Source organism: Sceloporus undulatus, chromosome 4, assembly GCF_019175285.1.
Source record: "Sceloporus undulatus isolate JIND9_A2432 ecotype Alabama chromosome 4, SceUnd_v1.1, whole genome shotgun sequence".
NCBI lineage: Eukaryota > Metazoa > Chordata > Lepidosauria > Squamata > Phrynosomatidae > Sceloporus > Sceloporus undulatus.
The window spans coordinates 173,778,467-173,850,555 of NC_056525.1; the positions used below are offsets into that span (position 1 = coordinate 173,778,467).

Genomic DNA, 72,089 nt, shown 5'->3' on the forward strand with positions numbered 1-72,089 from the left:
CCACTTTTCACTGCCGCCCTAAGCCATGTGTCACTTCTAAATAATAGAGTTCGTTTTGTAATTAATTATTTTCATTTGTAAAGCCACTTGTTAACACACCAGAAACAGTTTAAACATTCTCCTGAAGTTGATTTCTGTTTAATGGTTCAATCCTCATACTTATGGTAAAGTACAAATACAGTGGACCCTCCACATTCATTGGGGTTAGGGGCAGAGGAACCCCATGAAAGTGGGAAAACCACAAATAAAACTTTTTTTAACCTGAGAGAACACTTGATTCCTAGAGAAGGGTTCTCTCAGGTAATTTTGTGTGTGTGGTTTTCCCACTTTCACGGGGGTCCTGTCAGATCTGCCAGAACTTGACCATGAAAATGCACTGGAGGGCCTACAAATGCTTAGAGAAGTGTTCTCTCTAGGAATCTTTGGGTCCTCCAGTGTGACTTTTGGCAGACGTTGATGTCAGAGTCACACTTGAGGACCTACAGACTCCTAGAGATAACATATTAATCAAATCTATGAATAATCAAATCCGCAAGTCAAAGCCACAAATGTGGAGGACTGACTGTAAATGTGGGCATTTTATGCATCTGCTTATAGCCAATATCAAGCTGCATTTCACATCATATTTGCATCATGTGTGCAAGATAGCACTCTTACAACCCAGATTTACTGAACTCTTAGGGCTTATTCCCATTGGAGGAATGACTCGATTTCTGATCCAGCTTGGCTGTGCATCAGAAATCGATCCCAAAAGGTCCCTCGTCCCCACTACAAACAAGATTTACCTTACTCCAGAGTAAGTGCAGAGTTTTTTTTGACATAATTCTTGTTCCCATTTGTGCTCCAGGTGTTAATCATTTGGCGGCAGGACTGGAGGAGGGTGGGAGAGAGGAAGAAGCCCCCAAGTTGGGGATGGAGGAGGGGGAAGAAGGTCTGGGAAGAAGGGAGAAATGGGGGACTTCTGGTAGCAGGGAGGGACAGAAACAGGACTGCTGGGGCATCCTGGGAAGGGAGAAACAGAGGACAATTTTTTTTAATTAAACTGAGCACATATGCGCTTGATTGCTTTAGCAACTACATGCCTTTGAAAGTAGTTGCAAAAGCAATCAATTTATTTGCACTCAGTTTAATTAAAAAAAACAAGTACAAAAGCAGCAGTGACAGGGGGGAGATCTGTCATAAACTGAGGAGGGATGGTAAACACCCCTCTGCCATTCGTCTCTCCCCTCTGCCATTCGTTCCCACCTATTTGGCTCGCTTCAGGATTGATTCCTGTGAAAAGAACTGCAAAAAAGCCAGTATCAAGTAACCCCAGGTTTATTCTGTTTTGTAAACCGCCGTGATCATAGGAATGGCGGTATATAAATAACATTTCAATCAATCAATCAATTTGTGTTTGCCCCGCTTCTTTCCTCCTGGAATCGATCCAGTGAGAATCAGAAGCAGGTTCAAATAGGAACGAAAATCGTTTGCCCCGAATCCTGCTCTGGAGCAAACTGCAATGGGAATGAGCCCTTAGTTCTATTCTCTCAATGAGTAACAAGGTATGACAAGATTCTGATGTAGGTTAGCTCAGCGATGCTCCTAGGGTGTCCATTATGTTATCATTGTACTGAGAAACCTGGGTAACTCGCATCTTATTTTTTCCTTTTCTGTGATACATATCCAAACCCTACAGTCTTTTGCACAATGGGCTGCCTGGTTAAAACTGACTGGATTTTTAAACATGTAAGTGTAGGTGCCTTGGGAAAGTTGTCTAGCCACTAAACAATTTTCTCACTTGCTGACTAGACCACTGAGATCAGAAAAAGAATGTACTGCATTGCTAGACAAAAGAATAATCAATACTCTTGCATTATCTTCCCTATAATGATCTCTGGAGCCAGCATGGTGCAATGGTTTGGGCATTGGACTATGACACTGCAGATCAGGGTTTGAATCCCCACTCAGTCACAGAAACCCACTGGGTGACCTTGTGCAAATTATAATCTCTCAGTGTCAGAGGAAGGCAAAGGCAAACCCAGTCTGAACAAATCTTTCTAAGAAAATCCCATGATAGCTTCACTTTAGGGTTGCCGTGGAAATGAATTGAATGCACACAGCAACAACAAAAACCCTGACTACATGCACAAATGAACAGTAAAACAAGTATGGGATAAATAATCTATATAATAATCTCCCTGATGTATATGGAGTGATCTCATAAATTATGGCGCGGGACAGACCGCCAAGAAACGGCAGTCTGCTGGCACCCATTTTTGCTCCTCAGGGACGGTGCAGCCCCCAAATGGTGTGCCGCCGCTGCAGAGCAAAAAGAACCCATAATTTCCAGTTTCTTTGTGTGATGCCGCACTGACGTTGCAAGTGCACCATTGGTGCACTCGTGATGTAAGTGGCGCACATCACCATGCGGATGCTGAGCAGTGCTTACATCACAATGGCAGCGCCCAGGTACATGGGGTGTCACCATTGTTACACCGCCGCCGTATAGTAGGGTTGCGGGGCGTGCGGTTGCTCTGCCCCTGGGCAACCCTACTACATGTCCAGGCCAGTGCAAAGCGACAGTCTGGATCAGGCCTTAGATACATGCATATATGAAAATACCTGATTGAAAAGAAAAACAATGCTTAGAAAGGGAAACTGATCCATTTGTTTGCTCATGTAATTAAAAGTGTTTACCCATCAGAAACTGTTACTAGATAGTGTTGTTAGTTGTGAAGGGGCAGGGAAATATAAGGGCCAATTAAGTACTACAGCATAGGATTCTATAAATAATTTGAGGTAATTACTGGCAAAGAATTTGCCATCTGGTGCATACTACCAAATTCCACAGGTAAGGCATATCCCTTTCTTAAATTATTAAGAGTGCAGTATCTCTTGGTATAGAGTTGGTTTGAAGGTTGCACAATGAATCTGAAGACTAGGGTTCAATTCCTGCTCAAGCATAAAAAGCTCCTGGGTGACCTTGGGCAAGTCACATTCTCTCAGCCTCAGATGACAATGAAGAAACATCTGAAGAAACCTGCCATGAAAACCCTATGATAGGGTTGCCTTAGGGTTGCCATAAATCAGAAAAGGAAAAGAAAGGATAGATCAAATGACTTGATTGATTAGAATACTGAAATAATGAAATTTTATTTAAGTAACAATTATAGTTTTAGTACAAGATCAAAGAAATAGAATGTAATAATATAATTTTGATGTGTTAAAGAGCCCATACATATGTCCTAAGAGGCTGGAATGATGCATGTGTTCTAAGAGGCCGGAAACCACGCCAAAGCCATGCTTTGGTACAGCTTCTGGCCTCTTAAGATGTGTGTGTCATTTAAACAGCATACCTCCAAAGTGACCCAAAGCACCTTTATTTTGGGCTGTCTGTTCCGCGCCTATAATTCTATAGAAATATACAAGATTGCAATAGAAACATGATGATGGTGGATGGAGGGTGTTGAAGGTATAAAACATATTATGTTTTAATATGACTATTCCATAAATAAAACCCTGAAAGATAGTAGTAGTTTAATATAAAAAAATGATAAATGTATTAATGTACGTGTGATGTTGACTATATGACTTTCTTAGGAAGTAGCTGTATTATTTAGTGTTTTACATTGTATGTTGGGGATATTATGTGGTATGTCACGTATATGTCTTTTGCAGTATGAATGTTTTTAACCAATAGAAATTTATTAAAAGATGTTGTCTTGTACTGTTTTTTTAATTAATTAATTAATTAATTTAAAAAAACTTGCCCCCCTGAGTACTACTAAGTTGTGTGCAGGACCAAGCTCTGCCTTAACTAATGTGAGGAAGGGGAGACCACTTTTTGTGGAGGCCCATTAAGACTTGGAGGGCTGAGGAGGGCAGGCAGAGGAGGAGGAGGCTGGGTTACTCCTCAATGGAGGCCCAGGCTCCTCCTCAGCAGCAGGCCCAGCCCGTTCCTATGGCAACAAGGACGAGGAGGAGGAGGATGGCGCTGATGCAGAGTTTCTGCTGGCAATAGAAACAAAAGCCCGGGAGCCCAGCAATTTGGCAACCAAAAGAAAGGCTGGTGATGAGGAGGAGGAGGAGAAGGAGAAGGAGAGAAAGCACCGTCTCCTGAAGGAACCCCCGCCTGCCTGCCTGCCTGCCCTCCAGACAAGGTAGAGTGTCTGACTAGGTGCCCTTCTTGCAATCCTTCCAGCCTGACATGCATCCTTCACATTCACACGAGACACGCGGGTCAGATTTATTACTGCACCAGGATCCTCCTCATGGCTGGGGAGGAGGCTCTTTGGACAACAACAACAACCTGCTTTTAAAAATAATAAAAGTAGCATCTCTGATCCTCTCCAGATAACTGAGAGATCCACACTGGAGAATTAACCCGGTTTGGCACCGCTTTAAAGGTGTCTTGGTTCAAGACTATAGAATTCTGGGAGTTGGAGTTTGTTGTGGGGCCCACAATAGACTCCAGCTCCCAGGATTCCATAGTCTTGAGCCAGAAAAGAGTTAAAGCAGTCCCAAACTGGGTTATTTCTCCAGTGTGGATGCAGCCAGAGGGTCGAAGTTTTGGGGTGGGACGGGAGGATGATGGGGGTTGCAGTTGAATGGGAAGGGAGAAGTTCAGCCTTCAGTCCATTAGATTCAACTGAAATGGATTGGGAGGATCCATAAATTAGCATTTAGAAGGTCCAAAACACACTGCAGGAATAATCCAGTTTGAGACCGCTTTAACTGTCCGGGCTCAGTGCTAGAGAATCCTGGGAATTGTAGTTTGTTGTGGCATCTTCTCTGACAGAGAAGGCTAAAATGCCCTACAAAACTACAATTCCCAGAATTTCTTAGCATTGAGCCAGGGCAGTTAAAGCATTCTCAAAATGGATTATCTTCTGCAGTGTGTTTTGGACCTTAGCTGGAAAAGAGCTGGTTTTTGGGAGGCTCGTGGGGTGAGTACTCCAAAGGAACTGGAGGATTGTAATTCAGTGCATCAAAAAAGTGCCATGGCAAAGCTCACATTCCCTCTGATAAGGTAAGGTTGGCTCCAGTGCCATAAATCTGCTTTTATAAAATGTATTGATAACATAGAATAGGCTCTAGGCTTAGCTCCAAAACACAATGCAGAAATAATCCAGTTTGAGACTACTTTAACTGCCCTGGCTCAGTGCTAGAGAAATATATGTAGAGAGATCTTGTAGCACCTTTGAGACTGGGAAATTTAGTTTATTGTGGCACTGCTGCTCTCTGACAGAGAAGGCTCACACAACTACAGTTTCTAGAATTCCCAAACACTGAGGCAGGACAGTTAAAGCAGCCACAGACTGCATTATTTCTGCTATGTTTGTTCGACTTTAGTCTTGCTTGTTGTGGTGGTTGTTGTTGTGTGCTTTTGGCGACACTTTGCTTGTTGGGTGTGTGTGTTCCCCCACTCCTAGATTGAGATGAGAGTTTGGAAAATACACGATGTATATGCCTGCAGTCCCAGATCTAATTTATCACACGAAGGAGATTGGGAGTTTATCCCGTAAATATCCCGGGAAAATCGCATAATTACACACAATGATTTCTCATGATGTCGCACAAAACCCACCACTAAAGTGGTCACAAAGAAGCATTAGTACACATCTTCTTATTTTGGGGATCTCAGCGACAATGCGTTTCCGATATCACTTTATTTGCACAATTGCGTGTGATAATCATTTGTGCAATTACTCGCCATTTCCACTTCATTTGCAGGATGTTTTAAATGCGCTTTAATCTCTTTAATGTCGAAATCAGCCCCAGTGTGATAAACACGACTGCCCAATTTCAACCAATGTGAAACTAGAGACAGTTTTGGGCTGTTCTTCTTGTTGTTTTCCTTCAAGTAATTTCTGATTTATGGCAGATGAACCTATCATGGAGTTTCCTTGGCAAGATTTGTTCAGAGGAGGTCTGTCTCTGCCTTCCTCTGAAGCTGAGAACGTGACTTGCCCAAAGTCACCCAGTGGGTTTCATGCCATAGCTGGGAATCGAACCTCAAGTCTCCAGAGTCCTAGTCCAACTCTCATACCCCAATGCCACGCTAGCTAGGATAGACCAAACATTGGACTTTTGTTAGGATTTGTATTGTTGTATTGGTTTCAGTGGGTTTAAGTGCCACTTCATTTAGATCCAAGCTGCCATCAGATGGGTTTTCCCCCCAGGTTTGTTGGAAATAATGGAGCAAAAGGATGGCAGTGTGTGGAACCTGTGTCTTTTTATGACCTTGCCTCTTAGAAGTGTGAAAATGATCCATCTTCAATCATCCGTTTTCAGCACTGAACCTCTTGCTTGATGAGGATGACTTTCTTCCAAAAGGCTAACAGGTCATTTTACTTTCCTAGCAATGACTGTAATGCTACACTTACTGGGAACTGATACTTACGGACTTGTTCCATTTCTTTCCTTGATCTGCAGTTGTGAGGATTCATTTTTCTCGTGTCTTGAATGGATGGAGGAGATATATTAGTCTGTATATTTAAAAGTTAATGTCACAGAAGTTGGCATTTTACTGTAATGGAGGACCAACCCATTGACCCCAACACCTTTTGGACCTTTCTTCTGCATCTGGTTTGCCTTTGGTCCTTATGCAAAATATATTGTGGTTGGAAATGAATTGCATAGTCAAAAACAACAACAAAACCCAACCATAAAGATGGTTTTAAAAAGCTCAAATGTGCTGTTTATTACCCTGATTAGTGTTTGGTATTAAATATATCTTTAAATTCATTTAGAAATTTTGTTTAAAAAATAGGTTGCCTTTTAATTTGCTTCTTAATTTAAAAGGCATGAGTTCATCTTAAACATCTGTTAATTTATGACAGACTTGAAGTAACTGCTGACGGAAAATTGAAATAGCTTACTAGGTAGTTATCTATTCAGTGACAAAAAAAGAAGGCACTTACAAATATGTACAAGTTTGTAGTACAAACCATGACTGAATTAGCATGTAGTTAAACAAACATTACATTAACATTTCATCTGATAGTACACTTAACATTAACATCTCACATTGCTCCTGCGTTCTTCTTTGAAAATCCCAGAGTACTTGGAAGTGAAGTACTAAGTAGTTTGGTCTTGCTCTTTTCACTTAGGAGTTATTTCACTGCTATACGATTTAGGAAAAGGGAAAGTTTTTATTGGAGCAGAATAAAATTTTGCTAAAAATGTTGAAAGTTTTCAACAATGTGTGTCATAAATATGAGAGAAGAGAGCAGAGGACAATAGGATTGCTATTGACAAAGCTCAGCAAAGGAAACAGAATTGTGAGTACACCAACAATATTCATAGTTTGAAAATGCAGGTTGCCATTTTTTTTTCCTGGAAGAATGCTTTTATTTTTTACAGCAGTGTGATACATAACAATAATTAAAAGTTATAACATGGAAAAGCTATGACCATTTTATGAAAAATGTTTCATCTTTTGAGTTTCTGTTTGTCATAAAGCTGATAAGACCCTATCCAGCTCCTGAAAAGCTGATAATCCAATGTATACTTTTGCAATTAGGAATAAGATAAACTACGATTCTAGACATGCCTATTCAGCAGTTAGCCCCATTGTATTTAGTGAGTGTATAGCCAGGACAGTAACTTTATGGCCCTCAGATGGTATTGAACTGCAATTCCCAGCATACCTCATCACTGGCTATGCTGCCTAGGGATGCTGAACAACACCCAGAGAATGGCACATTTCTTATCCTTAGTGTATAAAATCATAGTGTAGCATGCACTGTAGTCTTCGGTTCCATGGCACTTCAATTTAAAGTAAGCGTGCATGGGATTGCAGTCTTATTGAATGAATCTTTATTAGAGTTGATACATGAGTACATTCTGCTCTACAATTGTCAATGTCCTTCCCATAACTTTATAGGAAATGAATGCTGCAATACTGAGATGTAAGAGAATAAAACACTCTTGGCAGAATTGGCTTTATGCGGTGCCATGCTGATCTCAAATAATCCTTGTCTTCCATTCTATTCTATCCTTCTATTCTATTCTTATGTAATACTTTGACACCTATTATGTCACTGAGTTAGTTGCTTAGCACAAAAGGTCGCAATGCTGCTAGACTTTTTTCTAAAATTATATTCAATAAACTATTCAATAATCTGGCAGTGAAACATCAGTTCAGTGTATGCTTTCCCCCACCCCCAAACACATATTTCTCATCTTGTGCATGATACAAATGAGAAAAGCATGTGAACCTAAAAAAACCTCAGCTTTAAAATCATATAATTTATCTTCAAAGATACATAAGAAAGCTCTCAGTTTTCCTAAGAAATGAATGGTCGCATTATGTGCTTACATAATCACTTACTCTAAAGCCCACCAAATGTAATGAGACTATTCTCAAGTGAGTGTATAAAGGCACCTGCAGAGTATATGTGTGAGAGTAATGTAAGACTTGAAGGCCCTGATCCCCACCTCCTCCTTCCCCGCAAATTTTCCGTCCTGCAGGGCAAGAAAAAGGTGAGAGGTGTGTGTGAGTGAAAGAAAGACTAAAGGAACATGACTGAGTGTGCACATATCTGTGAGCAGTGGTATGGCTGTCTGAGAGGGTGTGTAAAATGTACACATATGTTAAGTACTGAATTCATTTAAATAAAACTGTTCTAATTTGAACAATGTCATTTCCTCATAAAATGTTCAATTCTGAATATACATGAATGTGTGGATGAAAATATCCATACTAAACAAACAAAATATTTTTATTCATATACTCTATTTAGCTGGGGAGGGGAGGGGGGATGACATCTGCATGTAGTTGTAAAAGGGGTCACAAGGGTAAAAAGTTTGGCAGCCACTGATGTAGAGTAGCACCTGTGAAAGCTTTTTTGGCCTCAAATGTAGAGCTAAAGTGAGATAAAACGGAAAGAAGCAGAAGTAAACTTTTACTGGGAACATTTATGTGATTGCTTACCTATGTTTGGACCCAGAAAAATATGCAAACACACAAAGTATTGATAAGTTACTCATAACTTTCCTTTTACATTATATGTAATATCCGCACGTATAGTGAAGTACATAATTGCTAGCTAGTATCAAGAAGTATATCCATTATGCAGAATCCTACTGTATTTTTTAAAATAGAGAAATCTTGCAAAATGCACATGGTTTCTGTACTGTGCATTGTGATGTACACAATACAGTCCACTGGAATGATAAATCTGGATCTAATTTATCTCTTTGAAAACACTGTTCTAAACCCTCTTGACCCCATCAACTTTACAAGACATGAGAGTGAAGGAAGGAAGCATGTCTTTCAAAAGTTAGTAAGGAAGATGTGAGACAGCTGGTTAAAATACAGTATAATTATCTTCCTGAAGATTTGGGTCCCTGCCAGTGGTGACTTCAGATACATATAGCTACTTGTCAATGTCCCCCTTGAGATGATGAATTCATTGTTGCTATGATACACTGATGGGACTTGGCAGTCAATGTCTCATGAAAACCTCCTGTGGCCATTAAAGCCATTCCAAAGAGTATCTGCTTCTCCCCATGTATTAAGTTAATGATGAAGCAGTCACAAAATATTGGTATACACCTAAACTAAAAGGTACTTCTTAAATAGCACAGAGAATAGTCAGCCCAAATGTCCCTGTCTTAAAACACTCCTCTGTTCTCCTTTCAGGTCAAAAATTATTTGTTCCTTACTGAACCCCAAATGTGCCTTAAATTCAGTGGCATTCTGATTGCAAAAAATGATCCATATTGGGGGGAAATCTCAGTTCCCACATTTCACAAAATTAAATCTCTACATCAAGTCAATACAATATCTGGCATATTTAACAATTTGGTCTGATAAACTTAATTTTAAAAAACAGCAACCAGAGAATTTAGGATATGTACTTCTGTTTTTCTCTGGTGCTATTGGTCAGAGGAGCCTGCAAAGCAGCTGGTGTATATTGACAAAAAGCACTTTTCCCTTTTTATCCATGATTTTGTGATATAGAAATAGTTTTTGTGAGACATACCAGACCCAATAAACAGTTTTCAAAACGAGGTACACAATTTACAAATGTTTTGGTGTATGCAATTGTTCAGTCAAAGACTGGGGTGCTAAAGTGACATGAGGTGGCACCGTCATCGCAAAAATATCTAAGGGGAAAAATAAGTGTTGATATGGGCAACAAAAAACGCCTCAGAACAAGCCCTGATATAAACAAGCATAGTAAGGCTTCTAAACAGCTCAAGATAGACGACTTACTTGTTAACGAGGAAACTGAGTACTTTAACTACTCCTGCAAACTTAAATTTGGAGTTTACAATTCCAACTGCTAACAAATTCCTTGTGTTGGACAAAGAAAATGAACTTTTATCTGAACATTTAGTTTCTCTCGGGAACGAGTCGGCTGTTTCCCAGGAAGGAGTGTCCTTGGAGTTAAATGAGTCTGTGTGGGAGAAATTGATAGATACCGAGAAGAAACAATTTACTAAGCAACAATTAAATCCTCCTGACTTTGTGACAAAACAGTGTCTTCTAACAGCTCATACTGTCATCTCAATTTATGAGCGTTTAGGAAAAATTGTGCATCAGGTGGAGCTTCTCAAGCATTCTTTTGAGACTTTTACACAGAAGCAAACAGAGGTAAAAGAGGGCTCGGATTACACCAATAGAGAAACATCTAGCAAAATGGGGAATCTCACCACAAATGACTCCAGGGGCAATTTACTAGCAATTCCTAAGGAGTTGGGGAAAAGAGACTGTAGCAGGACTTTACAAGCAAATCTTTATGTTGCAAATTGCTTATAATAGAATAAACAACGGCAGATGGGGGTCAAATAGAGCTATTAGATCTTCGTTGAGCCAATTACTACAGGTACCCCCCTATGCTGTTGACATCCTTGCTGTGGAATGGCTCCCCAGTTTATCAGCTCATAAACGTATTTTGTTAACCTTTGATCAATCTACAATCCCCCTGATGTTGATGAAAATGAAGCCCTTTTTATCCAACTTTCAAATAACTTCAGAACGGGTTTTTCGAGACCAAACTATATCTCCTCTATTTCCTTACAAGCATAATAGTGGGGGGCCTACAGAGCAAAGCAAGGCCTGTTTAACAACTCCTAAAGGAACCCCCAAAGGAACCCTGTGTAAGTCTGCATTGAAGCCTGGTGTCGTTAAAATCTCTAACTCTATGACAGAGAGACAGTCCACAGAGAAGCAGATTATAGACTCAAGTAATTTAACAGTTAATGTAGAACAAAATGACTTTGCCTCTAGGGTGGACGATCTTAAAAATTTGCTGCCTACTACCAAGGACCTGGCCATACCACTGCTGAAATCAGTAACTACTGCTGAGGTCCCCGATGCTGAGAGGGCTTCAGCTAAGAGTCTTATTGACACCCTACTAACAATGAATGAAAAGGACTTTATAACTACAACTTCAATGCAGCTCTTAGAACCTAAGAGGGTTAACACTATACCCTCTCTGCAAGAATCGTTTTACAACCCGAAAGCCCCAGCTCAAACAGAATTTTCAAATACAGTGGTACCCCGGGATACGAATGCGCCGGGTTACGAATTTTTCGGGATACGAAAAAATCCCATAGGGATTTATTGCTTCGGCTTACGAAGGTTTCTTCGGGTTACGAAAAAACCGCGGCGCTATTTTCCGCCACCGGAGGGCAGCAGAGAGCTATTTTTCCATTAGCGCCTATGGGAATTCGGCTTACGAAGGTATTTCGGGTTACGAAATTAACCGCGGAACGAATTAATTTCGTAACCCGGGGTACCACTGTACTGGTGATGATATGGACTTGATTACATCAACTTGACAATTAAATCTACTATGTTGGAACATCATGGGTTGGGGAAACAAGTTCTATGATGCTGAGTTTGTAAACTATTTGCAAAACTTCAAAATTCTTTGTTTACAAGAGACATGAGCCCTCGAAACTAATCTGCCATCTCTCCATGGATTTCAAGCATTTTCTGTCCCTGCAGTTAAAGCCTGTACAAGAGGTCGTGGTAGTGGCAGACTCACAATATTTACCTCAGTTGATTTGGACGCTGAGATTCAACCAATAACTAGTGCATTTCCGCAATGTATACAAGTGCTGATCATTAAGTGCAAGCATTTTGGTTCCTTAATCTGTATAAATATCTATTTTCCGCCTAACTTATCAAAGAATGTAGGTCCTAATAGTATTTGGGATGGTTTATCTGAAACCCTATCCTCTTTGGAGAACCAATATCCCTCCATAAAGATTTTACTTTGTGGAGATTTTAATGCCAAAATTGGAAATGATTTAAGGCAAGTGGAGAGTACTAATCATGGGCCGATTGCTCATGTCATTCCTGTCCCTAGGGTTTCTCAAGATATAACCATCAACAAATCTGGTTGAAAGCTAATAGAAGTTCTTTCTTTACACGGATTGCAATGTCTTAATGGAACCCATTATGATCTGAGTCCGGGCTCTTATACTTATGTCACCAACAGGGGAGCAAGTACGATAGATTACATAATAGCATCTGCAAACTTGGTACCTGATATTTGTAGATTTGAAGTTGTTAACCGAGCCGAAAGTGACCATTTCCCACTGACATTACTATTCAACTTTGGGCCGCTTTATTCTCCAGGTATTCTTCAAAATTTAAATGGAATTCATATGGGAGAACAGGGAATACGATGGTCAATCAATCTGAGCACCTCAATCTCCCAGATGTTGGAGAGTATTACCTTTAAGACCTTAAAATCAGCTATTCTAAACTCCAATTCAGATATTTTAGATGTTTTTCAAATTATTATTCAAAAGCTTAGGCCCAAGTTGGTGAGTAACAAACAGTTTAATCCTAATAAAGTAGTAATTAACAGATGGTTTGATCAGGAATGCCGAAGTGCTCGGAAAGCACTGATGGATTGCTCTCGACAGGTACTTAAAAATAATGATAATATTTCCCCTGACATCCTAGTTTCTATTAGGTTATCTTATAAGGCACTTCTAAAACAGAAAAAAGATTCATATACTGTATTGGAACATAATGGAAACAACTAGCACAAGCCGTTATAGAAAAAAATGAAAAGCAGTTTTGGGACATCACTGCTTCTGGCATGAACATGATCAGACCGGTTATTGTTGGGCATATTACACTGCAGCAATGGCATAGCCATTTTAGTAAACTTTATGGAGATACATATGCAGAGCAGCACTCTTCTATTGCATTAAAAACCACTTGTTTGCCTTTCTGGCCCCCGGTCTCAGAGTCCGAGATAAAAAAGCTGATGGCAGCCCTTGCATTGAATAAAGCCCCAGGAGAAAATATGATGCCCCCAGAAATATTCAAAAAATTCTCTGAATGGTGGGCTCCAGTTTTGGCTAAGGTCTTCACCCAAATTAATAACACAGGGATAATCCCAATAGGCTGGAAACAGAGTGTAGTTATACCTTTATACAAGAAGGGTGATAAACAAGATCCCAACAATTATCGGCCCATAAGCCTTTTGGATGTTGATTCTAAGCTATACAGTAAATATCTGTTAAACAGATTAGAGGAATGGGAATCAAGTAATCAGATTATTTACCCTGAACAAGCTGGATTCAGGGAAGGCCAGAGTACTATCGATCACTGCTTGACTCTCTATTTCTCAGCACAACAAGGAATCAAGGGCCCCACAAAACACCTATTTGTCGCTTTTATTGATTTAGCAGCAGCTTTTGATTCAATTGATAGAAACCTGTTATGATATAAATTGGCCAATATCAATATGGATAATCGCTTATTGTTTCTAATTAAGGAACTTTACACCAATACAACAGCAAGGATAAGAGTTGGTACCTCTGGTTCATTAACCGACCCTATTCTCACTAATAAAGGAGTCAAACAAGGATGCCTTCTGGCACCCTCACTTTTTAATCTATACTTGAATGACATCATTCCAGCACTTTCAGGCCCAGAATTTTTTCCACCCACACTTGGGTCTGTTATATGCTGACGATGTGGTTTTGATCTCACTTACACGTATAGGTTTGAGAAGGTTAATTTCTAAACTTGAGGTTTTTTGTTCTAAAGAAAAGCTCGCTATCAATTATAACAAAAACAAAGGTGATGGTGTTTGGGAAAAGACACTCTGATTTTCGTTGCTCTATTAATGGTCATCAAATCGAACAATGCCGAGAATTTAAGTATCTTGGAATTTATTTTACAGAAAACCTCTCCTGGAAACCCCACATTGAAGCTACTAGAACAACGGCTGTGAGATCTATTGGAGCAATCCTTAGATTTTACAATCAGGCTGGGGGTCATCTGGTTCAATCAATCAGTCTTTATTAATGCTTAAGCCAAAGGCCATTTGCATGATAAAATATAAAACCAATGACAGCAATTCAGAATTATAAAATATTCCATCAAATAACATCCAAATTTAATACATAATATGCTTCCAGTCAATTAAATAAAACAACGTTAAAAAACCACTTCAAGGTTTAGATAAGATCATCCACCTAACAATCGTTAAAACGTTAAAAAAAACAACTTCAAAGTTTAGATAAGGTCATCCCCCTGACAATCAACTGCAATGTCTGCTATTACCCTTGCCCGAATTTTGATTGCTGCTGAGGCAAACAGTGAAACCTTATAAGTTACCTTAGAATCAATATCAGACAAGAGATAATAAATCTTTTTGGAAATGGTATTAGACTGTAAATTGGACAGAATAGATCCCATAAATTTAGTTCTTGGACCAGTATATAGTGAGCAAAAAAACAAATAATGAGGCAAATCCTCGATTTCTGGGGCTCCACATATACATATACGTGAATCCTTAGGTGTATGTGAATATCTGCCATCAATCATGGCTGAGGGCATTGTTTGAAAGCAAAGAGCTGTAAAAGCCTGTCTAAGCTTTAGAAATGTAAGATTCCCTAAGTAAACAGCCATCTGATGGTCCAATTCCCAATTGGTCAAACTGGAGGCCATCCAGAATACATTTCTCAGGAAATTGCTCCTACTCCCACCCGGCACGCCTGCAGCCTTGGTTGGCCTCCCTTCCATTACAGCTCGCATTCATTTTACAGTGGTACCCCGGGATACGAATTACCCAGCTTACGAATTTTTCGGGATACGAAAAAATCCCATAGGGATTTATTGTTTCGGCTTACGAAGGTTTTTTCGGGTTACGAAAAAACCTCGGCGCTATTTTCCGCCACCGGAGGGCAGCAGAGAGCTATTTTTTCCATTAGCGCCTATGGCAATTCAGGTTACGAAGGTTTTTCGGGTTACGAAATTAGCCGCGGAACGAATTAATTTCGTAACCCGAGGTACCACTGTACTTTACTTAATTACTGGAGATCTGTTAAAGATTCTACGGTTAAGGTTTTTCCTAAGTTGTGTTTTCAATATTTACCAAGCTGCAAAGTCTGGAGCTCAAGACACCAGAGGCTGCTTGAATCATATCCTGCTCTAATTGAAAATTCTTCCAATTGGAATTCAAGAGAGAAGCTCCGTGAATATATTTTTAACCATGATGTGCATCTGGATAGACTGGCTATTAACAATTCGAAATTTTCCAAATGGTTTAGATTATATAAATTGGGTCATCTGGTTGCACCAGCTCTAAAAATATTTCAGAGTAAAGTTATAGCCCAGATCCTTTATGGTGCTGCTGTGTGTGGATGGGATGACTCACAATTGGACAAACTGGAGACACTCCAGAATACATTTCTTAAGAAATTGCTTGCATTTCCACCCGGGGCACCAGCAGCTTTGGTTCGGGCAGAGGTTGGTCTCCCTTCAATCAGAGCTCGAGCCCATTTTATTTTATTTAATTACTGGAGATCTGTAAATGTCTCTTTGGTTAAGGTTTTTCCTAGGTTGTGTTTCCAACATTTACCAAACTGCAAAGTCTGGAGATTAAGATATCATAGGTTGCTGGAATCATGTCCTGCTCTAATTGAAAATCCCTCTATCTGGAACTCAAGAGAGAAGCTTCGTGAATACATTTTAACCATGGTGTGTATCTGGATAGACAGGCTATCAATAATTCAAAATTCTCTAAATGGTTTAGATTATATAAACTGGACCATCAGATGGCCATCTATCTAGGAAAGCTTACATTTCCAAAGCTTAGGCAGGCTTTTACAGCTCTCCGTTTTCAAACAATGCCATCAGCCATGATTGATGGCAGATATTCACACACACCTAAGGCCTCCCGCTTATGTATCTGCGGGGCACCAGAAATCGAGGACCTGCCCCATTATCTGCTTTTCTGCTCACTTTATATTGACCCAAGGACCAAATTTTTGGGATCTATCTTGTCCAATTTACAGTCTAATGCTATTACTGGAAAGATTTTTTATCTCCTGTCGGATATTGATACCAAGGTAACCTATAAGGTGTCATTGTTTACCTCAGCAGCAATCAAAATTCGGGCTAGAGTCATAGCAGACATTGCAGTTGATTGCCATGGGGACGATCTTATCTAATCCATCAAGTTGTTTTTAATTATGTTTTAATCGTTTGGAATTGTCTTTTTAAATCTAAAGTATAAGATTCGGATTTTAATTATTTAATTAACTGATGTAGTATTTTGTAATACTGAAATTTTGTGATTGGTTTTAAATATATATTATGCGAATGGCCTTTGACTTAAGCATTAATAAACTTATATATATAGTGAGTGTTGATCCCGCAAATTAAAAGGTGACCACCAGTGGGTCCTTTATGTTTGTTCGGCCTAAAGGAGAAACCCAAGTCTGAAAAGGCTAAAGATACTCAATAATATAAGCCACCTCTGAACTGCAAATAAGTGGGACTGAAAGATTTTAAATAAAGCTCTTTTTTTAGGGCAGGACCTGAGCTATTCAGTTTTAATAGACTAAGTTGGCATGGGCAGTCCAACCCAATAAGCAGCACAGGTGATTGTACAATTGGACCAGGAAGTTCAGAGATAAACTAGAAAGCTTCAAAAGTAAAAGGCTGTTTGCTATACCCAACCATCTGGGGCAGGTGTATACCTCATTCTGCACAATGTTGGCAGTTGCACATCCTTTCACATATAGAATACAGGAATGGGAATTGAAAAAGAAAAGTCTTGGTAAAACACCAGCAACAACATAAAACTAGAATAGAAATAGAAATAGTTACACTATTTTTGTCCTAGTTTAGCAGTATAGTTTGTGCTAGCAAGTGTTTTAGGGCAGTGGCCTGTTACCTCTCTGTGAAAGTACTCTAGGTTTCTGAAGTATTTTTCCCACACAGAGCCAGTGTGGTATAGTGGTTTGAGTTTTGGGACTTGTAACAAGTACCAGAAGACTTCCAATTTTGTGGCATGTGTGTGTACCCCTCTATGATTCTAAATATACCCTATATAGCAGCCATAAGCCTCAAAGTGTCAGGCCACATAGCCCCGAGCCTCAGAAATCAGATCACGCAGGCAGTTGGGAGTTGTGATAAGGGGGCAATTAACACTTTCCAGGTCAGGAAGGCTAGGCAATTAATCAACAGGATGTTTGGCACCCCAATCCAGAGGATGCCCATTTATAGTCACAATTCCCACTTCAGAGACCTCTATCTTGAGTAACCATTCCCATGCAGATTCGGACCTTTGATGTGGAAGATGTGGTCTTTGTCCCAGGCTAGATTTTCTCAGTATAAGATCCCAAAATTCCTTTGTCCCCCGGGTTAGTTTGGACTTTAGGCTGACTCCACGCCACTCTGAATTCCGCTAGTTCTGGCTCGCTGCCGTTTCCCCAAAATCTTCCAACGGCTAAGTCCCATGCCCAACCATCCATGAGCGACTACATCTTTGATAATTATCACAGTTACTGGAGCCTTTAAATCTATTCCCTTGCTCACCTCTTTATTTCTCAGCTCTTGTGCGAGTGGGTGTGTGCATGCGCATTTGTGTGTATTTTCCCCTTAAATATAGTTCATAAAGAGAGTTTTGCTTCTGTAATCTTTGTCTCTATACCTTGGTATACAGGTGGAAAGATCCCAGGGCTGCTTGTAACTCAGCCCATTTATTGAGCTAAATTAATATTCCCCTAGACCTCACAGTTACAGAGTATGACTGGAGACCAGCGTTCAAATCCCTGCTCAGCCATGGAAACCCACTAGGCAACCTTGGGCAAATAACATTCTCTCAGCTTCAAAGGAAGGCAAAGGCAAACCCCTCTGAACAAATCTTGCCAAGAAAACCCCATCACCTAAGGGTTGCCATAAGTCAGGCACACAACAGCAAGAGGAACTGTCCAAAAATGTATTGAGTTTCACATTGGGGCTCAACAAACCGCCCCAATTCCTAGCCGGATCAGGGTTGCAGCAACCTCATGCCACAGCCTCAATCCAGCCTTTCAAGGGCAGCATAGGTGTGGCAGCACAACTGTATGGCACTCCTTTGGCGCTGCATCATCTGGATGCAGTGCCAGAGGTGTGGCATGATGTTGTGTGCCATCTGGAGCGGTTTCAGGGCGCCTGGGGGTGGACTTTGGCATGTGTCGTGAGGACGCTATGCCCTAACTCTGCCCCCAGGCCGGCCTTTCAGGCTGTAAAGGGCGATTAGTTGAAATTGGGCATTAGATCTGGGACTGCAACCATATATTGTATATTTTCCAAACACTCATATCCCTCAAGGAGTGGGGGAATACCCCCCAAAGCAATTAAACAACTGAGAGAATCATACTGCTGATCTGAAGGCTACACTTTACAGTCTCCTCCCAGAGGCTTTGCCAGATGTACAGTGACAAAAAGTAAAAACTGAATCCTGTGAAAACGGGGGAGTAAACCTCTAGGGTAGACAGACAGCTTCTTATTACTGCTCTGTGACAGCTCTTTGGAAGGGGGTGAGTTAAAGCCATTGTGTGAATTGTCCTTGTATGCAGCATGTGGTATTTAGTGTAACAAATGTAAAGAGAAACATCTGTGAGCACTAAGCAAAGCAGTGCTGTAGAGCTGTGTGTTGTCTTCAGAACTCTGGTATTGTGAATGAATTTGAGGTTGTGATAAATTTACTAAGTGTCACTCCAAAACATTTTGTTACATGAGGTGGCACAGCAAATGGCACCCTCTTCATCCTTTTCAAAGTGCACAGTGTCCAAGCTCAGCAATATTATTGTGACACATGAGGCAGAAAATCCCATAAGCATTTCTCCCAATCTCTAGTAAATTATTGTAAACAAACAGTAAATAACCAAAAGTCTCTTGCCGTTTTTTGATACCCAGAGTCTGCTGTCTAAGTGATCATTTCACTCTGCCTGGTATTAGGACCATCCTGTGGTTGAGATTTTATAGAAATCCAATTATTGTAAGTCTGAAGTCACTGAAGTGGCAGCAGTGCATTATGCTTGATATGAACAAAAGTCAATTTTCCTAACACTGTGGGAGGAGAGCAGGACTTTACATTACTGCAGTCATAAACCTCTTCCTTCCCCTGACATGTGGCTGCTCACGTTTCCATGTTATTACTCTCTAGTCACCATTTACAGTCTGCTTATTACATTGCCATTTGGTGGCATAGACTGATCAGCTGTTCCATGACAAGGTGCTGTATTGATAGCCCTGTCTTTGAGTAGAGGTAGGTTTGACCTTATTTTGAGCTGTTTGTACCTTCAGCACTTGAGTGACAAGTTGACATTTAATTAGTGAAACTTCCCTTATTATTCTGTTTATATGCTACAAAAAGCTGCATTAGTTTGTTACCCCATTGAAGGCACAGGAGTCCTGCCAGAAAAAGAAGTCTTTGTAAAAAAAAAAAAATCCTAAGGAAGGAGTTGCTTCTGGACTCTAAATATTTAAATATGTGTTATGTTGAAAGGTAATTAAATTTATTGCTTCTTTTGAAACCATGTTGTTTATATATACACACACATATCATGTTTAGACTAAATTTAGGCATTAATCCATTTTTGGCTCTAAATTTAGACTTGTTTTGGGGCACAGTCATGCACAGAAAGAGGCCATTGCATCTCAATGATTGTGAGTCACTGCTGTCTTCTTGTTAAAAGGCTATCAATAAGAGAGTGCAAGAAGACTTTTTAGATCTTTCCCCTCACTTTATCAGTTATCTCTTTAATACATTTTCAACAGATAATTATAGATACTGTCCACTATAAGTCCTAATGTGGTTTTCCAAATATTGACTTCCATATACAGTGTTTGTTAAGGCATGAGGAACTGTGTGATGGAAGGAGCTTTAGATAAGTGTATGTGAGAATGCATAAAATAAATGTTTATTGGACAGTTTCAGAAACTTTCCACCTGATTCACCTGTAAATTAAAATGTACCTATATACCTGTTAATGTATTTCATGTCTCTCAATCCTTGTGGGCCAGTACTATTTCAGGGTTGCTGCATAATTTCACACATTTTGAAGCCAAGCCCTCCCTCCAGTCCATCTGCCTTGGTCCAGGCCTCGGAGGTAGAGAGGAACTGCTGGACCTCTTACCCTTTCCCTCCACCACTCTCTTCTCCTTCTGTGTCATGTCTTTTTAGATTGTAAGCCCGAGGGCAGGGAACCATCTAACTAAAAAGATTGCATGTACAGCGCTGTGTAAATTTACAGCGCTTCATAAATAAAGGTTAATAATAATAATAATAACAATAACAACAACAACAACAACAACATGGTGGCAGATGTGACATATTTATTTATATTCAGATCAACAGCACCAGAAGAAAATACACATCACCCTTAACCATCTAGTAGTTACCTGTAACAGAAAGACTGGTTAGCAATACTTTTGTCAATACTTCCTGATTTCTGTCTTTGTTTTTCTCTCTGACTTGCTTTTATTCATAATTGTATTTTTGTATTCTGACTTGCTTTTATTCATAATTGTATTTTTGGTTAAAAAAACAGTCTGCAAAAGAAGGTCCTATGTTCAGTTAATTATCAAACTGTAAAACCTAAAGCCAGGGTAGATGGAGATGATGGAGGGAGTTTTGAAATTTGATATATGCAGGCTGGGAACCAGAAAGATGTGATAGACTGACCAAGAGTGTCCTTATGAGGCTGGGGTGTTAAACACTGTTGTAATATTTGTAGTGTGTCAGGAGGACAGTGTCTCTGTTCAATCCACTATTAAGGAACTGAAGTTGGTGGATATATAGTATTCCAGTTCAGCTGTTCCACTTTCCAATCTTCCTTTGTAGTTTGTTTGTTTGTTTGTTCAAGAACTGCTGGATTGTTTGCCCAATGTACAGTGCTCAAGGGTAGAGGTTACAGACCACTCGGAAGCTCGCTGTGAAGATGTTGCACGGCATTTTGCAGATAAAGTCGCTCAGATCCGCTCCGACTTGGATGCTACAGTTGATACAGTGTCAGTGGATGTAACCTTGGTTCCTATCAGTCCAGTGTTAATGGATACTTTTCAACTTGTGCAGCCTGATGATGTGGACAGGATCCTTAGAGAGGTAAAAGCCACCACATATATCTTGAACCCTTGTCCTTCGTGGCTTGTGAAACAGGCCAGAGGAGGACTGGCTGAATGGGTAAAGAAGGTAATCAATGCTTCCTTACAACAAGGCAGAATTCCATCCTGCCTAAAGGAGGCTGTTGTGAGGCCTCTGTTAAAAGAGTCATCCTTGGATCCCACAATAATGAAAAACTATCGGCCAGTGTCTAACCTACCATTTCTGGGCAAGGTTTTGGAATGTGTGGTGGCTTCCCAACTCCAGGGATTTCTGGATGAAACAGATTATCTAGATCCATTTCAATCTGGTTTCAGCCCTGGCTATGGAACAGAGACAGCGTTTATCGCCTTGGTGGATGACCTGTGCAGGGAACTGGACAGAGGGAGTGTGTCCCTGTTGGTTCTCCTGGACCTCTCAGCGGCTTTTGATACCATCGATCATGGTATCTTTCTAGACTGCCTCTCTGGGATGGGGCTTGGAGGTACTGTTCTACAGTGGCTCCATTCCTTCCTGGAGGGGCGAACTCAGAAGGTGGTACTGAGGAACTCCTGTTTGACCTCCTGGCCATTGACCTGTGGGTTCCCTCAAGGTTCTGTGTTGTTCCCTATGCTGTTTAACATGTACATGAAACCGCTGGGAGAGGTTATCCGGAGTTTTGGGGTGTGGTGTCATCAATATACAGATGACACTCAACTCTACTACTCCTTCCCACCTCAATCCAAGGAGGCTGTCCTGGCCCTAAACCAGTGTCTGTCTTCAGTAATGGACTGGATGAGGGCAAACAAGTTGAAACCTAATCCAGACAAGACAGAGGTGCTCCTGGTCAGTCGGAAGGCAGTTCGGGGAATAGGGATCCAGCCTGTGTTAGAATGGGTCACACTCCCCTTGAAGACACAGTTCGGGTGTACTCTTGGACTCAGCTTTGAACCAGGAGGCCCAGGTCTCTGCTGTGACCAGGAGTGCTTTCGCACATTTAAAACTTGTACGCCAGCTGTGCCTGTTCCTTGAGAAGCCAGATTTGGCCACGGTAATACATGCGTTGGTTACATCCAGTTTGGACTACTCTAATGGGCTCTACATGAGGCTGCCTTTGAAAAGTGTTCGGAAAATTCAGCTGATTTAAAGAGCTGCTACCAGGCTATTAACAGGGGCAGATTACAGAAACCATACAATGCCCCTGTTGAAACAGCTTCAATGGCTGCCAGTTTGTTTCCAGGCACAATTCAAGGTCCTGGTTATTACCTACAAAGCCCTGCATGGCTCAGGTCCACACTATTTGGCAGACCGTTTCTCCTGGTATGAACCGGCCCGGACTCTAAGATCCTCTGGGGAAGCCCTTCTCTCTGTCCCAACATCATCACAAACATGGTTGGTGGGGACATGAGAGAGGGCCTTCTCGGTGGCTGCCCCTAGACTCTGGAACTCTCTGCCCAGGGAGATCAGAATGGCTCCCTCCTTGATGGCCTTCTGCTGGCAGGTGAAGACCTACCTGTTCACACAGGCATTTAGGGAATTATTATAAGGACAGGCTAGGATGTTCGATGTTGGACCAGTTTAAAAGTTCTTTTCAATGTACTTTTTATTTTATTGTACTTTTTTTTAATACTGTGAAGCCACTCTGAGTCCCAGTCCTGGGAAAAGGGCGGGATACAAATAAATAAATAAATAAATAAATAAAGGCACTGTTGACAGAGGATGGGATATATCACATTAGAGGATGAGCAAGTGAAAGTGCCTCTGTTATTGTGGGTTGTATGATTAGGACCTGTGATGACATTTCCTGAGTAGATGTGTGAACAGAGATGGCATCTGGATTTGTGGCAGGGTCTTGTAGCCACTGTGTTGTGTGTCCTCTGTAAGTAAGTAACTGTTTGAGATTGGAATTACTTGTCTGTAGGCAAGTAAAGGCCTGCCACCAAGAGCCTTTGAGAGGGCAGTGTTATTGTCCAGAATAGGATGTAGTTCAGTGGTGATACATCTGAGTGGTGTCAGTTGGGAGCTCCTATGCAACCACTAGTGGAACTCTGTAATTTTCTGTCTTCAGTCTGTTCTGCAGTAGATTGGTCCTGGGTACAAATCTTGTCTTGTTGATTTGTTGTTGTTTTTTACTTCACATGGTGGGAACTGTAGCTTGAGAAATACTTGTAGTTCCATGAGTTTAGTATCCTGTTCTGTGGGTCTGAGCAGATGTGATTGTATCAGAGAGCTCGGCTATAAACTATGGATTTGGTACTGTAGTGTGTTGAGGACAAGTAAGTACATGTATCAGTCAGTGGGTTTGATGTATCCACCTTTATAATACAGCTACATAAAAGATTGTTGAATAAACCCTTATACGCTGCAATTTGCTATGAGATTTTAGACGATAAGCCACTTTGAATCTCAGTTCTGAGGGGAAAGCAGGGTACAAATAAATATAATAATAATAATAATAATAATAATAATAATAATAATAATAATGAGTTGTATGCCTTTTAGAGTGCACAAACCAATGAAATAACTATAAGTTCCAAACAGAAAATTTGGGGACAGAGCTCTTTGGGATATAATACATGCTATTATAAAAGACTTAAATGGTTCATTTAGATGATACTGGATTGCAGACTCTTTCAGACTTGATAACCTGCCAAAAGAACTGCTACAATTGATGAATTCAAAAAGACTTCTCTGATCTCTTGTCTGTCTTGCCAGCTCATTCCAGAATATGAAAGGGAGCACTGTTTTGTATAGTGCATCCAACAATGCAGGATGCTGGTCAAATAAACAGGACATCCTTCTAATATCTTATTGATATTAAAAAGCAGAGTGACAACCTCAGAGCCAAATTTAGCACTGTTTGACATTAGCATGCATTGTAAACTATTGCTGTGCCTCATCCGATGTGAGGTAGACCACTGACACCAATGAAATGTAGTCTGATCCTTCTCCAAATCCTCCATCAGGTTATTATTGTAGATCATTGCTGGTAGGAAGGAGAATGATAGATATTATGTCTCAAATGTCATCTGCATTTACAGAAAACAATATACTGCATGCCCGCACCATACGCAGACTGCCATACAGTATGTGGACTTGACGTCATGCAAGTGGCGAGCTCCCATTAAATAAATGGAGCTGCGTGGCACACAGGAGTGCACTACCATTGAAAACAGCAGGACTTAAGGGCCTGTGGTATTTCTTTTACACAAAGGTGTGTGTGTCCAGAATGGATCCTCCATGTAAATCAAGGTTCCAATGTAGTTTATTGTTTTTTGTTTTTTGTTTTTTTGTTTTTTGTTTTGTTTTGTTTTTACTGATTTAGAATATCAATTGGCCTCTGCCATTTGATGCTGCGTTGGAGGAAGAGAATCCAACACATTTTGTTGTTCATATAAAACCAGTGGCTGCTTGTGCACTTTCAAGTTACAGTCGGCCCTTGGTATCCACACAGGATCAATTCCGGATCCACCCTTGGATACCAAAATCTGCAGATGTTCAAGTCCCATTGTCCTCCATGGTGGCACGGGGACAATAGGACTTTGCTGCCCCGGACACCCAAAACCTGCCTTGCCACTCTCACTGTGGTGGATAGCAGGGGGTTGCCTCCTCCTCCTCTGCCTCTTCCCTCTGCTGTTCTTCCCTCCGCCAGCTCAAGTCATAGGAGAAAGGGACATCCTTTTCCTGTCCTTTTCTAGTCCTTTCATCTGATCACATAAAAGACTATCATACAACATCATGCTAATGTAGTCATTATCCTGTCAGTGAATTGTAATTGTCCATGTTTGCGCAAAAGGCTATCATACAACAGCACGTTTATCCCATCATTATCCCTGTCAGTGAAGTGGAATTGTCCTGTCATTTTCTGTTATTGAAAAGTGACAGAACAATTGCACTTCATTTACAGGATAAGCACGATGTGTGTGTAAGTCTTTAGCGGGATCACACAATAAGGACAGGAGCGATCCACTTTGCTCCCCTTCTTTGTCTCCCTGTCTTATAAACCCCATAGTCCAGTGCTCAAATCACTACACCATGCTGACTTTCAAAAAGGCATTATTCTCTATTGTTTTCAAGTGTTTCCTATTCCTCTTCTACTAGTCAAATGGCATGCAGTGGGTCCACATTCCCTGGCTCTGCTCTCAGAATGAATTCTTCTTAGAGTGTCTTCTATCATACATTTTGCTTGGGGAGATGTCTGTGTTAAAAAAAAAAGTATATTCCTCATCTGACATTCCATTCCTGGTTCAGAAGTGAAGGAACCCATGCCTCAATCACATTTTGTTGTAGGAACTAACATTTTTACAGTAATTAACGAACTGAGGCACTGAGGACCACATTGCAAACATATGATGGCTAATGGAGCACACCAAGGAATTCCAAAAGAAAATCAGCATGTGCTTTATAGACTACAGTATAGCAAAATCTTTGACTGCATAGAGCATAAAAGGCTACGGAATACCCTCAAAGACATGGGAGTGCCAACACATTTGATAGTCCTGATGTGGAATCTGTACTCAGGCTACTGTCAGACAGAACATTGAGAAACAGAATGATTCCCAATTGGCAAAGAAGTCAGACAAGGCTGCATCTTATCACCTTACCTGTTCAACTTATATGCAGAATGTATGGACAGGAGGCTGCCATAATGACGGCAGCAGCAAGTTCTAGGGTTCCAAACCGTGCGGTTGCTGCACAGTTTGGAACCCTAGAATCAGCAGCACCATGCCACTTCATGCCCATCTGTACCAGGCCTTGGATACAGAAGAAGGAGGAGTGAAAATAGGAGGAAGGAATATCAACAATCTAAGTTGCACAGACAACACCATAATACTAGCAGAAAATATTCCTGACCTGGAACACCTACTAAAGAAGAACAAAGAAGAAAGTGCAAAGACAGGATTACTGCTGAAGATAAAGAAAACAAAAATAATAAAACCCCTGCGAATCTACACAAATTCACCCTAGACAATGAAGAAATAGAAATAGTAAAATAGTTCTCATACCTGGGTTCAAACATTGATAGGAACGGAGAGTGCAGCCAGGAAATCAGAAGAAGATTAAGAATGGGGAGGGCAGCTATGAAAGAACTAGAAAAGACCATAAAATGCTAAGATGTGCAACTGAGCACAAAAGTTAGAAGCCATTGTATCCCCTATTACCATGTATGGATGTGAGAGCTGGACAGTTAAGAAAGAAGATAGTAAGTAAATCAATTCATTTGAGATGTGGTCCTGGAGGAGAGCACTGAGGATTAAACAAATGGGTCCTGGAACAAGTCAAGCATGAAATCTCCCTAGATGCCAAGATGACTAAACTGAGACTGTCATACTTTGGTCACATCATGAAAAGGCACAGCTCATTGGAAGAAACAATAATGCTAGGAAAGGTGGAGGGAAGTAGAAAGAGGAAGACGACATGCTAGATGGATGGAGTCTATTAAGGAGGTCACTGGTATCATTTTTCAGAACTAAATAAAGCAATGGAAGACAGGGAATCTTGGAGATGTCTCATCTGCAGGGTTATCATAAGTCAAGATCAACTTGAGGGCAGTTAACAACAACAACAAAAATAAAACAATTAGCGTAGAAGTTGTAACTGGATAACTCACCATTTCTTTTTACATCATTTTGCCATCTTTCCAATATGGGTCTTTTTCAGTGCTGCTGAACTTGCATGAAGTCTGCTTGGTGTTCCTTTTTCTTTCTTTTTAAAATCTTCAGTATTCTCCTAAGGCACTTCCAAGTGTCTTTTAATTTTTGTTGGACACATATTTTATCTTTTAAAATCACATATTGATGCCCTATTTATAGAAAATCCAGGACCAGTTTTGTTAGTCAATGAGATCTGAACTGTACAGTTTCCTTCAGCTTTCTTTTGTAACTGTAGATGCTGAGCCTTCTACAGTTCAGGGCCTTTGTAAATCGTGTTGAAATAAAATTTATAAAAATTTTTAAAAAAACATGTTGTTGTCCAGTAAACATTTTGGACCAATGACTGTTTTAATAGTGGAATTGCACCTATCGTGTCTGGTTTAAAATATTGGCGGTTCTATTATTATTCCTAAAATTCTTTATAGATCAACCTTACACTGCTCCCTCGGGTTACGAAATTAATTCGTTCCGCGGCCGCTTTCGTAACCCGAAAAGCCTTCGTAAGCCGAATTGCCATAGGCGCTAATGGGGAAAAGCCGCGTTTCGTGCGAAAAAGTGCCGAAAAGCACCAAAAAATTTTTTCGTAACCCGAAACAACATTCGTAACCCGGAACAATTATTTCCAATGGGATTTTTTCGTATCCCGGAAATTTCGTAACCTGGGTATTTCGTATCCCGAGGTACCACTGTATTTCCATTTTAATTACAACTTCTAATTTAGTTGCTTCAGATTTTTAATTGAATATTCTGACTATAACAATAATATAAAAAACAATACAAAAATAACAAAAGGCCTTAGCGAGTCATATAAAAGCTGTGCAGAATAACAATCTGAGTAGAGGTAGTTTCAGTAACCAAGATCCTAAAATCATCATTCAAGCTTTACTGGTTGGTAGGTTCAGAGTTAGTGTCCCTCCAAAGTGTAATCTGGTGGGCAGGAGGTCCAATGTCAGGGGAGTTGTTGTTAATGTGGTCAATAAGAATTGACCAGTCTTCAAAAAAGGTGTATGGTTTCCTTTTTCCATTACAGAGTCTGAAGGTGTTGGGAAGTTTTTCCATTAACCAAGTGTCCCAAACCTTTGTCCACCAGTCAGCTGTTTGTACATTCCCTGTTTCCCAGTTTCTCGTGATTACATTCCTAGCTGCTGCAATAAGAAATGTGATGAGCTTGCGGTATTTTAACTGACTGGTTTCTTTACAGCAGATGGACAACAACAAAAGGGCAGGACAAAAAGTTACATTTTGTTTTACAGTAGAAGAAATTTGAGCTAGTATAACATTCCAAAAGTGTTTGATTTTAGGACAGTTCAGCCACATGTGCTCAAAGGAGCCAGCAGTGTCACAGCCTCTCCAGCATTTTGGTGAGGCATTCTTTATTATCTGAGATAATCTTATAGGAGCTAGGTACCATTTATATATTAATTTTAGTTGATAATGCTGATCTTGATTGATATGTAGGCGAGATCTAAATGTGTTCCCATGTGGCTTCAGAGATATCTAAATTCAGGTCTGAATCGCCACATTATCCTGGCTGATTGATTGCTGCCATAAATGGATTGTATTAAATTTTTATAAATGACAGCTGTCTCTCCTTTGCAACCACACCCCTTTTCCATGCATAGTGTTTCATAAAAGGTCATGGGGTGAGGTAGTTCTCCTTTGACACTGTAAAATGAAAGCCGCATTGGGAAAAGGGGCAGCGCGCCCCATAAAAGGTAATGGTGCATGAGCCCCATTCATTTAAATGGGGCTCAAGAATAGGCAGAATTCCCTTTACATGGGGGGCATGTGTTCAGAACGGATCCCCCGCGTAAAGGAAGGGCGGACTGTACATCAGTTTAGATTTTAGGTAGTTGATCTTAAGGCCAGAGTATTTTCCAAAGGTGTCTATTATGTCTTTTATTTCAGGGAAAGATTTTTCAGGGTGTTGTACTGCTAGTAAAATGTCATCTGTATATAGCATTATTTTGTGTTCGGTCTTGTTAATGTGTGAGCCTGTTATATTTGGATTTTGGGTGATAGTCCTTCTTCTGTGAGTTTCCTGAAAAAACGTGATATTGGGTTGCAATTTTTTTTTTTGCAAACCCAGCCTGAAGAAGCAGAGCCCTCCCTCCAGTCCATCTGCCTTGGTCCAGGCCTCAGAGGGAGAGAAGAATGCTGGACCTGATCCCCTCCCCCCACCATTCCCTTCTCCTTTTGTGTCGTGTCTTTTTAGATTGTAAGCCTGAGGGCAGGGAACCGTCTATTATCCCCTCTGCTGTAATGTTGGGCGGCATATAAATAAATCCTATTATTATTATTATCCAGATCTAAGGTAGAAGAAGTGAACTTGTGAATTTTGTAGCTGAGTGAGTGGTGTTTGACACAAGCTTTCCCCAATAATATTCCTTTCCAAGGGCAACATATAAAATGCAAATAACTAAAAATAACAATAATAAACTTTAAAAACATCATCACCAAAAGGACAGGATCCCACAACAAAGTTGGGAGCCTGATCAGAATAAGATATGAAAAGGTGACTGTGTGGGAGGTAATTTATTTTGCCTTTTGATTCCTTTCCTGAAAAGATGTTTCAGTAATGTATCAGTTATCCAAGGTTGTATCTTTAAATATGAAGTTTTTCCTCTCATTTTATAAGACTCTTGCTGGTATCCCATTAGGCTTTTGTTCTATCTATAGAAGAAATAAGGTGAAAAAGTTTCATCCTCTTTCTGACCCTGATTTCCACCATCATGAAAATAGGTAATCTGTCACAAATAGAGATCCAAAGCAATTCAAAAACCATCTGTAAATTATCAGCAACTGTTGCCTTTGCAGGAAAATTCAACTGGTAAGAACTGGTCTTTGACACTAAAGCTGATGATGTATTGAAAGGATAGATTGATGTTTATGATCACAGTAGTATTGTTGGTAATAGCAATATTTTGAGGAGTTATATGCTGGATAAAACATTTGGTGCACAAGTTGTGAAGAATCAGGCTGAGATAAAATGATATGTTTAAGGTAGTGGACAGATGGTTAGCATCCTCCAATGGAAAAGAGGTTTTAGCAAATCTCTGGTAAGATTTGTACCTGCAATTGCTAGCTGAGTTGGAACCTGTTTGGAAGAGGTGAAGTCCCTAAGACAGAGAAGATATAAACCATTGTTTGAATGAAAGTACCCATCCAGTCTTCAATTCAGACTCTAAGGGGAAATGACATAAATGTAATTTATAAATTAGGATAGGCGACACTGGGGGGACAGTGGTCCTTCCTCCATGTGCTACCCTTCCTCAGGCTGCCCCTTGCATCAGTTTTGGTTCTGTGAGTTAGCTGAAATATGTCTGAAATTAGTAGTAGTTTAAGGGTTTGGGAGATTTAGGGGATAGTGAGGGGAAAGGGTGCTGACACTTTGTTACTTTGGGGGAGGGAGTTGTGTGAGTTTTGGAATTTTTTTAGCTGGTGTTTTGTTGTTTGCTTGTTTGTTTTTGAGGTCCAGAGGCTTAAGGGGTCTCTAAGGGCATTGGGAGCTGAAAATAATAATAGGTCCCGTGTTGAATAATAATAACTAGCCGATGTTAAATATTCTCAGGACATTGGGAGCAATCAATCAGACAATAAGCATTCCCTGTGAACTCACGGTGACGTCCCTGTCAATCATCAAAAACATTGCTTTGCGCGATTCATGCAAGGTGAGGCCGATTCTTTTCGTCAGTATAGACAAGCTCCTAGTGTTGAGTTGTCATCTTTCTGGGTGTGTAATTTGTTTTAACTCTATTAATCAAAACCCTTTTGCCTTTCTGAACAATTTGGCATGAAACAGAAAAGTACTTTATTATCTTCTTCCTCCTCCTCCCCTTCCTCCTCTCCTCCCCCAGGAAGGGAGACTTTTTTCTAGCAAAAGCGAAGAGGAGGAGGAGGAGGAGGAGGAGGACTTGGAGAGGAAATGAAAGGGATTTAAGGGAAAGAAGGACCCACTCCCACTCCCTCCCTCTCTCCCTCTCTCTGGGCCTCCCTGCTCCCTCCCTAGCTGTGACTTCTGTCTTTCCCCTTTTCCCTCTCCATCCAAGTCCTCTGTGCTTTTGATGGAGGGGAGGAGGAGGGGGAGGAAGGAGCTTGAACTTCCCCAAGCCTGGGGGGGGGTTCCGGACCCCAGAACCCCCCTCCCCTTGGCTACATCCCTCGCTGTAGTCATAACTGTGGTTAAGAGATGAGGGCAAGCCACTGTCATATACTTTCTCTGCCTCTCTCTTCTTACATAAATTCCCCTTTCTTTATCTTGCCATCTTAATAACAATGTAGCATTCATGTAATGGTGTCAAATATGGCTAATACTGACAAAGCTAACTTGGAAAATGGTCAATTTTCCAGCATTATCAGAGAGGAAGAAAAATTCTCTAAACATTTTCTTGAATCATTCATAATTTTAAAATCCTCCTCTGTGTTTCTCCTTCCCTTTTTTTGTAGATTTAAGAGCCCCATCTGGAAGCTTTCCTCATACAGTTGTTCTTCTGCCTCCAAGATAATTCTGGTTGCTTCCTTCCACAATGTATTATGTCTGAAATGGATCTCTTAAGTGATGTGTTGGTCTGTATGCTGTTTTACTTGCTTGTGTTTTGGTGTGTTAAGAGGTCACCTCACTCTGTGTCTAAAAAGCCTTTTGATTCAGCTAGCTCAATTCCTGAATCCTTGGTGCTATATATACATTTTAATCTTGCGAGGAGCCTGCTCTTCAGTTAAAGGTGATGTATTGTTTCCACTAGCAAAACATTTCTACTTCAATCAAAAGGATAACTTGAGTATACAATTGCTGCCAGTGTTCTTTGCCTAGCATATAAGACCATCAGTTTTCTTTGCTCTTGAGATCTGAAATATCCCACCCCAGCATTAATTTGATCAAAGCAACACTCCAGCAATCGTAAGACTAGTGATGCAGCACTTTATTTTACCATATTATCTTCTTCAGCCTTTCTGATTATTCAAAAAAGTGTCTAGAAAGTTTTTTTTAATGGACTTAAAGCACTCTTATCCAACATTTAACAAATTGTTCATTTATAAGACCCTATTTAATGTACAGTAAATATCTGTATTGCACATTAGACATATGGATACATAAAATTTTCTCATTAATATTTGTGTGTGTATGTGTACATTGCTATTAGGTAAATAAATTATTGTTTTATTTTATTTCCACACATGATTTTTGTCCACAGTTTGTCTACTACAGTCAGCTTTGTTGAGATTTGCTATTGAAATATGTTTGCAAACAATAGTCACATATATCCCTACTCTGCTTATGAGTTAGCATCAAAAAATTAAAATCAGTGGGAGTTTTCCTTTAGCTTTAAAAGAGCATCCTGTAAGTCAGACGTCCATTGTAGTTTTCTAGTGTTATGAATTCAGAATTGTCATTACACAGCCGTTAAAGCAAATGTCCTTCCTGAATTGATATGCTGGTGTGTCTGTGAAAAAAACAGTAAATGGATTTGGATCTGGTTGAAATAAACTAAATTAACCATTAAAATCTTCAAATAACATTGGCCTTAACATCTGGAAACCTGTTCTGTTGTATAAATTTGATTGCTGGTGGAAATTGGGACAACTTTTACTGGTCAGGGGTTTAGCTCTTTACCTCTAGGCTCTCCTCAGAGGCAGGCAAGAAAAGCAGAAAATATTTATTCATTATTTAATTTATATCCTACCTTTCTCCCTGCACAAGACCAAGGTGGTTTACTTCCAATTAATAAATGATGCAAACTATGTTATCATTTGTGAAGTTGAAGGCTTTCATGGCTGGCATCCAAACCAAACGGGGGGGGGGGGGGAATTGGAGATGTTAGCTAGATGCCTGCATGTTGTTTCAGTCCTTGGTAAAGATGGTATGCTGGGAACAATATCTTTTGCAGGCAGGCTCCTCCTCCTGGCCATGCGACAATAGGGAGATTTTCAAAGTCCAGGAAATTTAAAGTCCATTATCATCTCAACAATGTATATTTGCTTCACTTGAAATATATATAGAACACAGAATTCAGCTTGACTTGATTCAGAATATAAATTATCCTCCCACAGATGTTCTTAAAGAAATGCACACAAGCACCTATGATGAGCTTAAATGTCAAGAAAAATAAAGGATACTAGATTGACAAGATGATAAATTTAAGACAATAGTTTGTGTATTGCACAACTTAACAAGATGAGGCTTCAAAGCACATGACACTTGGTTTAAAGAAGACTAGCTAAACTAATGAGCAGCAGAATGTGTGTATCTTCAAGACTTCTATCAACTTATGGCGACTATGAATTTCATAGGTTTTCTTAGGCAAGGAATACTCAGATATTTCCCATCTTATACTTCCTCTGAAATATAACCTACAGCACCTGGCATTCATTGCTGGTCTCCCATCCAAGCACTATCCAAAGCTGACCCTCCTTAGCTTCCAAGATTAGGTGGGATCTGATGCCTTTGTATTCTGTAAAATATGGGTTTGGAAGTAAAGGTGTTCTTGCTCTCAAAAACAATATTTCTGTTCACGTAAACAGCCTCCTGGTTACTGCCAATTCCTCTTCCAGATGCATCTCTTTACACCATTCCAGAAGGTCCTCCACCTTCAGCAGAACTTTTAGAAGAACATTACAGTGTGGAACGAAAAAGCATACAGTCAGCTTTCCCTATTCACAGATATATTTTTAACCACTGATTCAACCATCCACGGCTTTCAAATATTTTTAAAATATATACATTCCGAAAAGCATACTTTGATTTCACTATTTTTTATAAGAGATACCATTTTACTATCCATTGTATTAAATGGGACTTAAGCATCCACGGATTTTGTTATCTCATTGTGCAGAGGTGGGCAAAATATGGACTGGGCTTCATGCAGCTCTCAGGCCTTGGTGTCACTGACTTTAGTGTCATCCAGTGCAGAAGGGCTGCTGGAAGGGGAACAGCAATGGCCTCCCCCCGCCTTGCTTGCCTGTCCCCCCTCCCTGGTTGACCACTGGCTGGCCAGATCTTGTAACAGCTGCCGGGAAGTAACCATGGTAGATTCCCCTGCCTCTTCTCCCCTCCTGCTGCCTCACTTGCTCTTGTTTGCCTGACTGCCCACCCAGTGTGGCCAAGGGACAGCCAGGCAAGTGAGGCAGCAGGAGGGGGCAGAAGGGACACATTCTCCCCTTCCTCTGCCCAGCTTTCTCCTCAGAGGTTTCTGGAACCAAACCCCAGTGGATACCAAGGGCCCACTGTATTAATGCAAGCAGAGTACTGCTTGTATATTTTTTGATCCAAACAATGGGTGTTCTACTGGGGGAAAAGCAGGATATAAATTAAATAAATAAAATTAAATGATCTGTTGTTAGATACTTAACTGGTCAGGACACAAGACCACTAGGACACAGACATCATTGCAAACTACTAGATTACTTATTTAGTGCCCTGTCTTGTTGCGTGCTTCTTTGTAGCATGCACTACAGTCAGGATGTTGAGTATAAGGAGCATCAACTGCTTCAGACAAATATGCTGTTGCTTTATTTCACACAAAAGTTGTCTTCACCCCTTGATAAGCCAAAGTACCCAGTTTGACAAGAGTTAAAAATTGCTTAATCCATCATCATATCTTAGTGCTTTTGCATTTCTCCTCTGTTCTTTCTGTTCTCTCCCTTTCCTCTTCAGTGGTCTTTCTGCCTTTCCATCACCATCTCACCAACCCACAGTCAGCAGGAATCTCTCTCTCTCTCTCTCTCTCTCTCTCACTGCTTGAAGGCTTTGGAGCCCTGGAGCATCACTTAAACTGCCTAAAGAACGTCTGGAGACTGACTCTAGTTTCATCTCTAGGGAAGGTTAGGGAAGACTATCACTTTCTAACTTAAAAAGACACTGCAAGCTATAGACAAATTTAAATAACTACAATTAATCAGTTTTGAAAACTCTGAAGTGTACAATCCAAGATTCTCCTTAGTATCTGTGCCAAGTTTGAAGTAGCTAGGTTTAACAGTCTTGGAGCTATGGTGAATACAGCTACCCATACAGACATTACTATTTCTTTTATTAGTGTAATTTACATACATGCAATAGTATTGTGCAATGGTAGGTTTAGTGGTGCCCCTGAGATTCCAACACATTATTTTAAAATTTTAATCTTGTTTTAAATAATTAAATCAAGCATTAAAAGAAATAATCTGCAGAATACCATATGAACAATAAGTATAAAACTCTGTGACATTAAAATTGCCATGAAAAATGGTAACTTTCTCTAGAACAGAACAGGCAAAGTATGTCCCTCCAGATGTTGCGGACTGCAGTGACCAGCTTTCCTGATCATTGGCTAAGCTGGCTAGAGCTGATAGGAGTTGCAGTCCAGCAAGATCCAGAAAGCTATACTTCGCCCATTTCTACTCCAGAAAAATGCTAGGAACCCATCAGCTATTGGGCAGTTATTGGAGTTAGACTTGGAATTCTGCACCAACTCAAACCCCACTGAGACCAGGGTTATTGTATAAATATTGATTGAATTGGTCCATCTAGAACAAAAATAAAGCTCCCCCTCAAAAACAACAACAACAGTCTTTCTGTCAACCAGGTTATATGTCATTAAAGTGAGAACCCACTTCCTGCTTCATCTCAGTTGCTTCTCAGGTGCAAGACACATATGCCTGGATTGAAGACTGGCTTTGGTAGTGTTCCAGTGCTTTCAGATCCCCCCACCCTTCTCTTATGTTTCTTCTCATGAGAAGCCACTTTCCATACCATCTGTCTCCATCACCTTGAATAGGTTAGTGCATTGCATCCATAATGGATTGTACTCATCATCTGTCCCACACTGTGTGATTACACCATGTCTGATTACTGAACATATTTATTATAACACTCAGAATTTATGCCTGACTACTTAAAAAGCTACTAGCCTTTCACTGAGGCTTGTGGCGATTCTTCCTTGATGGTAAGACAGACAGGTAATTCTGTACAATTTATGAATGAATGAATAATTGAATAAAATAGGCAATCTTATTTGAAAATTAACATACTTTTAACATTATCAATACATCTTTTGGCCTGTGTCCAACTGAAGCATTATAGTATAGTTCAATCTGTGCAAGCAGTTGCACACTTTGTGATATGTATGGGGGCATCCAGTATCTTATCTTTTTATGACTGTAGACAAGTGAGGCACTGCTGCTGCTCAACAAGACATAGCTCCTCTGTTTGAGTATTTGCAGTACAGAAGGAATGAGGAAAAATGACCCTTGTCTCCCCTGACAACTGTACCTTTTCCTGGAACACAGACAAGAGAAGAGCCCAGCTAAGTACTGATCTGTTACTTGGCACATGCCATGATGCCCATTTGTGGAATGATGTTTTGATTTTCACATGCTATGGAGAGTTGAATGAGGAGGGATGAGATCTTAGAAGCAATGCCAGGCAGGTCTATCACTCTCATTCACTCTCTGATGAGAGCTTGTATATGTGGTAGTACATGACTGACTTTCATGTGAACGTCATGCCTCCTTCCTTTGCACCAGCATGCCTAGGTCTGTTTGTGCTTCTCCTTTTCCCTCCACTCTTGCTCTACTGCAGTGGTTCCTAAACTTTGATCTTCCAGATGGTTTGGACTTCAACTCACAGGATTCGTTGATATTGGCTATGGTGGTTGGGGCTTCTGGGAGTTGAAGTCCAAAATACTTGGAGAACCAAAGTTTCCTCTCCACTCTCACCCTCCAGACACCATACCACTGCTGTACTGTCTGGCACTGCAACTTTCTCACCACCATTCTCTCCCTCCCCTGTTTAAAGGCACTGAAGGGTTTTAGCCAGAATACAGCAACATTTGTATAAATCAGGAGAAGAATGGTACAGTCAGGTGTGTGAACACAGTGCAAAGGCATGTCCCCATGACAACACTACAACAAGGATTTTCTTTCCACCAGTGTTCAGTTGAATTCAGGTCTTTATATTTGGATATTCCACGATATTGTTGGGCATTCATCTTGTTTATAGTTTTTTCTTATATGTCGCTGTAAAATGAATTGTTTTATAAATCACATGTTGATGAAGATGGCACTATTAATTATGATTTTAAAATAATGAGTTATAGCTTTTGTTTACTGACACCTAAATCCTTTTGTGTGTATGTGCCTTCAAGTCACCTGTTGATTTATGGCAACCCCATGAATGTCATAGAAATGCTCAGAGGTGGTTTAGCCAGTTCCTTCCTCTGAAATATAGCCTGTAGCACCTGGTATTAATTGATGGACTCCCATCCAAATATTCGTCCATGGAGGGAGAGATGCAGGCCCAGCTCCATCGGGCCTGGCCTGAACTAAGAAGAAGAGCCCTCCCTCCAGTCCATCTGCCTTGGTCCAGACCTCAGAGTGAGAGAAGAATTGCTGGACCTGATCCCCTTCCCCACAACCATTCCCTTCTCTTTTTATGTTGTGTCTCTTTAGATTGTAAGCCTGAGAGCAGTCTAATTAAAAATAATAATTGTAAGCCACTCTGAGAGCCTTTAGGGCTAAAGGATGGGGTATCAATACTGTAAACAACAATAATAATAATAACCAGTACTGACCCTGCTTAGTGTCCAAGGTCAGATAGAAACTGGTGCCTTTACTTTTAAACTTAAAAAAATTTACCTTTCAGCAAGATCAGCAAATGGGTACATTATTTAGAATTCTCTCATATGTAAATTTATTTTACATATAAGGTTAATCATCTAAGAATATTCACAATGGGTCTTGTCAGCATTGGCAAAAGTCTTAATAGGACTAACCATCTGAGCCAAAGGTAAAGCGAAACCTGTTCATATGAGCACCTCATAATCCATGCACTGCAGATGGACTAAAATTGTGTGAACTGTTGGTAGAGGTCCTTTCCCTCTCAGCTATTCAGCCATCAGTACTTTTGACTCAGCAATAAAATGTTACATTTGTACTGGACACTGTGCTGCTGTCTTTCATCTGCATTGTACTCGGAGTTCTCTTACGGTATGAAAGAACCTTTTAAAAACATTAAAAACATACTGTTTTCTTCCATTTTTATCATTTGAAAAATAAGTCAAGCCCTTTTGTTACTTATCATGAACCAAAAACAATGTGCCATGTCCTGTAAATTCAGTTCAATGTGACATATTGATAAAAGCTGGCAGGGAACTGCTCTTTGTTAAAAGCTGCCAAAAGTTAGCAAAAAATGTGGCATGGAACAGGTGGAAACAATGTTCATTTCTAGAGAATCTTTGAATGGTCATACAAGCCACAAAACATAATCTAGAGAAATCCAATGTGGTGTTCTCTTCTGGTTCAGTAAAGCTGGAGGCATTGAAATATGCAAGTCTTCTAAATGCATGCATGTACTATATGTACAGTGGGCCCTCCACATTTGCTGGGGTTAGAAGCAGAGGATCCCCATGAAAATGAGGGGAAAAAACCCACAAATGAAAAACCATTTATTTTTTTTATCTGAGAGAACACTTCTCTAGGAACCTCTAGGTCCTCCAGCATAACTCTATAGCCAACATGTGGCAGAAGCTGACCATAGACTTGCACTGGATGACCTACAAATGCCTAGAGAAGTGTTTTCTTTAGAAATCTCTAGGTCCTTCATTGTGACTCTGTGGTCAACTTCTGGCATTCATATCTTTCTAATTTAAGCAAATATTACAATTATACTGTAAGTCTTGCTTTCAACCAAAGAAAATTAAACCCAGTAACACTGCTCATATCAAATCTCTCACTGCTCACAGAAGTGGGCAATATGAGTAGCAATACAAACAAAATATATAAAGCACTATCTTGTATATAAAATTTGTTTTCCCACACTCAGTGGTTTTGGTTTTTTTTATGCTGAGGTATGCCTTCTTTTCATGCCTATTAGCAGGGTTAACTTTCTGTTGGAAAACTGGTAGATTTTCCCTATCTATTTTATTCTGAAAGTAATTATGCAGATTTTTAAAAGCATTGTCTTATTGCTGTTTGAAAAAACTCTTGTTATAACTGATGGGGACAAAAAAAGATATATTCACATGAGTTTCTAAGGGTTAATGGAAATTCTAAGAATTGCTAACAACATAATATACAACTCACTTGAAAGGTGAAAACTGAATTTAATCTAACATTTCATCTCTATTGATGTTTTGCAGCTAATTTCAGCAGGAGCATGTAAATATTGTACTTCATTCCTTTCTAGTTGCCAAGAGACAAGACAACATGTAATTTGTGGGGAAGTGTATATTGAAAGGCATCAGTCTTGTCTGGGAAGCAATGAAATCTGTAAACACTGTAAAGCAGTGGTTCTCTGAAGATGCCAGCCACAGATGCTGGCGAAACGTCAGGAAGAAACTCTGCTAGAACATGGCCACATAGCCCGAAAAACCCACAAAAAACTGTAAAGCAGGTTGATGAATCTGACTAACAAGGTTTTTTTTTATTTATATACCGCTATTCCAAAGATCATAGCGGTGAACAGCAAGTAAGCTAATTAGCAAGTAAGCTAATTTGCCCCCAACAGTCTGGGTACTCATTTTAGCGACCTCGGAAGGATGCAAGCCTGATTCGAGCTTGGGCCCTTTTGTTTAAGGTGTGGCTAATGGTTTCCATATCAGCGAGTAGTGAATCTGAACTTTAATCTCAGTTGTAAAGGGGCTGTCCAAAATAATGAGAACTATTCCCACAATAGCTTCAGCACCTTGAATAGCTTGTTTAAAAGTAGGATTAAACCCCAGAGTGTCTTTAACGCACCACTGACATAGGAGTCACCCCCTGCCTCTGAGAATATCAAATATGGGATTCAGCACCTTATGTTTTTGAAAGTTCCATTTACACTGAGCCCTGTGTATACATGGATTCAACCATCTGCAGCTTGAAAATATACATCAACAACAACAAATAATTCCAAAAACCATGTCTTGATTTTCCCATTTTATATGAGGGACACCATTTTACTATGTCATTGTATATAATGGGTCTTGAGCATCCACAGATTTTGTTATCCACAAAGAATCCTGGAACCAAACCCCAGTGGATACCAAGGACCCATGTAATTTGTTTCACAGTATCTCAGCATTTCTGTTAACTGTTTTTCCAGTAAATGTATGTTTTTTCCTATTGAGATATGGTCTTGAAGGCCTAAATCAGGAATAGGAATTGTTTAGGCCTCCAGATGTACAGTATTTTGGCCTACAAGTCCCAGAAATTCTGTCCTAGTTCAACAACATCTGGAGGGCTACACAATTCCATCCCGTCACCAGAATCAAATTGTTAGTCTAGAACAAGCCCATCAAATCACTAGGAACTTGGTAAATCAACACTTGTGTAAGTTCCATTGTTTAATCTCTTTTTTTGATAAAATTACCAGTTTGGTAGATGAAGGAAATGCTGTAGATATAGTATATCTTGAGTTCAGTAAGGCCTTTCACAAGGTTCCCCATGACATTCTTGAAAACAAGCTTGTAGACTGTGGCCTAGACAAGGTAACTGTTACATAGATTTGTAATTGGTTGACTGGCTGAACCCAAAGGGTGCTCAACAATGTCTCCTTTTCATCTTGGAGAGAAGTGACCAGTGGGGTCCCACAGGGCTCTGTACTGGGGCCAGTACTATTCAACATCTTTATCAATGACTTGGATGACAGAATTGGGGGCATACTTACCAAATTTGTAGATGACACCAAATTAGGAGGAGTAGCAAGTACCCCAGAGGACAGGATCAAAATTCAAAATGACCTGACTAGACTAGAAAGCTGGGCCACAGCTAACAAAATGAATTTCAACACAGAGAAATGTAAGGTACTGCACTTAGGGAGGAAAAATGAAATGCACAGATATAGAATGAGGGACACCTGGCTGAATGAAACTACGTGTGAAAGGGATCTAGGAGTCCAAGTAGACCACAAGTTGAACATGAGTCAACAGTGCAATGCGGCAGCTAAAAAGGCCAATGCAATTTTAGGTTGCATCAATAAAGGTATAGTGGGATCAAGGGAAGTAATAGTGCCACTCTATTCTGCTCTGGTCAGGCCCCACCTGGAATATTGTGTCCAGTTCTGGGCACCACAATTTTAAAAGGATGTTGAGAAACGAGCGTGTCCAAAAGAGGGCTACTAAAATGGTGAAAGGTCTGGAAACCATGCCCTATGAGGAACGACTAAGGGATCTGGGGATGTTTAGCCTGGAGAAGAGAAGGTTAAGAGGTGATATGATAGCCTTGTTTAAATATTTGAAGGGATGTCATATTGAGGAGGGAGTTAGCTTGTTTTCTGCTGCTCCAGAGAAAAGGACCCAGAACAATGGATGCAAGCTACAGCAAAAGAGATTCCACCTCAACATTAGGAGGAACTTCCTGAAGTAAGGGCTGTTCTACAGTGGAACACACTCCCTCGGAGTGTAGTGGAGTCTCCTTCCCTGGAGGTCTTTAAACAGAGGATGGATGGCCATCTGTCGGGGATGCTTTGATTGAAAGTTCCTGCATGGCAGGGGGGTTGGACTGAATGGCCCTTGTGGTCTCTTCCAACTCTACGATTCTATGATTCTAAGTGCATCTGCTCTAGCTGTGACTGGGAGAAATGTTTGAATTCTGTTCCTACCTGTTAGCCACCTCCCATAGTTTTGTTGTGTCTGCAAACCTGATAAGGATTCCCACTACCTCATCATCTAAGTCATTGATAAGAATGTTAAATAATAATGGACCTTGGCAGATCCTTGAAGCACTCCACCTTCTCCCAGTCTGACGTTTAGCCATTGATTATGACTCTTTGAGCACATTATTATAGATCCTTCTGACAGTGTTCCCATCTATTCCACACTTAATAGGTTTTCTTTTAAAATGTTGTGGGGGACCTTATCAAATGCTTTGCTGAAATCCAGGTAAATGACATCCACAGCATGCCCATAACATACTAGAGACCTGATTGAAAAAAGACCTAAGATTAGTTTGGCAGAATGTGTTCTTGACAAACTCCTTCTGATCACTGCATTGTCATTTACCCACTTTTATTTACTGTACACCAAACTGTCCCGATCAGGTGAAACTTTTCTACAGTTATCAGAAACAGCAGTGTTGTTACAATCAAATTATTTTTTTTATTTGGAAGAAGGAGCCTAGGCCCTTTAATATATACTGAATAAGCTCTAATTATTTTTTATTCCATGAATAGTTAAATTACTTTTCACCACAGTTTTAACCGATATATGTGAGGAAAGGGGGTCCGTATATATTTTAATTTTTATAAGCTGCCTTGAGTTCCAGTTCTGGGGGATGGGAGGAGGTGGTGGTACAGTATGAGAAATAAAGTATTACAAGAATTACACAGCCCAGAGTTCCTTAATCCCTGCTACTACAGTTGGCCTGCGTATCACACGAGCTCATATTCTGTGGTTTCGGTTATACATGACCCCTCATGTTGCTTGTTGCTGCCTTGTGCTATCTCATGCTGGGGAAGGGACCATGCTGGGGAAGTGGTTGTGCTTGCAAAGGAGTCATGTTGTTTAATAGTGGCCAAGAGGTGCTAGAGCGGCAATGCTGGCAGTCCAGATGAGCCAAAGAAAATCTGTAAAATCTGCCACATTTCCAGAAATGTTTAAGAAGTTGATTGAGGAGAAAGCAAACCATCCAAAACAGTTGTTCACTTGTGATGAAATTGCAGGCTCTTCTGGGAGAAAACACTCACTAGAATCTACATTCTCAAAAATGCAAAGATGGCACCAGGGCATAAAGTAGTAGTAGTAGTAGTAGTAGTGTAATAAAATCTGATACACTAATAAGATACAATACAAGTACAATAAAAATTATACAATATAAATAAGTCTCACTATTCCCTCCCTCCTTACATATATGACATAATAATTCTAATACAGCAATAGTAAAATATAAGTTGCATCATTAAAACAATTAGTTAAAATGAACAAGGACAGGAAGCAGTGGGATATCTTGGGTAATCAGTAGGGAGCAATCAAGTGATGGTCTATATCAGCGGATGAATGAGTGAAATATAGAAAGATAGATTAACTGTGATCCTATGTAGCAATTCTGCAGGACATGATAAAGCCAGGCATAGTGTATTGATTGAAGAACCCCACACTCTCTTAAAAATAAAAACAAACATTATCTGCCTGTGTTTGGGCAGTATAATAAGGACGTGTGGGTGACAACCATCTTGTTTACAGAATGGTTTCACCAATGCATCCCAGAAGTGAAAAAATATTTGTGACATAAAGGTTTGACATTTAAAGTTCCGTTAATAGTAGACAGTGCACCTAGCCAACCTGAATCTACTTGCTATGCAAATGAAAATGCCAATGTTGTCTTCTTAGTTCCAACTACAGTCTCATTGATTCAGCCCCTTGACCAGGGTGTCATTCATTTTGTGAATGCCATGTACTCCTGTCTGTTATTTGGGCACATTGTAGCAGCAATTGATGCAGATTCTAATGTTACCTAAATTGTGGGGGATCCTGACATGGCACCCACAAATTGTACTCAATGGGGAAATTAATGTAGCTCAATAAGAAACAGCAAGAGGGCTTTGTAATATAAATCTGGGATCTCAGTCTTTGTATAATGGTTCCAAATTCTGAGAATTCCAGAGGTGATGTTCCCAATTAATTTAGTTTATCAACAAATAAAAAAGTAAATCTGTACTTACAAGCACACACTCTCACTTGCAGGGTGGCTAAGTAACACTATACCGATCTGAAGCATAGATCCAATTGCGGGGTTAGCATAATGAGAATGGCCCAGTAGCCACCTGTGAACTGTGGAGTGGCCAGCTACTGAGATGCCGAGTTGAAATTGAACAGAGGTTCTGTCTGGCTTCAAACTAGACCAGTTTGCTGTTGTCTGGGCATATGTATATGTAGCAAGAAATGGGTTCTGAGAGCAGTGTTTTAGGAGTTGAAAGGCTTATATTATTTTCCCAGGGGAGAAGAATGAGGTGTGATATGCAAGAACATCCAGACAATCGGCGTGAATGTCATCAGACAAAAGAGTTTCCTTTCCAAACATGCAAACGATCCAAGTCCAGCTCTTCTCTATCACTTTCCTTAGTGAAGCGATTATGCAGATTCTGATTCTGATCTCAAGTGATTTCACCTATGGATTCTCCCATGCTGAGCCATCCAAATGTCCTAATGGGTACAGCTAGTTTCATGTGCTGAGGAGCCTCCTGGTGGTTGCTTGCTGGCAACCTCCCTTTTTGATATTAATTTGATATCAAAGGTCGAAGAGGGGTGATTGTGTGCTGGATCCTGAGGTAACACTAATGTGGACATAATGCAGTAATAGAAATCCTTCATAATTGCTGATGCAATGACATTAATCAAAACTGCAGTGGATAAATTAAAACCAAAAACTGTAATTGCCTGCTGGCAACAACTTATGCAGTGATGTCATAGAGGATTTTCATCCCCACCCCCAGGGATTGATGGAGAAGTTAGGAGAATCATTGATGCAGCAAGATGGCTTGATGGAGAAAGATTTTCTGACATGCTGAAGGAGGAAGTGGAGGAACACACTGATATTGTCTGCTCCTGACATAGATATCCAACCATCAACAACGTCTGCTCCTGACATCAACATCCTACTATCAGCAACATCTGCTTCTGACATTGAAACATCAACATCTTCCTGGCACTACAAACTAGGATCACCTTCTGACAACCCTCCTCCTGATGAAGTTTCATCTTCTTCTTTTTTTTAATTAATCTTTATTCAGGTATTTTATAAACAGGAATAAAAAACATACAACAGTACAATACAAATAAAACATATAACACAGTTAATATTATAACAATTTAAACTAACTCTCCTAATACAAATTAACATATAACTAGACAGATGGACTTCCAAGAGGAACAGCGAGACACATAGTTGCCAAGACATAACCATTAATACATTCAAATCAAATTCTCTTTAACTTCACTCCTTGATCAATTAGGTTCTTTACAGTCCTCGCACAAGAGGAAATAAGTAAAGATCCGAAATCAAAGATAGACTCGCTTGCTGTCTTATGTATGTATCTTGAGCTCATTTCCTTTTCCTTCACTCTATTCTAAATTGATGAAGTTTCATCTTCTAACGATACCTGTACATCAAGAGATTTTTGTTGGCTGCATTGCCTTCTTTGTTCATTTTGGGTAACAAAAACAGGGTTCTAGGGTATGCAAAAAAAAATTGCACAGAGGATCCCGGAATGGATCCCTTACATAATACGTGGGCTGACTGTACTTCTGTGCAGAGTCCTCCTCACTTCTCACACACAGGTTGTATTGGTCCCCTCTCTGATGAATTTAATTGTCTTTTTTGGGGGGCAAGGTTTTAATGTTTCAGGTTGTTGTCTTCTTTTAGCAGTAGTAGTTCTAAATTGATGTTGTTGTGGTTTAATCATAGAGTTGGAAGGGACCGCAAGGGCCAGCTGTCTTTGTTTTCAATTTTGTCATGCTTTGTACTTGATGGAAGATATGAATTACCCCAGATGCCTCTTTTGAGGCAAAATGTGATATATAAATTATTTTAGTCATCATAACCATAATCATATGTATAACCGTATCTAATGATTTGGAAGAGCCAGATTATATATTGCAGCTATTATTACGAATAATTATAATCAGAGGAATAATAGTCAGGGAAAACAATTAAAGTTACACTGATAGTTGGTGGGGACCCCCCAGCCCCCAATCTTTCTTTGGATAACAAATCAAAGGAACTTCTGGTAGGAGTTATAGATGAAAGGCCCTGTTTGCTTAAAGAGATCTTTATCTTACTTTATGTTTTGTTTTTTAAAATCAGCAAGAAGGAATGACTCAATTGTCATCCATAGTCTACACTTGTGAAATAAAATATGATGTTAGGGGGAACTTTATTGTAAAAGAGGTGAACACACCTAAATGGATCTTCTGTCTCTCAGTTATTTTCCCACAGAAAGTTCTGAATCACTTGGAAAGCTTTGGAAGAAATCTCCATTTCCACCTTGCTGATATTAGATCATAATTCAGAAGTAAATGTTCCTCCTGGGCTCTTGGAGGTCCTAGCAGAGGGAGGAAACCTGGATCTTTTCTTTTGGTCATCTGCTAGCAAGCAAAGACCCTTTCATTTTGGCAGCACTTTGACAACTGACCTCATTTGCTGCAATAGGACTTATAGTCCATGGGATGATGTGGGGTTTTTATTGTTGTGTTTCAGATAGTGTTTTAAAGTTTGCTGTTTGCTTCAACTTGTTTCTGTTTTAGCTGTACTTGTTTTTATTGAAATTATGGTGAGCCATCTTGAATCCACTTGGGGGTAGAGAGAGGAGATAGGAATTAATTAAATACAATAAAATAAATGAATTGTTTCATCACAAGGACATTATCAATGCTCAACATAATCATGGAGCTGCCAGGACCCCAGGACCCACTATATCTTTGAGCAGGCTGGGTTTGCAAGCAGCTTGTAATTTTAACTGTTCATAATGCCCTGGAATGATGCTTTGTCAGGGCCAAGGGCATGATTAAAGTGGTAGGTGGCTTGCTATTGTTGGATATTGATTGCCATGCTTTTGGTGATGCTTCCTGCCAGTACCATGAGTGCTAACAGCAGCAAACTAGTAGATGGAGCACCACTGAAAGAGGGCACACCAAAGGGTCTTGCTACTATTGACAAATGTGCCAAAAGTGAAATGAAACCACTATTTGTGTCAGATGTCATGATACACTTACACTTAGCAAATGATTGTACATACATCTGTGAACAGGATGTTTGTGGTTTTCAGTTCCTTACCACAGAGGTCTTCTCTTATAGACAATAATAGAAATGAATAAAGAGTGTGTTGAACATCAATAGGCATTCTGCCATTATACAGAGGAGTTGGCTTTAAAGTGATATAGCAGAGATTTTTCTAGTACAGAATAATCATAGTTACCACAAGTACTAATATTCTTTTGAAAATTATACAGTATTTTATAATACATTCTGACACACATAGCAGGAACTAAGTAATCCACTTAAGTGAAGTGAAGGAAGTGTTTGGCACCAGGGACACAGTATCAACTTTGACATGGTCCATTTGTCATCTCCTTTCCTGAAATGGTTCCATTCCAGCTGATCATTATAAAAACTTGTATAGTTTTAAGAAATGGTATCTGATTGAGTTTGGCTTTCCTCTTCCCTTCTTGTCTCTTTCTTTTGGGTCAGTGGATTTTTTAAAATTGTAAACATGCAGACAAGCAATGTCTTAAGCCACTCTTGGGGCATTTTCAGCTGAAGAGCAGGGTAAAAATATTAGAAAAGAAAGCAGGGATACAGATCATAGATCTGTGAGTTTGAGTCTCTCACCAAGTGTAAATCTTCAGTCAAGCTCTAAACTGGTTCTGCTCCTCTGGATTTCAGAAATAAAAAGTCTCTAGAACATACAACTCAATGCAGTATTGTTTAATTTTACTTTTGCTTTTATTTTTGTTATTTATTTATAGGTATCGGGTGGATAGAATTGTGGGTTTCAGAGAGGGTTAAAATGCATAATGAAACTAGGCGAAGGTTTTCACTTCTAGACCTAATCTTTCTCGTAGTTGCAGTGAGGCCAAATAGGGAAAATCTCCTGTATACTTGACTCACAAGTTCCTGAGCAAAGTTGTAAATGAAGATTTGATATGAATTGATGTGTCTTTTTTCCCCCTCTCTAGAAACTGCATATTATAATTTTGCACATGGGTGTATGAAAGATACTGAAGGACAAAACAGATAGAGATGGAGAGAGGCTGAGAAATGAAGACTCTTGGTGCTTCCTTCCTCAACTAAACAATCAAAGTGATGTGATAATAAAAAAGGAGTTCTAGAAACTTAGTAAAAAAAAGAATAAAAACAGTCTGAGGCTGATATCGCCACAAGCACATTAAAAAGAAATGACCAGTCTATTACCAGAAGATGTTGTGGAGTCCCAGGGCTCAGAGGAGCTTGAATGCAAGATCTGTTACAACCGCTATAACCTGAGGCAAAGAAAGCCTAAAGTTTTGGGGTGTTGCCACAGAGTATGCGCCAAATGCCTTTGCAAGATTATAGATTTTGGGGACTCTCCTCAAGGAGTCATTGTTTGCCCATTCTGCAGGTTTGAGACTTGCCTGCCTGATGATGAGGTCAGTAGTCTTCCTGATGACAACAATATTCTTGTAAATTTGGCTTATGGAGGAAAAGTGAAGAAGTGCCTACCAGACAATCCAACAGAACTCTTACTGACTCCCAAAAGGCTGGCCTCTCTTGTTAGCCCTTCTCATACTTCCTCCAACTGTCTAGTTATAACCATTATGGAAGTACAGAGGGAGAGCCCTCCAACCCTGAACTCAACCCCAGTTGTGGAATTCTACAGGCCCACAAGCTTTGACTCTGTTGCATCTGTGCCCCACAACTGGACAGTATGGAACTGTACATCCTTGATCTTCCAGACTTCAATTCGAGTTCTTGTTTGGTTGCTAGGTTTGCTGTATTTTAGTTCCTTGCCTTTAGGGATCTACTTACTGGTATCAAAGAAAGTCACCCTTGGGGTAGTCTTTGTCAGCCTTGTTCCCTCGAGTCTTGTTATTCTTATGGTTTATGGTTTCTGCCAGTGTATATGCCATGAGTTTCTGGATTGTATGTCTTCTTCATAACAGTAATTTCAATGAAATAAGCAATGAAGCATATGAAATTGCCATAGACACAGCATAGTTAACTTATACTTCTTTTTCATATTCTTATTCTATTTTTTTTTCCATCAAAACAGGAATGCTGACCAGTTTTGTGGTCCTTTTATTATACTAAAAGTAATTGGAAAGCTGGTTTCTGCTGCTCTATCCTGTTTTACTAATGGGGAAAAACAATTAAGAAGAATTAGCAATAGAAAAAGGATGCAGCAAAACAGTTTCCTTTCTATGTGCCTAATGCTACATTGCAGTAATACTGTAATTACCATGAGATTGTTCATATAGCATTATAGTGGGATTTACTGGAATCATTTCAGAAATGAATGTTAAACTGTCTATTATTCCCATTGTTCACTGAGTAGCATTGTTTTGGAGGATCTGAACTCTTGGTTTCCAGGTTTCCTACTGGACAGTGCCTCTGGTCTTTAAAATGCACAAAGAAAATAGGTGCTATCACTGTACCAGAATGAGAGGAAAGATAGCTCTCGTTACTATGAGGTAAGAGTCATGTTTTGTTTTGTTTTTATATTCACAACAATTAAATAGGTAGAAAATTTTAAAAGATAGCATCTGCTGTCCAAAGGCATGTGCCACAAAAATACAATAATTATTTTTGTCCACTGCTAACATATCTTCTAAAAGCATCACAGAGTTTTACCCATGACAGATAAATATTGCTCTGCATTCACAAGCAATTTTCTACCTAAGGACCAGCTATTTCAAAAGAAAAATCCAGTATACGACAAATTCTGTTTCACATGTAACAGCCTGTTCACACAGTTTGTATTGTGGCGTATCACTTGTGAAAGGGCTTATGCATCATGTTTTCTCCACACATACTTGTGGCTGGATTGCAGCCTTTGTGTTGTAATATGCACACATATGAGCTTAAAACAGAGTGGAAGGGAAGAGACATTAGTAATTAAGGAGTTTTAAACAAAGTTTTGAGAAGGGGTCACCTCCTTACCCACCTGAACTAATACTTTTGGCCTTCTTATGAAACCATAAAACATGATGTATCATCCAAAGCTAACATCTAGCACCAAATCAAAACAGTGGCAAATCAGCAACAGTTCAAAACTGTACTTTCAGTCTTGCAAAATGGGTTCAGTTTCTTCACATTTAAGATGAAGGCTATACTGAGGTTTGAAAGTTAGGCTGCATAGGGATATTTGTTCTTCCTTTTTAGATAAACTAAATGTTACTAATATTTAAAATTCTGTAATATTTTATAGCAAGCATAGAGTGCTAAGGGTCACATGCAATATGCAGTAAAAAAAGGAAAAGGAAGTAGTTTTTAAAAAGATGAAAGACCATGTGACATATGTCAGTTTTTTCTTATAGTAGGGAATAGTGACTGTTGGTATGGTACAAAATTAGCTGCATTTGGGTTCTGCTGATTTTAGTGGGTGGTGTGGGAGATAGTCTAGTCCACTCCTCAGTTTATAATATTTTATGAAGAAAAGCATTCAGAAATCCAAACAAATTTAGTTTTAACTTTTAATAATGAATAGCATTGCAAATTAGTATTTGCAAGAATAATATATTACTACCACTTTAAAATGCTTGTGGCCAAAATTATGTGTAGTCAGATGGAGTGGCAAGTAGCATGACTAGCATCAATAAAGTGTAACTAATTCATCACTGAAAAATGGCCAGGGGGGGGGGGGAGGGGGAGTCCATCTAAAAAAAAAATTTATAACGTATGTAATGTTTGTATAATTTGTTTGTGTGCATATGTACTACAAAAATTTATATATTTGTAGGGAATTCCATTAAAGTTGTCCCAGCTGTTCTAATAAATGGGTTTTTTGTGCAGAATGAAATGAATGTTAGTACCTACCACTTCTGTAAAACGTCTGTGCATTGTCTTTGAAGTCATATCAAGTGTTTCTGTTCTGAGTTTTCATTCAAGCTGTACTTAAAAACAAAACAAAAGAATCGCTATTAATATGCTTGCATATTTTACATATTTTGTGATGTGTCTTTAAGCCAATTCGCATGTTTAGAAATTCCACTCAAAAGGTAGTAGTACTTGAATTATAGAATTTATTTTAAGTGTTCAAAATATATAGTCTTACACAATCAGTATATCAGTTCTTGGCAAGAATTTCTTGCCATATCAGTTTTTCTTCCATTCTTGCCAAATAATTCCTGAAACAGTATCTGAATATGCAATACTATTGGCATTGCTTCCTAAACATTGCAAAATTCAGCTTGAATGGTGGGATAAATCAAGTCACTTTCATTATTGGTAAGCTGATTCTTACCTCTTTGGACTCTTCTGCATTCCATGGTGTCATAGAATCGTAGAGTTGGAAGAGACCGCAAGAGCCATCTAGTCCAACCCCCTGCCATGCAGGAAATGCAAATCAAATCATCCCCGACAGATAGCCATCTAGCCTCTGTTTAAAGACCTCCAAGGAAGGAGACTCCACTACACTCTGAGGGAGTGTGTTCCACTGTCGGACAGCCCTTACTGTCTCTGTACTGTATACAATTTTGGTAGCAACTGCAGTAGTGGTTTGGGACATTGGTGGCAGCCACCAAATTTCAACAGCACTGAAAGTGGCAGCAGGACCAGTGTTGGTACTGCAATCTCTGATGGAATGGGTTTTCCCCCAAATGTAGCCTTCACCCACAGGAAGCTTCCTACTTCTGGGGTATATCCTAATTGCACAATTATAGCAGTATGATATTATTTTAACTGTCCTGAATGGCTCCCTCCAATAAAATCCTGTGGTTTGTGGATTGATGAGGTAGTTATAGCTCTTTCATACTACATAATTATAGTACTATTATTCCTCTTTAACTGCCATGACAATGTTCTGTGGAAATCTTGGGGTTTTTAGGGGAAGCACTAGGGCTTTCTGGCTGAAAATTCTGAAATGCCCCTTCCTAAATTGGAAACCCCAAAATTCCATAGGACATTAACATGGCAGTTAAAGTGGAATCGATAGTAGCATCATTGTGTAGTGTGAAAGGGCCCTTAGAACATTCTAGTCTGATCTGCTGACTCACAGCATTAGTTGTCTCTGGCAGAGAACTCTAAGTACCTTACATAACTATGGCTTTGTCTTCACTGGCCAGGATACTCCGGGGGCAGCCTGGAATATCTTAGCTTCAGAGCTGTCCTGACTTTCCCTTGTTTTCTGACCCGCTGTTTTTGTACCAGGGCAGCTGTTTGCATGTGTGTTCTGCTGAGCCACCTGACACATGGGTCACTTGCTTCTGGGGTCAAAATAAGGTGCCCAGAGATTATCACATGGCTGGGTGCCTCGTTCTAACCTCAGAGCAATTGACTGATGACAGTGGTGGATGTGCTGAGTGGTTCTGCAGGATGCATTTGCAGACAGCTGCCCTGGTGGAGAAATGGAGGGCTCTGGATCTTCCCAGAGGATCCGGAGTTAGAAGTATGGTTTTTAAATGCGTGTTAAGGGATGCATTAAAATCAGAATAGTTAAATACTTTCAGTACCTAGGTTCAAACATTGATCAGAACAGAAAGTGCAGTTAAGAAATAAGAAGACTAGGAATGAGAAGGGCAACTATGAAGGAACTAGACAAGATCCTAAAGTGTAAAAATATAGAACTGAGCACTAAAGTTAGAATCATCCAAGCCATTGTATTCCCCATCACCATGTACAGATGTGAGTGTTGGACAGTGAAGAAAGCTGACAGAAAGAAAATTAACTCATCTGAGATGTGGTGCTAGAGAAGTGTGCCTCGGGATACTGTGGATGGCAAAAAAGACAAATGGGTCCTAAAACAGATCAAACCTGAACTCTCCCTGGAAGCAAAGATGATGCTTCCACATCAAGAGAAGGCACGACTCATTAGAAAAGAGAAGGCACGACTCATTCCTGTAATGCTAAAAAAGGTAAAGGGAAGAAAGAGAAGAAGCCCACATGCCAGATGCATATACTCAATCAGAGAAGCCATGGGCCTGAGCCTGCAGGACCTCAGCAGCATGGCTAAGGGCTGAAGAGCTTGGAAATGTCTCATCCACAGGGTCACCATGAGGCAAGGCTGACTTGAGGGCAGTTATAACAACAAAGGGTGTTATACCCAGTTCTCCGCTGAATGTGCCCAATGTCATCTGGACTGTTTGCACCAGAACTGGGATTTGGGCCATGCATCATCCAAAGAGGATGATGCCAGAATGGGGAATACGGGTCTTTTGGCCCATGCAGACTAGGCCTATAAATCTCAAGATTCTAGCCATGACAGTTATCTAAGTACTATATTCATATAGCGTGGATAAACTACTGATGTAAACAAATTGTTATGAAATTCTGAAGCTGCCTGGTTCTTTTCCAACTTACATGTAACTAAGATCTTACATATATGGCACATGCAGACAGCATGAGAGGGGGGAGTGAAGATTGTTTGGAGAAAGCTATAGGCTGTTTGAGAGAGAAATCATAAAGACTGATATGCTAATGAGAACCTTGGGGGAAATTGCTCAAAATCCTTGAGGTATTCATCAGACCTAAGCATTTGTGCCATCTTATGCCATCATAATATTGCTACAGTAACCACTGCAATAACAGTATGATGACATATTTGGTGAAATTGCACCTAAATACATTTTAAAAATATTTATAAATTGTCTTTCTGCCAAAAGGTGATATGCACCTTAATGCAAATTAAGATTTGAACATGTGACCATTAAAACATTTAGAAAGCAAAATAAACCCACCCTTCAGCAGATGCTGCAGTAGGAAACATCTAGTCCTATGTCTTTCTCATCTTGACATCTTTTGATATGGAGATAAATAACACAGCCAGCAGCAGTATATCGATTCTTAACTCCAGTGTGAAGTAATGACTTCCAAATGTAATGCAGCCACTAGAGAGCAAACAATAACAATGGGACATTTTTTTTCACCTACTCACATTTTTTTCAAAGACTTTTTAAAGTGAGTTTGTGCTATTGCACTTGTAAATCATCTAACTTTGGGCACACACAGGCTTTAAATACAACATTAATGCTAGCAAACTTTGGCTTTAAATAGAAAAAGCAGATGTTCTACATGTTACCCAGTTAAATGTTTATGCTGCACTAAAACGAAGGAAAACAAAACTAATCCAGATTTGTTTATCTTTTCTACTTGAAAAGCTGGCCTGGTTAGCAGAGGAGCAAGCACTTCTGTGGTAGCTTGCAAGAAGAGAAAGCTGCCCAGTCACTGGATATGTCCAAGGAGTGGTCCTGCAGTTGCTACCTTGACCAAGGTCAATTGACACAAAGAGCCAATGGGGCTCTACCTGGCCATATGAAGCTTCTGATTCTGATCTCCCTGTCTTCCACTTATCTCAGGTTACTTCCCAGTCCCTACGTTTCTTGGCTAATGGCCCCAATTACTTATCAGTTTGTTTTTCAGACATTTATTCCTGGAAGAAAAAGAGAGAAGTGAAGGAGAAAAGCAAGGAATGAAACAAAGATAATGGAAAGTGAAGACAAACATGGTAGTGAGGGTATGTGAATAAAGAAATAGTTTGTTTGCTTTTCAAGCCTTGTCTACTGTGTTTTCCTTTCCAGGAACTATATACACAAGGGAGGTAGATGAATGTGTAGTAGATATTCATTACTTAAAAAGATAAATTGGAATTCTTTGAAGAGGAAACTCTGGTGTATGTGCCATCAAAAAGAATCCCCTCCCCCATAACAGAAGGACAAAAACTCAATAGAATGAAGGGTGTCAGTTTGGACATTGTCTAAAGTCAGCCATGATGACTAGTTGTGTCTGCTTTGTACTGATTAAAATGCTTTCTGATATTTTATACAGTAATGTAAAAATTGTGCAGATTTTAATTGGCAACAGTAAACCAGCAAGAAAATAAGATATGTGGAATGGGTAACAAGGATGTAATGTGCATACTGAATCATAGAAATTCTCCCATTCATCCAACATCAGTAGCTTTTGAGAATGTGAATCAAAACTCTTTTACTGTCTTTATATGTTCAGCTTAATATTCCAGTATCTCAGCAAGACTTTGCACAACAAGATGTGCAGTTGTCACTGACAAGACTAGCCTTCCCATGATGTAGTGAGATGCTGAGAAGTGAGGACAGAACTAAATGACAGCGCTTTACAGTTTCACGCACCCTTTGCTATGTTCCTTAAGCAAGTCTACTGTGCTTAGGTGCCTTGTGCCATTGCTAGTGTTGAAAAATGTTTCCATAGCTGGTTGGCTTCTGAACATGGAATCCTTTGCCTCAGGCAGCAGAATGTCTTGAGATAGCCCTGGTCACTGAGCTGCAGTTCCGTCATGGATTAAAATGGAGTCCTGCAGTCTCTTGAATGTTTTAAGTGCTGAGAAAAATATAATGAGGTGTCTAGGAGGTATTTTCATAAAGAAAAATCCTGAGAATGTCAGAACATAAAAGCCAACAAATGCCTTCCTTACATTTATCTAGATAGGATGAAGGCATGTTGCAAAAGGTTAAGAGCTCAGATTTTGGAAAATATGTTGTTCCATCTCCCATTCTACTGTAAATTATAAGTCAACAAAAAGTCTATTTTTCCTCCAAATGCTGTTTGCGGTTACTTTTAAGACTTATTACAGTCTTTTGATTTGTTCTCCACAATCTAAATAAGGTATGTAAATTCATTTATTACACAGGAACAGCTGTGGTACAGCTATGTAACAGGCACATGTTACACATCTATGCCAAAAATTATTGATTCTTGCCAAGGCTGCAAAGTCTCTTTCTTTAGTCAAAATACAGCCGTAGCCACCACCCCCATCTCACATTTTAAATAACTTATTTCAAAAGCAGTCAGGAGGGTTGTCTTGAGAGGAAGAATATCTTATGTCTTTTAAGCAGATTATATCTAGATGGAGGCAGAGAATACATTCGATTAACTGATTAACTGAAGCTGCTGTTTTCCTGTCCTGTATTTTCATCAGTTGTACTGATGTAGTTTATATCTGCAGAAAAAGAAGTATAGATTTCTAAGCCAGTTAGGGCAGTTTTATTTCTTCTGCTGTAGAACTGAGTACTTTCCCTAGCCTTCTTTTAAATGAAATAACTTCAGCCATTAGAATTTTTACATTTATGTGTAAAGATTTAAGACACAATTTCAGCCAAGTGCTTTGCAGATACAGTATTCAGTGACCAACATACACACACACACAGAGAGAGAGAGCACTTTTACTCAATAAGAGACATACATTCTAAGTGATATTACTGTTTCATTTAAAATGCAATGCATGGGGGGGTTAATGCTGCAGATTTATACAGTTATGCCAGCAAGCATACGAATCATATTGCATTGTGAAGTGTAAGCTATATGCTTTATATACAGACAGATATTTTGGAACACATGCAGCCTTCTGATGAGCTGCTTTGATTGCAACAAGATGAGAAGGTACATGTGAAAGCACAGCTTTAAACAATTTGCAGTGACCCCAGCTGAGTTGGAAGCCAAACTGATAACCTTGCACAGTCTTGCAGGCAATACCAGAGTCCTTTTTATCTCTAGAACAGGAATACGCAACCTTTTTGGCCCTGAAGGGTAACATCCAGTGTCCATTGCTGGTTCACATTTGAATGCATACACACATTCTTTTTCCAAGTACACATCTCACCATGTTTCTATACCCCAGAGATTGCTGTTTCTTCTCCAATTGCTACTAGTAGGCTGTCAGCAGCAGTCTCGAAAGCCATGCATCAGCATGTCCTCTGCTGCCTGCAGCTGTCTTGTTAGCTGGACAGTGAAGAAAAGTGGGTGGGGTCCCAATGGCTTTGAGGGCCACAGAGGAAACAGCCAAGGAAAGCAGATCGTATACTATCAGGGCCAGCTCTAGATATGTGGCCACCCTAGGCGAGAAATATTTTGGCATCCCCTGTCACCTCTCATAATTATTTTCACCCCCTTGATTTCCTCCATTTCATTTGTTAAAGCTAAACATGACATAAAACCTAGGTTCCAATCTCTCATCATAGTACTAAGAATTAGTCAAAAAGCCAATTAGGTTTTTACAGGTTAAAGACTTTTGTATTGCTGTGACGTTTGGAATGGAGTTTCAATTAAAAAAAACATAGAAACACAGGGAAATAGTGTTTTTGATGCAAAATCATAAAAAAAATATACCAACAGGTAGTTATTACCCCTAAAAATTATTTTTACCAGAAATTGAGCAATAAGGCTTAAAGCCCTAATGGTGCTTTTGTTGCTTTCATGCCTAGAGCAGGGTTTCTCAACCAGGGTTCCTTAGAACCTCAGGGTTTTGAAAGAGACTGCTGAGGTTTCCATGAGAGATGGTGACTGGGGGAAAATAAACACACACATTTTAAACCGCTAGATATAATTATTATGCAAGGGTTCCGTTAGACCTGGAAATTATTTTAAGGGTTCCTGCAGGAAAAATAAAAGTTGACAAAAGCTCAACTAAAGGGTGCAGGTGAAACCCAAAGGCAGATGCTACCTGCTCCCATACCTTCTAACCACGAAGAGATGGAAACAGGAGCATCCTTGCCTCATCTCCTTTCACACACTAACGGCCACTTGGTGAGACTCAGGGCTGTGGTATGGCATACTCACTATCTAGTAAAATAGCCTGTCCCTTACTAATTCAAAAGCTAACGTGTTTGGTTAAAAACATGAGTGTCCTGCAACAGGTAATGAAGAACTCACCGTTCAGGAACTGCATGGTGTGAAATAACAGCAGTGTGTGTTGTGCCATTTGATGTATTTATTATTAGGAGCATATAAACCTAACACAGTTTCTGTTGCTCTTCATACACAGGGATGTGCCCTACAGGCAACACAGGGCAAAGAAACACCTTCTGGGCAGCCCAGGAAGGGAACGGAAAGAAAGGATGGGAAGGGAAAGGAGGGAAAGGGAATGGGAAAGGGAAGGAGGAGGGAAGTTAGTCTCAAAGGTGTTACAAGATCTCTACGTACTAATTCTACAGACTAACACAGCTATATTTTTGGTATCTATGTTGTTGTTAGCTCAAAGCAACTGTGAGGGTAAATGGCATGTTGCACTGCTTGGAACAATGTTTAGATCAATACAAAGAAGGAAGTTTAGAAAACTAAGTAACCAGGCTTCATTATTCTGAAGCATTTTCCCCTTATTTATGACACTGGATTTACTTATGAATATCTTATAGCTCACTTTTACTCCAGTCAGCTAAAGACAGCCTGCATGGTTCTCATCAGCTATGCAACAGCAGTTAGGTATGGCTGAGATCAGAGCTTGGAAAAGTCACCTTTGTGACCCAATGCTAACCATATATCACAATGGCCAATAGTTAGATTTTGTTGGCCCCTGCTTTTCTTGTATCCCACCCACTGATTTTCAGCCACAGTGCAGAAAAAGAAATTAATGGAGTAAACCCATTCTTACCATAAGACTCCATCAGTGAAGCTGTTGGGAAGGGAAGATAGAAGATCAAGCTGTGCTCCCTTTAATTGACATTCGTACCCTGGCTGGTTGACATTTAATCAAACTGAAAAGGAGGGGAGAGAACCCCTTACCTCCTGTCTTCAGGGTTGATTGTATGAAATTGGGGAAATTGTGAGGAACTACAGGTGGTCAATGCAACAGAAAATCAGAATCTGCTCAAGTTGACTCACCAACACCTTTCTTTTTTTAAAAAACGTTTAAATACCATGAGTGGCAATATGAGCCATGAATCTAAGCTTTGGCCAATGGTCATAATCCACTGGTGGAGGAAATAACCTGCATACAGAAGGTCGCAGGTTCAACTTTTAAAAGGTGGGTGATAGAATCCACAGGGTGAATGATAGCCAGCATACTGTAGACTAGAAGTCTGAGAGACCCAGGTCTCTGCTCCTTCATGAAAACTCACTGGGTGGCCTTAGAGCTAGTCCCGCTCTCTTGGTCTCAGAGGAAAACATGGCAAATCCCCTCTGAACAAATCTTATACCCCATGGTAGGGTCACATTAAGGTTGACAAACTCGAAGGCACATAACAAGATATGGAAATACACTTTACCTAAGCTATTGGAAAGTGCTTGCTACAAACAAGCAGCGCTGTGTGAGGGGGCTATATGATTATCACAGCAAAACAAAGCAAAAGCAAGGTTCATCTCCCTTCAGTTGTGTTGCAGTGTGGCTCAGGAACCATGTAACTGCTCTTCATTTGAAAAATGAGAAATACACTTCCAGTTACAGGATTGAATGATGGGTTTATTGCCAAATCCAGTCAAAGCAGACAATATTGGTTAGGCTATGGATCAGAAGAATCGTACTTAAGTTCCATGGAATGAAATTACATCCACTGAGTTTTCTGTCTCCATGAGACTGCAATTTGTTTTTAGAATGGGGAAAAGATTCAACGTATGTCAAGTATCTGATAGATCTCAAACATTGGCCTTCCAGGTGATATGGATTTCAACTCTGATGTTCCAGCTAGCCAGTGGTCAGAAATTCTGGAAGCTGAAGTCCCAAATATACATAAGCCCAAAGTTTGAGAATCAGTGTGGTAAACAACAGTACATGACAAGTTATTTGCATTTGGATTAGTAGGTCATGGCATTTTTTTTCTTTACAGGTATATCTCACCTTTCCTGCAATAAATGGGATAGATTAGACTGACATGAGTGACTGGTCCAAAGTCACCCAGTGAGTATCATGACTTAGTGGGGACTTGAACCTGGATCTTCTAAAGCTCAGTCTTATGTTCATACTACTGTACCAGATGTACAAGATTTGACTAGGTTTGTCAGCTGAAACAAGGGGCAGAGATCCTGTACTTTTAATTGTACAGAAGAGTGATGTCACACTTGTTTCACCTGCCAAAATTCCCTCTTCTGCACAGACATTAAAAATACTGTACAAGAGCCATGTCCCTTATTTCAGCTGGCAACTCTAGCTTTGGTATGTATTGGTTGTTACAAAATCAATGAAGCTTAAACATATATACTTCTATATGAGATTCTGTCATAAAGTTAATGCTTTTGTTCGAAGAGAATCACTGCATTTGCCTATATGTTGCTTCAGGTGTCTGAGCAGTAATCCACTGGGAGTCCAAGTGTTTAACAACTGTCCGTTTAACACTACTTACCATTTTTAAATATCTACCAGCAATTTTGACACTTCAGACTTGAGCTGTGTTGACTTGTTGGTTTACACTTGCAGATAATCAATTACCACTCAGAATAATATAATTTTCTTAAATGGAGCACACAATATTAAACTCCTCTAATTTAACATAAGCTTTTCAAAAATGTTAGCTGCTGTTGACATCAGTTTCAGCAAATATATTTAGCATGATACACTAATGTGTTGATGGTAAGCTCCTTAATGAGTCTTAGGGGAGCTTTCTTTGATTTGTTTGAAATTGCAGCCACAATAAAGAGAACAATTAGCACACAAAAATATGAGTTCCCACACGACTTCCTAAAGTATGTTCCTTTCCACTTTAGCACAGCATTGCAGCCCTGGAAACTTCACTGCTAAACACACTTACACCAAAGCAAAGTAACCCATGCCCTTTACTCCACAGAAAATGGGGCAAGCAATACATTTAATTCCCTGTATATGCAGTATATGCAAAATAGAATCAGTAACTCCACCATATTTTTCATTTAAATGAATTAAATTATAGCAGGCATTAATAGTATGCTCACCACTTGTAATGTGCATACTTAAAGATGTATGTGTGTGTGTATTAGAAACAATTAAATTAAGTTGTTAAATTAGTTTGTCATTACAGTCATCCCTCCATATTTGTGGATTTGATTATTCACGGATTTGATTAATATGTTCTCTCTAGGAATATCTAGGTCCTCCAGTGCAACTCTATGGTCAACTTTAACTAAAAGTTGCACCGAAAGACCAAGAGATACCTAGAGAGAATAGAATACCCACTAGGCATTTGGAGCTCCTCCAGGGCAGTTCTATGGTCGGTGTCTGTCAGACATTGACCACAGAGTTGCACTGGAGGACTTAGAGATTCCTAGAGAGGTGTCCTCTCAGGTTAAAAACATGGTGTTTTTGTTATTTCCGTTTTTTCCATTTTCACGGGGGTCTTGTGCCCCTAACCCTAGTGAATACGGAGGGACAAGTGTAATTTGATCCTGACTCTGATAGCTGTGGTGGAAAAACAAACCATGGAGTAAACACAGGAGAAGGCCCATAAAACCATAGTATAGAGGTGGGCAGTGTGTGGGCTGGGCTTCATGCAACTCTCAGGCCATTTTTGTGCCCCCCATGCCCAATAGTGCACTAACCTTGGTGTCATCCAGTGCAAGGGGCCCACTGGGGGGAATGACAGTGGCCTCCCCCTCCCTTGCTCACCTGTCCCCTCTCTGGTTGACCGCTGGCTGGCCAGACCTTGTAAGGGCTGCCAGGAAGTAACCATGGTGGATTCCCCTGCCTCTTCTAACCTCCCACTGCTTCACTTGCTCTTGCTTGCCTGGTTGCCCACGGAGTGTGGCCAAGGGACAGCCAGGCAAGTGAGGCAGCAGGAGGGGACAGAAGGGGCACATTCTCCCCTCCTCCCCTTCCCCTGCCCAGCTTCCCCCTCGGGAGAAAGCCAGGCAACGTAGAAGGGGCTGGCAGAAAGTGCAGCATCACTGGCACACATACATCCTCTGGAGTGGGAGGAGGGCCTGATCGGATGTCACTCCTCCTCTGGAGTGTCACTTAGTGTGGTCTGCACCCAACCACCACCACCATCCAATAACTCCACTGCCCAGACACCTCTCAAGATTTTTAAAAAGTCATTCCCCCCCAAAAAAAAACCCTTTTTTCTCCTCCAAGTGCCCTTTGGGGCCTGGGGAGAAATTTTACCTTGTGTTGCCATTGAAAAGGGAGGCCTTTTTTTTAAAAAAAAATGGCAGTGAAACAACCCTTCAAACTCTCCTAGAAGGTCAATGCCAACTCACCCCTGCCATAGGGGATATTAACATGGAAGGGGGCAATTGTTGAATCCACAAAGAATTGTTGATTCATGATCAACAAATGATCATTGTACATCAATGGCAGGAATTGTGGAACCTCCCAGATGTTGTTGAACTGCAACTTCCAGGAGCCATAGCCAATATAGCCAATGGTGAGGAATGCTGGGAGCCTTTAGGGCTGAATAGTGGGGTATAAATACCATAAAAAAATAAAGTCAGTAAAACAATATCTGAAAGGCTCCACAGTTCCCTCCCTTGCTTTAAATGAAATATAAATGGAAATTGCCAGATTACAGAAATGGTTTGAAATCAGCCAAACTCAGAAGTGCTTCTGTATTTTCATGATCCTCAGTTTTCATTGGATTAAGGAACAATATAGTAGAAAGAACAAACTCTGAGGAATTAAATATTCTCTTGACCAAGTCAAGCAGTTTTCAAGGTTCCATTTTTTGCCTTTCTCCAGTTCTTGGAAGGCTACACATGCACAATCTGGCACCCCACTCCCAGAAATAATTGCCCCAAATCGTGTGTGTGTGTGTGTTGAAAAAACAAGTCCACTGCCCTAGTAATAAAAACACAAAAAGGGTGAAGAGAAGACTGATGGGTTACGCATTTGCATTCCTGAAATATCCAAAGGGCCATCACAGAAACAAAGGTGCAAGTTTGTTCTCTGCTGCCCCAGAGGATAGGGCCAGATCTAGTGTTTTTAAGTTGCAGAAGAGTAGATCTTGGTTGAACATTAGAAGGAAATTCTTGACAGTAAGAACAGCTCAACAGTGGAATCAAATATCTTGGATCTCCTTGTCCAGACAGCTCCAAAAAGAGGCTGGATAACCACCTGTTGGTAGTTATCTAGCTGGATTTCTCAGGCTCTGTTATTCTATGAAAACAAATATCTATGGACTCCACAAATTATTTTCCATACTGGCTTAATATGGAGGTGGTTCCACCTAGTGGATAAACTGAATATTTACCCTCTACCCTTTTAGAAAGAGATAACGTGCAGGGCAACTTTTAAAGAAACGTAAAAATCCTATTAATTTTTTTTACCTCTTTACTGCTCTTCTGCCAAAATGCTCAAAGTTGTTAACAGCTTAAAATAATAGCTTTGCCTCTAATAACAATGCAAATGGGAGAGGGATGAGGAAGAGAAAAATCAGTACATTTGGGTACCTTTGCCACTCTTGGAGACAGCAGGGAAGGAAGGAGGCCAAAGCATGGCCAGACACTGTAGCCAGGATGACTAGTATGGACATCCCTGTCTCTCTTTTGCTATAGCCAGGTGTCACTGGAGACAGTCAAGGAAACATACACTCCCTAATACACCCAGGAATATGAAAAATCATGTCATTTGTGCCAAGAGCTATTTCAACTTCATGACCCAAACTGATGTAGCCAGAATGGAGAGGTTAGTGTTAATACTAATGTGCTGAGGTCAGACCATTAAAGTCATTAAATCATTGCTTTTAAATTGTTAAGAAAAGCTTATCAAATCAATTAACTGAATCTGTTTGATTTGTTAAAATTATTAAATTAACAAAATCATTTCATCTTATTATAAAATGGCAGGTAACAAATGAAATTAACAAATTTTAATTATTGGTCAAATCAGCATTGTGTTTATCAAGCCAATGAATTTTAAAATTGACATCAAAACTTAAGAAAGTAATTTCTAACAATTTTTTTCAAGCCTGATTTCCTAATAAATATTAGCTTCTAGCCCCAGACAATGGTGGTAAATGTAACCAAGCAAAATTTAAAGTCCATCAGAGAACATGGAGCTGATAACATGACTTTTGTTGCTTAAAGCTGAGAAATCAAAAATACTGTGTCAGTGTTATCAGGAATGGGCCAGTTTTGATGATGTTTCATAACTCACAGCCTTAACTGCAAGCTGAAGCTGAAATGAGATACTCAGCACTAGAAGTGCCACATTAGAACAGCTTCAAGACTTCAGATCTCCCAGATAATTGGCTATTCATCTGCTCTAGCACTAACAAGATGCTGTTCTTACATGTACAATATGGGTTTTAAATTGTTTTTAAATTAATGTTTTAATTGGATTGATTAATGCTTTTTCTCTTTTAAACCACATACTGGTTTAGCTATTTTGTTTTAACTTAGGTCCACAACACACTCCAGAAATAATCTCGTTTGAGACCGCTTTATCTGCCCTGGCTCAATTTAACAAAATTTTACTGTGTTTCAGATCCACCATGAAATCTCACATCTGAACTCCATACATTTGAGGACATGAGAGTTACAAACAGAGAGAGAATAAGATATGAGAATCTGTTTCTGTTAACTGCCATCAAGTCCACTTTGACTTATAACAACTGTATAAATGAGAGACCTTCTAGTCACCCTGTCTTCAATAGCCCTGTTCAGGTCTTGCAGATTCAGGGCCATGGCTTCATTGATTGAGTCTATCCATCTGAAATGAAGTCTTCCTCTTTTCCTATTGCATAGACATAGGGTGGCATAGACAATTCTAACTTTGACATTTCAGGATCTTGTCAAGTTATTGTCAGGAACCTGGGGAGGGGGGAGATATGTCAGTCTGGCTGAGGTTTGCCGATTTCTGGAGTGGGAAAGAGTCATAATGACATTGTTGCTGATCAAACTTGTAAAATGGTAGGAAGACCCTTATCAGCAACTCTGATAATGAAAAAGTGGTGGGATGAGTTTATATCCATGTACATCTCTCCTGTGCTCTGAGTGGTGACAAAAGGGTTGTTGTTCACCAGGCGTAGCCAGTGGCAGTGCATACATTAGAAAGCTACTGGTGATTTCAGCTCCATACTTCCAACCATCCAAGAAAGTAAAAGCAGCATTTTAATCATCACTCTAGTGAAGCAGCTGAGTGCTAATTAGATTATGGCTTATGAATTTCAAATGGAAAGGAGACTGCCTAAAGCTGTCATACTCTCTCTGCATGACTTCATGTTTGCCTCCTGCTTCTGTCTGCACGCTCACCAGGCCCAATGCTAGGGCACTGACATTCAGGGGGCAGATGGCATGAAGGGTGCATAATTGCATTTCCTTTCCAGAGCACATGTCCTTGGCTAACAACAACAAAGTCTCAATCTAAGGCTAGGTATGCAAGATAAAAGATAAAGGTAATAAATATTTGATTGTTCCAAAATTTAAAGTCTGAAATGCTACATCTCAATTTAACAATGGAGCAGCCAAAAGATTTTAACAAGTTATTTGGGAAAAGGGTGAGATGCAAATAGAATAAATACTGAAAACCACAACAACAAGCCTATGGCATTCTCATCCCCACAACCACCATAGAGCATGTGCCCCACTGCATTCTCAAGGCAATGATTATGATATATCAGTGGTTCTCAAATGGTGGGGTGGGACCTTGGGGGGTGGGGGAGGTTGAGTTTCTCAAGGGGGCATGAGATTTGAAGGCCCTGATCCTCCCTTCTCCTCTTCCCAAACCTTTTTATTGTATAAAATTTACACATTTGTTGAGTTAAATTTAGAATTTACTTAAATAAAACTCTTTTATTTTGATTTATTATTTCCCTATAGTTCCTTATAAAATATTTTTATTTCCTTATAAAATGTTAAAACATGAATACAATGTACAAATGAAAATAGCACACTAAATAAACAACAGATTTTAATTCATATACTACATATAGTGGGAGGGGGTGACATCCACATGTAGGTGTAAAGGTGGTGTCCCAAGGATAAAAAATCTGAGTACCAATATGGTATATGAAATGTTACATTATTTTTTTCCCTTCCAAATAAGTTACACCAAGAATCCTGGAGGCAGAAAACTTGTACCCACTGAGGAGTAAGTCTTACTGAACCCAGCATAACTTATTTCTGAGTAGATATGTATAGATTTGTATCAACAAGTTTTGATAGTGAACCTCAAGGGAGAGACCCTGGAATTGTTTTTAAAGTTTAGGGGCTCACCTTTGGTAGGCAGGTCATTAACTAAATTTGACTACAAAATACTGACTTTCCTACAAAACAATGAAAACAAAATATCCAACATTAAAACAATTGCCGCCACCACTATAATCACCCAACTGAACCTGAGTACTACAAAAGGAACATCAAATAATGATCATATAGTACACTTCTGACAAATATTAACTGAGGGGACTTAATGACCTAGGAGTCTTGAAGCTAGTCTTTCATAGCATTGAGCCAAGGCAGTTAAAGCAGTCTCAAACTGGATTATTTTTGCAGTTTGTTTTGGACTTCTATCCCAAAAGTGCTACAAGATCTCTTTGTGTGCCAGAAGGACAAAGAGCTTAGACTTCCTTAATGCGTGAGTTCTCCATGGCATGGCACAATCCAGGATGTTGCAACAGCATTCTTTTGCTCCCAGCAACAGATAGGCATGCTGCCTCTTGATACTGGAGGTGAATATAGCCATCCTGACTAGTATGCATTGATGGCTCCATCTTTCACGAATGAATCAATTCCTTTGCTAAAGTTACTGAACTGTTGCAGCAGTAGATTTCACAGTTTAAGAAGGTAGCGTGTGAAGTGCAGCAGTTGTAAGGGTGGCAAGAAGTCAGCCAGTAGTGATGGGTCTTGTTCTGCTTCTGTGATGAATCTGCCACCTGAGACAAAGAAGCATGCCTGGAGGGTGACAGTGCATTCCTATGGAGAATCCGCCATGTGATACTAGCCTCGTGTTGCATGCTTGCCAGGACTTATATATGCTCATCCTAGTTTCTAATCAGAACTAGACTGATCATATGCAGAGATATCCATTTTCTTTTTCTTTTCTTTTTTTCCTTTTCTGTTTTAAAACTATTGGCTGGTGATTGCATTAGCCATGCAAAGATATACCTTTCCTGCAGTGCTCTGGATTTCTTTTGTATCACCAATGCCACTCCATAATAACCTCAATGTGCAGACAAAGAACTTTGGACAATCTATTGTTTAGACAGTAAATTCCAGAAAGCTATCTTTGGGTTTGCAAAATAAATTGTACCCTCATTGCAGTATTATTTCCTAGATTCATCGTTTGTGCCACAGCTACCTGAAATAAACTGGACTCAGATTTTATTGATAACCACACATTTCCATCCCATGTCCAAATTCAAAACAGTACAAAAAGGGCATACGTGCATAAATCTATCAATCAATGCCCTTTATTCTTTACCTGTCAGTCTTACCACCAAGTCTGCACTCTCACTGGATGCCTGTCGCATCCAATCTCCTCTCCAACTTTGTGCCACAGTGACTGATCTAAGGGAAGGAACTTTAAATTTCTACCCATGGCATGCCAAGAAGGAAAGCAAGAAGGCCCTAACTCTGCTATTGTAACTGTTTGTGGTGCTTTCCCTACATGGTTCAAGGTGAATTTCTGCACTGAGGAGCCTTATGTATCCAGAGATTCTCTCCATGTAATGTTCATGTTCAAAAAAATCTGAGTTCTACAGTACAGAAAAGCTAACATAGGCAAAAACATCCATTCCTGTATTTTGGAGGGAGTTAATGAAGGCAGTTTAGAACAGGAAAACATTGTAGTAAGAAACAGTTGAAATGTGGATCCCCCTGCCCATGACCTACCACAGTACACTGGCACTTTCCTCCTGTGCCCACACATGTATCCTTAACACATTGCATTTGAGCATTTTTTTAAAAAAAAATGCCAGAAAGTCCAATAATGAATTTTCTGTATTGTGTTTGGTTTAGCATTATATGGACAACAATAATTTAATTTGCATTTTAATTATTCTCAGCATGGAAAGCAAATTGATCAAGGCCTCAAAATAGTCTCAACAAGCTTATCCAACTAAAGCCAAGGATTTTAAGTATTAGTTTTGCCTTCCTCTTTGTTCACTAAAATGCTATCAGAGGAGGATCAGCTGCCCTGAGGAGCATGCAAATCCACAATCACAGGTATTTATGCAAGTCAGATTGCTGCACAAATCTTTATTGAAGGCGGGTGTTGATTGCTTCCACTTCTGGGCTGGATAGATGTTTGCATCAGTCTTAGCTAATCAGCATTCATTTTAAATTGCATTTTTCCAAAGCACACAATGTCTCAGGACCCATTGGTTGTCAAGATATCAATGTTTAGAGCTTACAAAACAACTGCTTATAAACCTGTGCCAGATGGACTGATTTGCTGTTGGCATTGCTTATCGCACATTCTTTTATGAAAGGCACCTTGCCTTAACATTATTGTTACTGTTTCTGCAAATTGCACACATCAGCTGCAATCCAAAGAGCTATTGCGTTTGCAAATCTAGGAAAACATCTTACTACTTCCTCTTTAAAAAAAAAATAAAAGTGAGTCATACCCTTAGTGTTGTTGTGGCAACATGGGTGTAAGATACTTCAAAATTTCCCAAACTTTCCAGTATGGTGTACGGGACAAGAAATGGGAACACAGGGGCATAAAAATATCTATTGAGATGCATCTGAAATCAGTGGGAAGTTTCTGTGGTTTGGCTTTAAAGTTGTGGCTTTCAAACCACAGCTGGATCCTGAGCAGTCTAGGGTGCTTTCCTTCAAACATTTGCAAAGGACTGATGTTCTCAATCAGAGTATCAATCATCTACATATCAATGATTTAAAAGGATAGTCCCTACTCCCACCAGGCAAATAGCAGCTTCATACGGAAAGTGGGAGAGGTAGTAGAGATAAAATCAGTTTTTATCCTTGTGCCAATTCTGGTCAGAGGATTGGAAGTTACTTTTCTTAAAAGTAAATTAGTAGTATGCCTCTATAAAGCCCCCTCCCAACCTTTTTGCTGTTCATGTTACATTGCAAATTAATGGTCCATTAAATCACTTATTTTGATTACTTTTAATTCCTTTGCTTTAAAAAAATGGTAAGAACATGGCCTCCATTTTCTGTAAAAATGCTCCCAAGCATTTTAGCCCCACAAAACATAATTCAGAACAACTAACTGATAAATGTTATACAAAACATTGCCAGTCATTATATTATTTACAAAATTAACTCACAGCCCCAAACACAAGTGAATCACAGGTGATGTAATTGCTCTTAACATATTACTTCCAAGCTCTGAATTGCCAATTGACTCCAAAACTGTGCTACAGAAAGTACTGCTTTGCTTTCTTTTGTGTTGACTGCCTTCCATGTCAGTTGGGTGGTGAATCTGCTCTAGGTTTTAGTCTTAACTTTCAAGGGAGCTACCCAAGGAACCAGACCTCTTTGGGAGTTTAGGGTTCAACACCTTGGACAGTTCCTTTCAAGCTTAGACTAAACCCCAGAGCAGATTCACAGCCTCACTGATATGGAAGCCAGCACTTGTCACTGTCCTACTTGCTACTGGCACCCTCACCTTTATTTCCAGAACAGCCCTCTTGGCTTAAGACAATGGAAGCCTAAAGTATGATAAATTGCTTTGGGGACACTTTTTAGTTTGAAACAATGTCCAGCAGACTGCTTCCAGTTTCTCACATCATTCCAAGCTGTTAAACAAATCTGGGGATGTGATAGATCTTGACCATGTGTCCTCTTAATGCAACTGTTTGCAATCTCTCCTGCTGTGTCTATTTATGTGTCTAAAATCAGAGAATGTTTTAGGGGGAGGGGGAGCAGAAAGGGCTAGAATGAAGGCTTAAATATTTAAATCATGGGCCCTGTCAACCACTCAGTTTGAAAGCAGGCCTTTTGAAATTGTTACTGTAAATCTTCTTTTTGCAAATGTGAACATTCTTTTCTCCAGCCAAGTGGAAATGACTCTCTTTCCCACTCCTCAGCATGGCCCCCTGAAGTGTTTTTGTGGATTATAATTTTAAAAATAACTCTCAGTTTGTATATAACAGGCACGGCTGGAAGCTTGACAAACATGTTTGGGATAATGCTCTCCTTCTGAACACACCACTGTACTTTGTGGAGATAGGGCGGCACAGACATTTTAAGCCATACGCTGTGGCCAGCTTAAAATGTTACACCCCAAATAGGCAGGTGGCTTCCTTACAGAGAGGGAAGGTGTTTGCCTCCTAATCTACAACTGCATATGTAGCTATTTTGATTTGCCATCTAAGCTTTTAAAAGAAATTATTAAGATAAGCAGAGATTGAGGCTGCAGGCATAACATTTTAATAGTGACGGAAGTGGCTTGATAATGATAGTGCTATCAATATCCTCCAGATACATGTCCTTGGGAGAAGCTGCGATGGCAACAGGGGTGGAGGGGAACCCACACAATTCTGTTTAAACTGAGGAAAAGAAAGCAGTATGTGTGCCTGCTTGCTAGTACTTATGGCCTCCCATCCCACCTTTCCAAACTCTGTCCCAACAATTTTGCATCCATTTTGAAAATGGTGGTGTAGTGTTATTTGAGGGGAGTAAGGAGACAGAGGAATGCATGTATCTATTATAGCCCCTGTGTGGAGTAGCAATTAGAGACTGAGATCAAATTGTTTGTTCTAACTACAGTGAATCCACTGAATCAATGGCACTTAGGTAAGTGTTGATTTACCACACTCCAGATGATTCAGTTGGGCTCTAACCCTATATTGGGGATGGGCCAACTGATTTAGGCCGATGTTGTGGACTGGAAGCTGTTTAAACTCTAGGTTCAAGTCCTACCAGAGCCTATAAAACTCACAAAGTAATCTGGATGCTACTTTCTCTTGGTCTGACCTACCTGACACCAGTTGTTATAGTCGAAAAGTTGGACAGAAAGAGAACCAAAACCGATAGTTTTGGGTATTAAATTGTGGCTAACAATAATAAGTAGATGTATGCCATGTTAAATGAAAGGCGAAGTGAAGGCTGGGCCCAAGTACCATCAGGCTGGCCTGAAGACAGAGCTCCTCCTCCCTAACTGTCATACGTTCAGGGCTTCTGAGGGAGAGAGAGAGACAAGTGGCCCAGTACCACTCAGGGGGCTTATAGGGGGCTCTGAGGAACCAGAGGGCTCCTCCCTCCCTAAATGTCATCGTTCCTCTGAGGGAGAGAGAAGGCTGGCCCAGTACCATTAGGGGCTGGCTGAAGACAGAGGCTCCTCCCTCCCTAACTGTCATCATTCAGGCCTCTGAGGGAGAGAGAAGGCTGGCCCAGTACCATAGGGGCTGGCCTGAAGACAGAGGCTCTCCTCCTAACTGTCATCGTTCGGCTGCTGAGGGAGAGAGAAGGCTGGCCCAGTACCATCAGGGGCTAGCCTGAAGACAGAGGCTCCTCCCTCCCTAACTGTCATCTTTCGGCCTCTGAGGGAGAGAGAAGGCTGCCCAGTCATCAGGGGCTAGCCTGAAGACAGAGGCTCCTCCCTCCCTAAACTGTCATCTTTCGGCCTCTGAGGGAGAGAGAAGGCTAGCCCCAGTACCATTAGGGGCTGGCCTGAAGACAAGGGTCCTCCTCCCTAACTGTCATCATTCGGCCTCTGAGGGGGAGGAGAAGGCTAGCCCTACCATTCAGGGGCTGGCCCTGAAGAAAGAGGCTCCTCCCTCCCTAACTGTCATCTTCGGCCTCTGGGGAGAGAGAAGGCTAGCCAGTACCATAGGGCTGGCCTGAAGACAGAGGCTCCTCCCTCCCTAACTGTCATCGTTCGGCCTCTGAGAGAGAGAGGTGCCCAGTACCATCAGGGGCTGGCCTGGAAGACAGAGGCTCCTCCCTCCCTAACTGTCATCGTTCGGCCTCTGCGGGAGAGAGAGGAAGGCTGGCCCAGTACCATCAGGGGCTGCCTGAAGACAGAGGTCTCCTCTCCCTAACTGTCATCGTTCGGCCTCTGAGGGAGAGAGAAGGCTGGCCCAGTACCCTCCGGGGCTAGGCCTGAAGACAGAGGCTCCTCCCTCCCTAACTGTCATCGTTCGGCCTCTGAGGAGAGAGAAGGCTAGCCCAGTACCTTCAGTGGGCTGCCTGAAGACAGCGGCTGCCTCCCTCCTACTGTCATCGTTCGGCCTCTGAGGGAGAGGAGCAGAGAAGGCTGGCCCAGTACCATCCGGGGGCTGAGCCTGAAGACGAGGGCTTCCCTCCCTACACTGTCATCGCTTCGGCCTCTGCGGGAGAGAGAGGAAGGCTAGGCCCCAGTACCCATCCGGGGCTTTAACCTGAAGACAGAGGGCTCCTCCCTCCCTAACTGTCATCATTTCGGCCTCTGAGGGAGAGGAGAGGCTCGCCAGTACCATTCAGGGGCTAGCCTGGAAGACAGAGGCTCCTCCCTCCCTAACTGTCATTTTTCGGCCTCTGAGGGATGAGAGAGAAGGCGTGCCCAGTACCATCAGGGGCTGGCCTGACGGACAGAGGCTCCTCCCTCCCTAACTTTCTCGTTCGGGCCTCTGGGGGAGAGGAAGGCTGGCCCGTTCCCATCAGGGGGCTGGCCTGAGACAGAGGGCTCTCCTCCTCCCTAACTGTCATCGTTCGGCCTCTGAGGGGAGAGAGAAGGCTGCGCCACAGTTACCATCAGGGGCTGGCCTGAAGACAGAGGCTCCTCCCTCCTAACTGTCATCGTTCTGGCCTCTGAGGGAGGGAGAGAAGGCCGAGCCCAGTACCATCAGGGGCTGGCCTGAAGACAGGAGCTCCTCCCTCCCTAACTGTCATCATTCGGCCTCTGAGGGGAGAGAGAAGGCGAGCCCAGTACCATACAGGGGCTATGGCCTGGAAGACAAGAGGCTTCTCCCTCCCTAACTGTCATCAT

At 40.4% G+C, this 72,089-nt stretch overlaps 1 protein-coding gene across 6 annotated transcripts; it reads left to right on the forward strand.

The window, feature by feature from the left end:
• Positions 1-3,912: 3,912 nt before the first annotated feature.
• RNF182 (ring finger protein 182) lies at positions 3,913-50,923 on the forward strand. 6 transcript variants are annotated; one of them, XR_006103274.1, is made up of 3 exons: positions 3,913-4,142; positions 30,555-30,654; positions 31,430-32,026. XR_006103274.1 is itself a non-coding variant. In XM_042461320.1 (2 exons), exon 2 carries the CDS (start codon positions 47,824-47,826, stop codon positions 48,562-48,564), a length of 741 nt encoding a protein of 246 aa, XP_042317254.1. In that variant the 5' UTR covers positions 3,921-4,142; positions 47,605-47,823; the 3' UTR covers positions 48,565-50,923. The 6 variants fall into 6 exon arrangements, 5 of the variants coding, with proteins under 5 accessions (XP_042317254.1, XP_042317256.1, XP_042317257.1 ...); XM_042461320.1 differs by lacking the exons at positions 30,555-30,654; positions 31,430-32,026 and adding an exon at positions 47,605-50,923 and having other exon boundaries at positions 3,921-4,142; XM_042461322.1 differs by lacking the exons at positions 3,913-4,142; positions 30,555-30,654; positions 31,430-32,026 and adding exons at positions 4,909-5,011; positions 47,605-50,923.
• Positions 50,924-72,089: the final 21,166 nt, after the last annotated feature.

Excerpts from the sequence above, each read along its gene's own strand:
- RNF182 (XM_042461320.1), top strand. The coding sequence starts at position 47,824 with ATGACCAGTCTATTACCAGAAGATGTTGTGGAGTCCCAGGGCTCAGAG.